The following is a 60,608-nucleotide window of genomic DNA, read 5'->3' on the forward strand; positions in this document are numbered from 1 at the left end:
GTTCAGCACTTCTCAGAGAAAAACACCTGTTATAAATTTTGCTGAAGAAAACAACTCCACAGATCAAACTGCATCTTTTCCTTGTTTTAAATGCTTTTTTTTTTTTTATTTCATCAGGGAGAAAACCAGACAAAATTAATGTTTTCCTGCTTTTATCTCTAAGGTCATGGTCCTACATTTGTAATTTTTTGGATAGGATAGAAGTAGATTAAAAGAAGGACGAATAACTGGGTGGTGAAATATGAAGAAATTTAAAATCAGTGTGTTTTCTTGGTTTTATTTTTCTAAAGAGGACTTAAGGGTACCCTGTGAAGTGCTGGAGAAGGGCATAGGGCTGCTGCCCTGATGCACTCCTGGGTTTGGCGCAGAAGCTGCCAGGCTGAGGCTGCAGGTCCTGCTGTGTCAGAGGCTCTTTGGCAGCTGCTGGTGAGAGATCTGCACAGAGAGGGGCAAGGACTTCCTGAGGTGAAGCCAGCCCTGCCACCAAGAGGTGACAGCGAGTGGAAAGGGGGAGCTGGCACAAAACCCCTCCGTCACCAAGCCCACCACCATGGCCCGGCCATGGCTCCATCTCTGCATCTGCCTCCAGATCCCAGGTAAGAGGGACACATCTCTTAAGGGCTGAGGGCACCTAAAATCCTGCTGGAGCCTCTTCTCCACCACACTCCAGCAGCTGGATGATGGAAGATTAAATATACCATCACAGTATAGATCTACAGGATATTATTACCTATTTCTGATGATTTTGGATCACGCTATTAATGACATGGTTTAGGTTTTGGTCAGCTCTGAACTGGTCAGAAAGTGGGAGCAGTTGGTTCTTGTGGGTCCCTTCCAACTGAAATATTCTATTCTATTCTATTCTATTCTATTCTATTCTATTCTATTCTATTCTATTCTATTCTATATTCTATTTATATTTCAATACACAGTGCTAGAGACACCACAGAATTTTTACTCCTCAGTGTAGATGGGCTATAGGAAGCTGCTAATGGAGAGGTTAAAACAGTTCCTCTCTCCACTGCCTGTGTAACACAAATATGACAAACATCCCAAATTTTCTAAATCATTCAAAGACTGAGTACTTCCCAAGGGCCACAGCTGGAATTGGTGTGTTATAAAACCATTCTGCCTTACAGGTTTTGATATCCTATACATCTGTGAGGTGGGGAGCCCACTGAAAAAAACCTCAATAAATGTGAGTTTGCTTTGCCCATGCAAAAGGAAAAAGGGTAATTTTAAAGTTTCTGCAGGCCTGGCCAAGCACCATGATTCCTCATGGTGCCCCTGAATATACACCAGGAAAGGGAACAGAGGGGTTTGGGGGTTGAAAGTATGACTGAGGATGAGTTTTCTTCTCTTTCTCCATCCCACCTCACTCCTGGCTTGACCGCTGACACTGAGCTGAGATCTTACAGAATCTCTTCTTATCTTTTCTGAATTACATAACAGGGTCTCCAACAGATCAAGGATAAGCTTTTCATGGAGAGTTGTGTTTCCCAAGCCAGCAGAGCCACACCTCAGAGCACTCAAGGAAACCCTGAAGCCCCCATGTGCCATGGCCACACACATTTCATCCCCTAAAAAACCACACAGGTGTTTTCCAGGGCAAAATCTAAGAGAATTACTCTCTAAAGCCTTAAAATTATGTATTTTAATAATAAGGTGATATTAATGTTGTCACAGAGCCAGAAGATGTGGGGAAATGCTGCAGCTGCTGTGCAACACCGAAATTTTGGCATTGCAATGTTGGTAACAGGGTTGCATGAGGCTGAAAAAACTGCTGGAAGCAACTTCACAATTTAAATGAAAAAGGAACATTTTAAAGTAAAAAAATACAAGAAACATGTATTATTGAGCTTTTTGCACAGCTTTAAAACATGCCTGGGAAAGAAATGGGGGAAGCAGGAGTAAACTTATCTCCAGAGGGCTGTTTTTCTCTCAGGCTCAGAGTATCTGCAGCTTTGCAGGACTGTTTGCTGAGCAGCAAGGATCACAAGTTACCTGTTATCCTTTCCACAAGGACACATCCTCGCTCTCACAGACACCTCTCACATCTGCCTGGGCCAAACAAGACTTAGATAATTTCACAAAAGCTGCAAAGCCCAAACAGGGCGATGCGATGCCAAAGCAAAGCTTTGAACCCCACCGCTGCCCCTCACTCCCTCTCTTTCCCCATGTCTCAAAATTCCTTTGAAAAATATTATTGTCTGAAAACCAGTATCAAATTGGCTCATTTTGAGATGTTCTGCATGTTTTTGTCTCTTTTTCTGCCCCTGAAATATCTATAAGTGTTGTATCAGTTAGAAGAAAAAGTTGGCAAATCAGTTAAGAGGTATAAAAAATTCGTTGAAAAGGGGGTAAAATATCTGAAAAATGAGAAAGGTAAGGGGGGCAGGAGAGGGTCATTCACAGGAGCAGGCAGGGATGCTTTTCCCTGCACATACAGCCCCAAGAACACCCTCAAAACCATCCCTCCATCTCTCTTCCTTCCAGTAGCCTCCTTCCTAGATGAGTGTTTACAGAGAAAAGTCTGCCTGTATAATTTGGCTTGGCCAAAACAATAGCTGGGGGACCCAAAGAGACCTCTGAGGGAATTTGGGAGCATCCTGATAAAAATGCTCCTGTTTCTGACATGTGACCCCCCCCGGTCTGTGTGTCTATGTGGTTTTATTAAGCCCATAAAGAAAATCTGTACTTTGCATGAAAGAAAAAAAAAAAAAAGTAATTAAAATAATAACTGTATATTTCTCTTTTTCCTTAGGCTTTTATACAACTCTACTTTTAACCCAAACTCCAGGGCATATTCTAACCCAAACTAACAATCAAACTGAAATCCTCTGTGAGCTGAAGAAGGAGCACACCGGGGTGTACTGGTACCGCTGGAGCCAGGAGAGGCAACATTTCGAGTTCTTGTTGTTTTCCAACACACTGGGCAAAGCCACGTACGGCCCAAATGTGAAGCAGGACAAGTTTAGTGTCCATGAGGCGAGGTCCCAGGGCTCCTACAGCCTGCACATCAGCCACCTGCATCCCTCAGACAGTGGCACCTACTACTGCTCCGTCTCCCAGTCCTCCCAGCTCCTCCTGGGCAGTGGGACACAGCTCACAGTGGGTAAGCAGCACCCTGGGGCTTCCAAAATGGGCCACCAGTACCTTGTGATCAGGTCCCCTGGGAAAGGAGTGGTTAGATTTGGTAGATTCTTTCCAGTTTTGAGTTGCAAAGTTGGGGGTCTGGGTTTTTTCTATGAGACAGAAGGAATCTGTAATATATATATGCAGGAAATACAGAAAATAGCTAAAATTTAGATCAGCTTCATGTGGTAGTCCTTTTGCCATCAGCAGGTGCTCTGCTGCAGGCATGCCTTGAGCACAGCATTGCTCCTCGTGCTCTGGGATTTCCATGTGAAGACCTGGTATTGCTATGCCCTGGGTTTTCTCATTCCCTGCTGTGCTCTCATTCGTTTTTCTCATTAGTTTTTCTTATTCCCTGCTGTGGATGAGAGGCTGGATGTGTGCCCTGCTCAGCTCACAGGTCCTCCCATGCCTTCATTCTTCCTTACCCTCACTCCAAGTGACAAGAGCAGCATCGAGGCCAGAGAACATCACCCCTCTCATCTCTGGGGTGGATCTGATGGCAGCTTTCAAGACCACCTTTCACAAAAAAAAAAAAATACTGAAGTGGGATTTATTCCTCAAAGCTCACAGCCCACTGTCCCTGATAGTAAATAGTTTTCTGCAGGTGTCATGGGAGGAGAGAGGTTTTACAGACATCTGGGTCATACAGAAGCTCTTTTCAGACCATTTTCCTTTTGACCACAGAGCAGTAGTTGATGCAGAAAAAATAATGTGTTTGAAGTGGGATTCAGCCTCTATTTTTGCAGACTTTTAGGGAGACAAATAACTTATTTAACTAAGATACAAATAACTTATTTAACCGAACTGGTGTTTCTGACTCTAAAGCAGACCCCGTGTCCCAGTTTTCTGGAGTTTTTTTGTAAATATACTCTGTACCTTGAGAAATCCCTTTTGGATTCTTTCAGGCTCAGAGAAAAGCTGGTTAAAGATAAAGGAGAATTGTTTTTTTAACAGCTGGGCACATATCTCTGTGCAAAGCATGAAAAACAGGCTTGAAATGCAGCTTGATCAAGGACGCCAATTAAAAAGTAAAGAGCAGCAGGTGTTCTGGGAAGACTCAAGGCTTTGCTGGATATTTTCTTTTTCTTCCTTTTAGTTCTCAAGATAAAACAAATTGTGTTTAAGTTACTTTTCCATAAGTCTATTATAATTTAAGGGAGAAGTTGTCCAGATAAATCCCAGAGCCCTGATGTCTCATCTTTTCATGTAAAAGAATGGTTGTTTCTGTAGGAATTTACATCCTGGATAGAATCAGGAAAAAAAATAGTTTTCAATCCTAAAATTTTTCTGTACCTAAAATTTTGAATAACTATGGTTTGAGCAGTCAGACATGCAGCTATTTAATGACATTACTGGCATATTTTCCTGGCCAACTTTATTCAGAAACGAATGTGTTCCATTTTAATTCAGATACACCATAATAAATCTTACCCTCCTTTTATCAGAAAAAAATCAAATGTTGAGCAAAGTTTAGAGCAATGTGAATAAGGAAAATATCCAGGAATCCCTTCAAACATTCCAGTGCTGCTGAAATCTCCTGCTACCTGATTTTGTGCAATTCTGGTGAGATGATGCTTGGCAGCAAATGTCACTCAAGTAAGTTTGGGGGTTTTCCCTGCATTGGCCTTCTTTACCTGGTACATTGCTTTATTGACACTTTTAAAAGCTCTTGGTAACTTCTGTGAGCCCCAAGAGGCTCAGGTCAAGCTCACCCCTCTGAGTGACACAGCCCTTTGCAGGTTTGGGTTTGTTCAAGGCCCAAACCTTCCCCTCTTGCCTGCTGTTGGAGACCTCTCTGCACCCAGTGCCACACTCACCACCCTCTTTTTCTCCTTATCCCCCAGTGGACACTTTGCCTCCAAAATCCACCCAGACACCGGTGTCCAAAAAGCCAGTGCCACGGATAACCAAAGGCAAAGCTGCCAGCAGGGAAGGTAGGGCTGGGCTCAGCTCAGGCTGCCTGGGAAAAGGGGTTTGCTGAGCTCTTGGGGTCCTGGGGAGGTTTGTCCTGGGGTGGGGGCCACCAGTGTCACCCTGCAGGAGTGGGTGCCGATGTATTTCAGTTTAGGTTCTCATGACCTCAGAGCCAAGCTCCCTACAATGTCTTTCGTACTGCGAGAGGGACTGAGCACCAGAACTGGTTGCCCAGAGAGGATGTGGAGTCTCCCTTATGAAAAATATGCAAAAGCCACGTGGCCACAATCCTGTGCCCTGTGCTCTGGGATAACCCTCCTTGAGCAGGAAGGTTGGACCAGGTGACCCACTGTGGTCTCTTCCAACTTCACCCATTCTGTGGTTCTGTGGTGCATCCTTCAAAGGATACCCCAGGCTGATGGTCACATCCTCCACCGCTCCTCTGAGGGCCTGCCTTGCTTTTCTCCCTTCCCCACCTCTCACTCCATCCCCAAAGCTGCTGGGGCAGGGTGGTGCCAGCTGCTGAGTCCTCTCCTGTCCCCAGGTCCCTGCAGCCCCCTGGTCTGGATCCCACTGGCCGCTGCTGTCCTGCTCCTCCTGCTGAGCCTGGTGCTCACCGCCTACCGCCTGTACCGTGAGTGCCCTGCCAGCATCCCGAGGGGTGCCAGGCCCTGGCACAGCCCAGGAGGGGATGGAGAGCCAGGAGGGGAGGGAGAGCCAGGAGGGGAGGGAGAGCCAGGAGGGGAGGGAGAGCCAGGAGGGGAGGGAGAGCCAGGAGGGGGTCCTGGGGCTGATGGACACTGTCTCTTGTCTCTTCCCAGGTCTGCGGCGGAGGCTGTGGCTTCGCATCCACGGGCAGTAAATCCCAGTAAATCCCAGTAAATCCCAGTAAATCCCAGTAAATCCCGCTGCCCCCCTGCCTCAGACAGGCAGGGAGAAGCCACAGACTTCTCTGCACAAAGCTGAGCACTGCCTGGACATGACCCAGGAAGGAGCTGGCAGGGGACAGACGTGGGCTGTACCACAAAAGAGATTTCTTTAATGCATGACTTCAACGTTCTCCTGGACACAGCAGAAGGCAAAAGGACCAAGCTGGATTCTGCAGCATGCTGAGCTCTTCCCAAAGGACACTGAGCAGGGCAAATGCCACAGCTGGCTCTGCACAGGGGGAAAGGGGCTGGTACCAAAGGGATTCAGATGGGCTGGAAAGCTGTGAGCTCCTTGGCTCTCCTCTGTGTTCATCTGTAGGACAGCACAGAGATGCTTTTTTTTGCTCCTGTTAATGCTGATTGATAAAAATTTGGTAACCAACACTTTGAGAGCAACCAACAGGAATGGGGCAGAGGCAACTTGTAAAGACTCTGTGCAGGTTTATTCAATACCAAAAGTGAATATACCACTCAGTTATTTTGTTCTGCAGGCTGCTGTCTTTTGGTCCACATGATTGTGTGGCAAGCAAGGAACCAGAGCATCCAACCAAGAAAGAGTTAAAGCAGAAGCTCCAGGGGTGAGCAGATCTGGGAGGATGTCTTCTCCCATGGGAGTCTGCAAACAGCCAGGAGTGGGAGAGGGAAACCAGACAAAGCCATGCACACAAGGCCAAACACTTGGCACAGCCTGAAGGTCAACACGGCCTCTGAGAGCAAACAGAGGCCCCAGGAGCTGGCCCTGAGCCCAGCAGCACAGCATGGCCAGTGGGAAGTGCCCTGAGTGATGCCTGGCTGTGCTGAGCCCCAGGTGACACCCCTGTGTGCTGGGTGCCAAGGGACACCTGTGCCCTGGACCCTGTGTGACACCCCTGCATGCTGAGCCCCGCTGATGCCCTCGTGTGCTGAGCTTTGAGTGATGCCAGAAGCAGGGAAGGTGTCCCCAGGGATGGCAACAAGGCTCAGCTGCTGCCCAGGGTGCCAAGGCAGAGCTGGGGCTGGAAATGTGGCATCCTGCTGAGCACAGGCAGCGAGCACTCGCTCTCAGGGTCACCCCCTGCCCCACATCTGCTCACACACAGGCACCAGCACTGTGCCAGCTACAGTGAGGGCAAGGGGAAGGTGGTCCAGAGTCCCCAGGGCTGGGGCTAACACAATCTTGGGATGAGCTTGTGGGTGAAACCATCACAGTGGCAGAGCAGCATCACCCTGGCCCACCTCCCTCCCTCCCCTCCCAGCCACAGGGTGCTGCTGCTTTCCACTTAAATACTGAATTTTCTGTAGAGCTGGGTCTCAAGCCCAGCATGAGACCCCTCCCTAGGTGCAGCAGAGAGGGGACTCTGAGCATCTCTGCCTCCCATACACCACAATTGATCCTGAGAGCTCAGATTAACTAAAACCATCATTTTCCTGTCCTGCAAGTAGTGAGCAGAGCTTTGCCCCAGGAGCAGATGATTTTTATGGTATGTTCATTTTTCATGACAGCTGTAAGAAAACCCCTTTGAAATGTCCCATGTGCAAAGGTTTATTCTTTAAAAAACAGGGGTTTTCCCTCTGCCTGCAGCTGCTTTTGCAATCCCAGCTCCCTTTCTCACACTTCAGGAGTCCTGACCTTCATGTCCACACTTTGTCCAGCTCTCCCAGCAGCACAGGAGAGGACCAAGCAGCAAATACAGGCTGCACAGCCCAATCCTCCTCTCCCACAGGCAGGTGAGCAGCCTCAGGGAAACCCTGCCCAGTCCACTCCTGCTCCTTCTCCACACTCAAGACATCCTCAGAGTGTCTGACCTTGGCTGAAACCCCTCCCCAGGACAGCACCATCTTGTCTTTATAGGCTTCAGTCACTTATCCCAACTCAAATAGCACCAAGACAAAGGAGAGGGATTTAGTCCTTGGCTCCCTGCTCACCCACAGCAAAGAATTTGGTCAATGTCTGAATTCCTCAATTAGTCTTCACTTTTTCTTTGTATTAAAAAAAAAAAAAAAACCAAAAAAAAACCACCAAAACCCACCCAGACATTACATCACCTGTGGGCAGTGAAAACAGGAGAGGACAGCAACAGCCAAAGACATTTTCTGGCCTGTTGAAACACAGGTTTGGGCAGTTCACCAGTAAAAACTATGAAAAAATAATAGCAATTCCTATAATCATCAATAGAGTGATTTAGACAGTAAAACTGGGAGAGATTTTAGCAGCAGGTTTCACAATTGTGGGAGTTGATAGATTAAAAAAAGATTCCCATTTCAAAGACATTTTTTTTCCCAGAGCATAAATAAGCACAAAACAGAAACACCAATGAAAAGATGCTGAGAAAATTATCCCAGTTCCCTGACATCTGCAGCTTCTTTGCTGAGAGCACAGTGATGATGCCAGCCAAGGGTCAGGGATGCCATGTTCTGTTGTGGCACAGTGTTCCCAACTTGAAAAATAATGGAAAACTGTTTCTGTAAAAAAGTACATCTCTGTAATAGCATAGATCCACAGAGAGAGGGAGGTACAGGTGACAGCATTGTCCATCACAGTGTCACTCCTGCCACCATGTCCTGGCACATGAGGGTCCCTAATTTATTCTTTGATTCCTTCCAATGATGGATCAGCCTTCTTCTGTCTCCCACTGTCACCATCCTGCCTGCATAAAGGAACAGCCATACCTAGAAAGGAAAAATAACAGGATTTTATATATATAACCCAAATATCTCGCTTCAAATGTAAAGAAACTATTTCCTCTTAAATGACAAAAAGAGACACCACAAAATTTGGACAAAGGCAAAAGGACAAGGAGGGTTTTGCAGATGTGTGGGTTCAAAAAAAAATTTTCACCCATGTTGTGCTCATCCCCACAAATTATTGGGCAAGGAATTTTAAAATAGATCAAAAATTACATGTTGCAATAGTCTGGTTTATTATTACTATTATTTCTTTTATATTTTATAGTATATATTATATATTTGATATAGAATAGATATTATATATAGAATCTATAGACTATATACAAAGAATATATAGATTACATATTCTATATTATAAACATATAATCCAATTATTCTCTCAATGAACAGTGCAGATCTTGAAAGCATTAAAATATTCAAAGGACATAGATACAGAGCAGAAACAGAGGTACTTCAGGCATTGCAGTAAATAGTCTTCATGGTTTTGTTACAGTTCTGTAAATGCACTTTTTTAAAAATTGACAGCCTTTACAGAAAATCTCAGTTGTTAATGTAATGTTGAAAGTGCTCAATTTTTCTTTTTTCTTTTAAACTGCTCAGTCATTTTTATGTGGATGGTCTGTGTTTTTGTGATACAGAAAAGTAAATCTAATCAGGTGCAGTTGAAAACATTCAACTGAAAGCAAACTATTGACACGAGAGCAAAGTTATCTCTGAGTTTAAAGCTCCTAATATATAAAAAAATAATTTTTCAGTCATAAACTGCTGAGCAACGCACAATAATGGAGAAAGGCTGAATAACATCTCTATTAAATTATTCAACTTGAAATCTGTGTCAAAAAAAAAAAAAAAAAAAGGAGATACATTATCCATGGATGCTGTTTAAATTCTTTCAGATTTATCCTCACCCAAAACAGCTCCATGCACTGTAGCTGTTTAATAAATATGTTGTCCTGGCAGGAGAAATGGATTCACAGCAGGACTTCTAAGCATTCAGGTCAGGCCTGTCAAATGGGAATTTCTAAATGTCTTTTTCTGTCACTGTATAAAATCAGATGTGTCCCAGAAACTGCAAGGGAAACCCAAAAAAGCCCTCTAGGAATAAAAAAACTACCTTCTGGTACCGTTAGTACTTTTTGCCCCTATTTCTCTGGACTTCAATAAGCCAAAAATAGCAATGTGTTAAATTTCTGGTTTATATAAACAAGAAATTAGGTTTTAAAATATATTATTCTAATTACTGTTTAATATAATTTCCAGATATTAAAGTATATGTTATTTGCTGAAATAACAAGTACTTGTGTTTATCAATATACCTATATTGAGTGCACTTGGTGAGATCTGCAGCTTCTGTGGGATTATAAACAAATATTTGTTATTCCAGCATCCATTTAAGTGGAACACATATTGGACCAAGTCAAAAATAAATTTATACAAGGTATGTATTTTGTTCCTCTACTACCTTGCTATGAGAGAGGTTAATTTGAGTTCATGCACCAGTGGTTCTTTCACATGAAGCAAAACTCACCCATGCTTTAAATGTTTGCAAGATGACAGGAGCCTCAAAATTCCTCCCTCAGGTATTTGTGTTTTTCTACTAAAGTTCAACTTATCACTTAGCCTTTAAGATACACATGTGCATGAAAGGGGGCTGCATCACACTTTTAAGAGAGAAACTATCATTATTGCTATTTACACTTTCTGATCTAGGTAATAAATGAAAACCAGATATGAAACAGTCCAAAAAAAAAAACCAAACAAACAAACAAAAAAAAACCAACAACAACAACAACAAAAAAAAAAAAAAAACAGTGATGACATCAGCTCAGAATCCTTTCTCTGCCAGGTGCAACATATCTAAGTGCTGTTGCAACAGGGATCTCACACAGCAAAATTATTTAATATAAAACCCCCAAACCCCTAAGATGGGGGTCAGCTAAAGTCAATAAGCAAAGAAAACTTGTTCAGATGTCAAAGCCCTCTCCATCCTCTCCCAAAAGCTCCTTGGGTTGGAGGGAGGTCTCAGCCAGCCAGGCTGACACAGGCACCTCAAGAGTTTGTCTCCTTGGCTTTTTTTGGCCCCAGCAATGAGTCAGAGCTAAGTTTTGTCTTGCCCTGGACTGAGCCTCTGTATCAGGCAGGAAGACACTTGATCCTGGAGAAATTTGGAGAAGTTTTGCAACACTGTTTATTTCCAAGGGCTTGAGCTTTGCTGGAAAACACCCAAAAAATTCTGGAATTCCTTCTGCAGAGCATTGGGATCAATGGACACCTCTAAAGCAAAGTCAGGACAAGAGGAAATGGTCTGAAGTTGTGCCAGGGGAGTTTTAGATCAAATATCAGGAAAAATTTCTTCACTGAAAGAAGTGAAGAAATGAGGAAGAAGTGGTGGAGTCACCATCCCTGGAGGGGTTTGGAGGACACGTAGATGTGCCACTTGGGGACATGCTTTAGTGGTGGCCTTGGCAGCGCTGGGTGAAGGGTTGGACTCGATGGCTTTGAAGTTCTTCTCCATCCTAAAGAATTCTGAGACTCAGCCGAGCCCACGAGCTGGTGCCAGCCACCACGGGCACCCTGCCAGGCCCACCCTGGTCCCGTCCCAGCCCTTCCTCGGAGCAGCCAGCCTCACCCTGCCCCAGCACCAAGCCAAGCTGGGCCTGCTGCTCCTCTTCTCTGCTGCTGGTTAAAGCATCCAGCCAGGAGGCCAGGCCCCAAAATCCGCCGTGCAGCCACCCTCCCTCCCCGCAGGGCTGAGCAGGGAGGGGAGGAGGCTGTGGCTGAGGGGACACCTCAGTGCCCGGAGCTGCGCGCGTGGTCGCGCCCGCCGCGCGTCCTGCCGGGGCCGTGGCTCTGCAGCAGCAAGAAATGCAACACGAAACCTTCCTGCTGGGCAGCTGCCCCCGGGGACAGGCACGGCGTTCCCATGCTGCTCCTCCACACGGCAGCACCACAGCTGAGTGCCACCGTGGCACGGAACCAGAGAAGCATTTCAGTTGGGAGTTGGGAATCGCCTCCAAGATCATCAAGGCCAACCTTTGAACCAATGCCTCAATGCCAAAGTGCAATGTCTGCTTGTTTTTTGAGCACTACCATTGGTGGTGGCTCCACCACTGCCCTGGGGTCTGTTCCAATTCTTAGCCACTCCTGCAGTGAAGAAATTTTTCCCAGTATCCAACTGAACCTCCCTTGGCTCAACCTGAGGCCAGTTCCCCTTGTCCTGTCAATACCTGACCCCTTTTCAGGCACAGCAGGGATGAGATGCTGAGTTCTGGGGGCTCCTGGCTTGCAGGCAGGGTCACAGAAGAACTGCTGCCATCCTTCAACAAAGCCCAAGTGCAAACATCCAGCACAAGCACAAGATAAACTCACTGACTGATGTCTTCAGGAGAGGTGCTAGGCTGCACTGAAGCCCAGCTATGGGGCTTCAAAATTATGCCTTAACATCAACACTGAATGCAAAATTTAAGTTTGGGTATTTCCTGTCAGACACTTAAAAAAAAAAATTGGCACAAAATATTCCTGGGGGCTGAGATTGTATATTACTGCCCTGAGCAATGAGCTGCAAATGACATTCCTGTTATTAAAATACATATCTCAAGTCACCTGGAGGAGGAAATGAGTCAGAGCAGTGGTGGAACAGCCATCACTGAAATAGACACCTTTCCTCAGGTCCTTTCATTTTAACCTGACATCCATCACTGACATAGCCAGGGTAATTTTGACACAATTAAAAACATGGCTCACATCCCACTGTGCAGAGCCCAAGGTGACATCCCCAAGGAGATACCAGGGGAAGGAAACTGCCTCTGTGCAAATTCTCCTGGTCCCCAAACCTGGGTCACTCTTTGCTTTCCTACAGCTGGAACATGAACTGAGGTAGCTGCCCAGGGTCAAACATCTTTCCTGGCCATTATCCCTTTTCCAAGAGGGATAAATGCTCTCCTGTGAAAAACCACAGGATCTGTTGTTGGAATAAATGTCCTTGTGCAGGGTGAACAGCTTGGGAAGATTAAAGTGTCCAGCATTAAAGAATGAGATAATTGGAAAATTAATAGCATTTCAAAGGAAATGGATGTGGAGTTTTGTAACAAATGGCTTCCTTAAAATGACACACTGTAATGAGATCTCACATTTAAGAATATAAAAATGACTGGTTTGGTTCAAAGCAAAAGTTCATCCAGACAACCATCCTGTCTCCAACACTGGCTGTGAGCAGATGGCTAAGTAATAATGACAAGAAAATCATATATGACACTGTCCCTTAATAGTCAGTCTATTTTTAACTAAATCAATTTCCCAAGCCTGTTACTGTCTGTTGAGTAACCCACAATGAGCCTCTGTTCTGAGAATTGGTCCAGGCTCTGCATCCACAGTGTCCTTTGTCAGGGACATCCCAGGGTGCAGGATTTCTTTTGCTTTCAGCCTCACCCACCATCAGCTTCACCTGCTGCCCCTTATTTTCTGTATTGGAAAAGGCAGGGAATAACAATCCCTCTCCACTCCTTTCCAGCCACTCCTTACCCTGGAGACCTTTAGTATAAATCTATTTAAATCAGGTTTTCAGGGTGAAGAGTCCTAGCCACACAGAATCCATGCCAGACCTCTGGCCCTACATTTTGTCCTGCTCTGAACCTTTTCTTGCTCTACTACTTCTTATTTGAGTCCCCTCTGTGAGATGAGGCATGAGACCAGCACACAGCACTCAGGCCTTGGCTCTGGACCAGACCACTGGATCATACAATGGCAAAATGTTTTATATCTAATTTCCTTCCTACCTGCTGACAACCAATTTGCTTTTCCTGCTGGGCAAAGAGTTGATATTCCCATGGTAGTACCTGTCTTAACCTAAATTTTATAGTCAAGTCAGGAGTGGTTTTCCTTTCACACAACACTTCACAATCACCTACTCTGAATTTCAGTCTCTATAAAATACTTCTGCAGTTCTGTATTTACAACACATAAATGCAAAGAAATTAATATTCATAAAAATAAAGTTTGCAGGATTTGTTTTAGACATGATTTGATAGGAAGTGCAGTGGTGCCTGCAGGAGAACAGGCATGGGAAGAGTAATCACACACTTTTCTTGCAGTACTGGTGGGGATCAGGCTGTTAAAAGTGAAATAACGCCAAATCTAGTGTGTTTTGTTGATAACAGGAGAGCATTAAACCAGATGCTGCTTTTTGATGCCACCATCCCTCCCACCCTACCCCTTTTGAGCAGGGTGTTGTGGCTTAGGGTTGCATCTTACAGCTTTAATTCAACAGAGGGGGTTGGGTTGGACAAATAAATGCAAAATTGAGAAGAAATAAGCTGTATAAGCCAGCAATCACCATTAATAGGACCACAGAATGGATGAAGCAAGTTGCCTCCAGCAAGCCATGGGTTTCCATCCTGCCAGCTCTGCCAGCAGGAGAGGTGGAGAACAGAAATGGGAGCCCTCCCTCCATTCCATTAGCTGTGACCTGCTGTGGAAATGAGTTCCCTCTCAAAGATTTTAACAGCAAAGATTCACAGCGATGCCCTGCTCTGGGAAAACCCTCCTGCACCACACTGATGGACCCAGAAACTCCCTGAGGGATCTCCACCAGGATTTCCTGCCCAGGATCTCTGGGGAAGAAGGTCAATGTGCAGCAAAGCAGGAGACAGACGTGGCAAGGCTCTGGACTGGTGGTGACAGGAGACATCAGCTGTGGGGATGGCACCAAGAGACCCTGGAGGGAAGCTGAACTCAGAGGAAAACAATCAAACAGTGCCTTGAACCCAACAGAAATCTGATTGTGAGAACTGGAAATTACATCATGAGATCAGTTCACCTATGTGAACAATTCAGACAAAAAAAAAAAAAATCTATGTTGGAACCAAGCAGAAAATTTACCTTTTCTTAAGTCTATATTGAGTTAGAAGAACATCAGGGGGTTTTTTTGGGTTGTTTTTTTTTTTGGTTTTTTTTTTTTTTTTTTTTTTATTAGTCTGAATCTGTGGCATTCAGATTAAAGAGGCAGAAAACCAGCCTGTCCACTGTAAAGTGCAGCTGGGACACTGGCAGAGTACATTGTCAACAGTCCCCAAAAGACACCGTCACAAATTGCTGATCAAGAGAGGAAGTTTCCCACAAGGAAAACCTCACAACACATCCAGATATCCTATCAGACTTTCATCTGAGGTACCAACAAGCCTGGAGATTATGGAGATTTTCCACCCTCTGGTCAGTTAAGGGGCTACACCAAGGAGAGGTTTGTGGTTTGCAGTCTGGATTTAAGGTAAGTGACGTGCACACTGAGAATACCCAGGGGAGTGGGCAGTGCTGGCCACCAAATTAGAAACTCGTGGTTACAGTGGAAAAACAGTGTGAAGTGTGAATACCTGCTGGGTGACTGCTGCACTTGACATTCTGCAAACCCCTTTGAGTGCTGCAGCTTTGCAAGGAAAGGGGGGCAGCAAGGGGCTCATAAACCACAGCTTCAACACCGGAAAAGCTGCGTGCTAGAGCCTCAGCATGGTATTTTTCCCTCTGTTTGAAAAACAATGCCTGTAATTTGCAACTAAATTTTGAAATTTTCATTAAAACTTTCCATTCCTCTTTAAGAAAATGGAATGGAAAATTTTAATGCAATCCTTCAAGGGTTAGGAGCAGGAAGAGTCAGAGGTGCAGTGGCAAAGACTGGTGTCACCCCTCAGATGCAATCACTGACCCCTCTCAGGGATCCAGCAGCTCATCCTCAGAAATGTGGCATCACTGCTTGGCAATGGGATGTCCTTCTGGAGCACTAGGCGACACCATGGGCAGCAGAACAATGTCATTTTTGAGTTCCTTTTGTGTTCACCGACCATGGCAACGTGACTCCCACGTCCCCAGAGGAACTCCAGCCACTCAACACTGTGACACATCCAGGCAATGTCTGCTCTGACTGGCACTGAGAAACTGAAGAGCTTCTTACCCCATGAAAAAGTCCCTGACAGCTTTCCACAAAATGACAGAGAAATCAAAAATATCCAAAACTCAGCATGTTCTGCAGCTCTGGTGCCTCAGCTCCCTCTCGTTTCCCATTCCTTCTCTGTCAAATGGATATAAGAAAGCAGAAAAATGAATTCTAAATTCATCTCCTGCTAAGCCCTGATCAAAAACAGTTACTCTTCTCAGCCCTGCATGGTTTTGTCTCTTGTCTCCTTGCTCCTGTCTTCTACCAATTATTTGACATTAATTAAACAGAGATCTAGGCTGGCCCTAGTATATAAAGATAAACCTCAGTCATAAGCAACTTAGGTTGGAGTTCAACAGCAATCAGAGTCCTGTAACCTTAGCTGCAAGTAAAATAAAACTTATAGGTTTGGGAGAAAAAAGAAATTACTTCTACTTTCTGATCAACCTGTCTTGTGTTCCGATTTCTCTTATATGATGCTCTGCAGAAGTACATGGTTGTCTGAGTATTTTTTCTTCTTCCTCAGTCATATTATAACAGTGACACTACAACAGAAATTACTAATAAAACAATGCTATTGTCCATTGATTTGGCTTAGGTCCTCAGTCACACAATGACAGCCTATTCTAAAATACTGTATAGAGGACAAGAATCAGAACATAGAAAAACCAAGGAGATTCCTTCATTAATCTGAATCCCCACCTTCTCCCCCAGTTTTAGAGTTGGTCATCACTATTAAACTTACATTAACCAATCAAAATTTTTATACAAGTGTTGATTTTAAATCAGAGCCTTTTCCTAGAGATTCTGCTTGTGTTCTGGAGCTTTTCCAAATCAAATGGTTGTCACTGCAATTTTATTTTTTCTTCTTTGTTGCTATGCAAAATAGAAATAGCTTTGTACTACACAACACCTCATCACAGAAGTCAGTAAAAAGGCAATGTGTGACTGTCCTCCTGCAGGCATATCTTTAAAGGATATATTCATTAACAGGGGAAAAGTTGGCCTTGCCTGGAAATCAGCTCAACCTGTGAGCAAAGAGGTCTGAGACCAAGGACACCTCCACAGAGGAGAGGAATACCTGGGCACCAGATTGGTACCATGGACTGATTCATATAAAATTTACTATTTGTCAAAGAAAAGAAAGAAATTAGATATCCCTGTTAAGAAAGGCAGTAGCCCTTCCTGGATGAGGCTTTAATTGCAGAGGTTCTCTCAGCACAGCCACCACCACATCTCCGAGGACGTGCACTGCGTGCTCCCTCTACAGCAGAGCGAGAGCCTAGAACTGATTAATTTTTCATCCCATCCTCATTGGCCATTCATTTCCATTTTACTTTTATGTGCTTTATTTAAGGTAGACAACACAAGTCTCTCAGAGTAACAAAAGCATGAATTTCACATATCTCAGCAGGCCTAACAGCTTTCTTCACTCACCAACATGCATTGAAGCCCACAGAAATAAATCCAGTTCCTAAAATGTTTTCAGCGATTCAGCTCTGAGCCCCAATAGAAATGACATCAAACCCAGCAGCACCTATTTTCTGACAGATCCGGGGAAAAGGGGCTTTCTTTGCAGAGGGGTGATGGAAGAAGAAAAAAAAAGCATATAGAAGAAAAAAATCAACAGGAAAGCCAGGAAGAAAGAAAGAAATCAGACACCAGCCAGCCCCTCAGAAGCTGGTGAAACTGTTGTAAATGTGTGTTTTTAAAGCTCAAGGAAGCATTGCCCATCCCCACATGCAAGTGGTCACCTGGAGGCAACAGCAAGGGCCATTGAGGCCCACAAGGGGATTTTTTTTTCACACCTGTAGTGAGAGAAAAGAGCCACGAGTTGCTAAAACAACCAAAAAGCAAAGCACACACTGGACATTGGGCACTCAGATGAAGTTTTTGCTTACAGACCACCTGCCCTGCATGAAGAGATTTGCAATTGCAAAGAAGAAATCAAGAAAGAAGAGTTGCAAAGAGAACAATCAAGCACCTGAAGAGCCCAGCTGTGTGCCAGCAGCACGTGTGCTTGGAGATAAAGGATCTGTATATCTATGCCATGAAACACCTGTGTCTCTCTTGCTGGGTACCCAAATGGTGTGTGCTCTGCCAGCCACATGAGACCCCTTGAGTGGGCTAAGGAGAAGGAGGCAGAATCCCTGCCAAGATAAGCAAAGTGCAGCCTGCATCAAAAGCATGGGACTCACCCATAACTTGTGCAGAGCTGGAGCTGCTGTGGGTCCCCAGAGTGCTGGGGACAGCAGGCTGTGGTGGCTGATCCTACCTCAGCCAGGAGCAGCATCACTCTGGATCTCTAGAGAAAGCATCCAGGAAAAACACCATTTAGAACTGATAAGGATATATAAACTCTGGACAAGACATTAATTTCTCCAGGAATCTTTTTTCCTCATTACGCCACAGATGCCGAGCATCACCTCCTTACCCAAGAGGGTCCTGATGACATCACATCCTCCCCAGGGAGTGACAGAACCACCCAAGCCAAATGACAAAGATCTCCTCAGCTGTGCTGCACCAGCCCCAAGCACAGACAGCCCAGGAGAAGATGGACACGGCTCCTGCCCTGCTCCTGCTGCTCACTCTGGGATGCTGTGAGTACGGACACGGGGTTGTGCAGCCCCTTCACCGGGAGGGGCAAGGAAAAACCTTACACTGAATCCAAGGCATTGGGTTCAATAACAAACGGGGTAAAAAGCAAACCAAAACTGCTGACTTTGAAGTGGGCTCAGTAAGTTTGGAAGGAAGGTTGGCATCACCTCAGGCAGCAAAGGGCAGACAGAGGGGTGGCTGCGACACCACCTGCATAGGGAAGGGAGATTGATCCAATGAGTGCTTCTAGAGGGGAGGTAGAAGAGTGGGAAAAAGAGGCTTTGCAAGAAGTGCAAGGGGAGTCACTTCAGAGAAGCTGGGAAGGTGTAACATTCCTGAGAAGGTTCTGGAAGAGCAGCACCCATCTTTCAAGCCCAGGTGGCTGATTGCTGAGCACCCTCCATGCACCATCCCAGCAAGGACTCCAAGGAAACCTTCACATCAGCCAGACAGTGAGGTCTTTCCCTTTCCCACTTGTACTTCCAGCCCATGGACAAGGAGGGAGGGAGGTTTCCTCAGAGAAGCCTTTCTTTGTCTCTTCCCAAGCAGTTCCAGCAAGGATTTCTCTCCTGCAGGCTGCCCTGGGATTTATGGCCAACCACTTCACGTAAGGGTCAGTTCTCCCAAGGACATCACTCAGCTGCAGGTGGGACAGAGGCTGGAGCTGGAGTGCCAGACTTACAAGAGCTATGGGGCATCCTGGATCCGCCAGGACAAGCATGGGACCCTTCACTTCATTGTCTTCATCAGCTCCCTGTCCCGGGCCAATTTTGGGGAGAATCAGGGAACAGCACATCGCTTTGAGGCAAGCAAACACAACACAGTCTATCGGCTGGCAGTGAAATCTTTCTCACCAGAGGATGAGGGGACCTATTTCTGCGTGATGAGTTTGAACCAAATCCTGCACTTCAGCCCTGGCCAGCGTGCCTTCCTGCCAGGTCAGCAACACCTTCACCCAGCCTCACTCAGCCCTGCCAAAATGCCCAGCACTTCCTGCCCGTGCCCTTTTGAACCAGCCATCCCTCCCACCAACCCCATTTCCCTGCTTGCCTGCCCAAGGCATCCTGTGAACAACCCCTGGTCCTCCTGCCAGAGCCTCCCTGCTTCCCACCTCTCCTCCTGCCACTGCTCCTGCCCAAAGCAAAATGGTTGGGCAGACCCAGCATCATCTCCCCACCCCACCCACGGCTCTGAAGGGAGAAGATTAAAGCAAAGTCCACCACCACCCCCTCCTCCCTCAGCACATGCAGGTCCCTAAAGTACCACCAAGCTCGGGGGCTCAGGTTTTGTGAGGATGGTGTCAGAAAGTGAGAAACAAGCAGGCTGCAGATCCCTCTTGGCTCTTGGGAGATCTTCTTTAGGGAGTCCCCATCCAAAATGGGCTCTATGAGCTAAACTCGGGAGCACCTGTGCCCTGGCAGGGGTAAGAGAGCAGAAGGGCAGGAGAGATCTGTTTTATTGTGTTCCCTGCATGCTCAATTCTTCCATTTCACTTGTAGTCACCTCCACAGTGGCACCCACCACATGTGGACCCACCTCCAAGCATGGCACCACTGAGGAGCCCAACCTCAAGACTCCAGATCCAGGTAACCTGAATGGAGGCAGGGAGAGGGGAAGGGCTGCACTCTGCCCCATTGATGCCAACGGGGATCCTGCAGGAATTTTGGGATTGGGAGGGAGAGAGAAGATCCACAGAGCTTCTTTATCACAGATGCGAGGATTAAATTCCAATATTTCATTTAACCTAAGAAAGGCTAAATAAGACATAAAAAGCACAAGCATGCCTGGGCACACCAGGAATATGGGGAGGGGGGGTAGAGCCTTGGGAGCTCGGGCTTCTTTTAACCTCAGCAGGAAATATCAGAAGACTTTTGCCCCCATATCCTCCCTCGAGTCCCCAGGAAAATTCTGACACCAGAACTGTGTGTAACACCGGCCATGAGCACTTGGTGGACATTCCCTCTTCTCTCTTCCTGCAGAGGGAAGAATGCAGGAAGATCTGAATTTCCCCTGTCACATCTTCATCTGGGTGCCCTTGGCAGGTGCCTGCATCCTGCTCCTCATCGCCCTGGTGATCACCACCGTGCTGTGTCAACGTAAGGCTCTCCACAACCCTCTCTAGATCCATCTCTGGCCTGAGTGCACAGCCCTGCCCTCGGGGAGATGGATGTTCTGGCACTTTGGGGAGGCACCAATAATCAGAGCACAGCCAATGCAAGACAAGGACACTGTTAAAATCAGTGTCTGTATTTTAATCCTCATCGGTAGGATTAGGATGAGAAAGAATTATCAATTTAGAATCACACAGCAAAATTATTTATGTTGGAAAAAATTTTCAAGGAAGAAAAATATATAAGAGACAATACTTAGTCTATCAACTATCTTGGCTCATAAATGGGTGTGCAGAGGTTGAAGCCCCAGAGCCTGAAACATTCTGACCTAACAGAGTAAATATGCTCCAGAAAATCCTGAGAGTTCAGCAGCAGCTCGAGCTGGAACCAGATGAGAAACTTCATCACCTTATGATCAGGGAAAGCACTCAGCTGCAGTTAATTTCTGCAGCAGTTTCCAAGACCTTCAGGATGGATTTTTACCTTAATAAATTTTTTACCTGGGCATTTTATTTTGCTGAATCTACCCCAAAGTAACAACACAGAGACTAAAATGGGGAAGAGCAGGGTTGCCTTGGGTGCATGCCACGTGGCATCACTGCCACTCATCTGCTGCAGAAATCATTGCTGCTGAGGGATTTTCAGCAACGTGCCAAAGTCACTGGGGACAACAAACAGAAATAATTTACCCTCAGTGTCCCCAGGCTGACCCTGCTGCTGCTACTCACCTTAAAGATTTATTAATGAAAATATATAAATGGATTACTGGGGTACCATGAGCTGCAGCACCACTCCCTGGCATGGATTTCCTCAAACCCAGGCTGGGTTTATCCATTATTAAAGATATCAGCTGCAGGGGAGCACCAGCCCCAGGTCAGTGGAGTGTTTCTTTCTTGAGCTGTCACTTGGCACCTTTGAACTAAAACATTTTCTCTCTTTTCCTAGAAACCAGAAGACGAAGATGCAGGTGTAAGAGGTGAGTGACAGGCACTGGCGTTCTTCTCTTCAACTTGGCAACATCTCACCCACAAGAGATAAAGGGGGCAGGTGCCAAAAAGCAACCTAGAATTTCTTCATCTGATAGAAGATGACTGGGAGGAGCCTGAGCAATGACTTACGGGCAAAAACTAACAGAGGGTTCTCCTGTTCTCTGTTTTTTGGTTTTGTTTCGGGGTTTTTGTCTGTTTGGGCTTTTTGTTTGGTTTTTCATCTATTAAGTCATTCAAATCACTCAGCTCTGACCCAGCAGCAGATACAAAACAGAAAGACAAGAGGTGTTTGTGGCATCCCAAAAACTTTGTGCATCACCCAGTGCTCATAACTAACCACATTTCTGTGCTTCCAATGCACCATTCCCAACTTGAGCCTGGGGGAGACCATATTTCATCCCTTCCCCTCCCCAAATCATTCATTAATTTCATTACTGCATATTCAGATGTCCCCATGGTTTACATATAAGTTCCTGCACCCCAATTCCCCTCTGTTGTTTTGGGGCCAACAGCACCAGGCTTCCTGCCTCTGTTTCCCCAACAGGCAGGAAGGAACAGCAGCAGGAGGCTGCTGCAGCCTCACAGGACTCTCCCCAGAATCACCAGTGCAGACAGGAATAGACTGAGGGGTAGCCCAGTTTCTAGGGCACACAGGAACCTTTTCTTGATGCTTTCCCTCCTGCCTCCCCAACCCACCCCTCACCCTGGGTCACCAGGAAAACACGATCAGAATGAGAATTGCAGTTTCCTGGTTTGGAAGAGGAAATGCTTTTTGCCCACACACATTCTGCTTCTGAAAATTGACCTCCCTGCAGCTGGTTTAGTCACTTCTCCTGCTCTGAAGGAAACCACTTCTGCACTCCTGCAAGCCTTGTGCACCCTGGGGCTTGTGGCAAGAGGGACACCAAGAAGCCCCCACTACTGCAACCAGGGCTGGGCTAGTGCTTGGAACAGCTGGGTTGCCAAGAAACTTTGGAACAGCATGTTCACACCTCTGGAGCCTCATTCTTTGCCAATCAAAGCATCTTTTAAATCAGATAAATTCCTCTTCCTTGTTATACATCCATGGGTTTTTTAGTACAAGAGGTAATTGCCTTTTAGTTCTCCAAATTAATACAGTCCCTCCCCAACATTAGTAGGCAATGGATCCCTACAAATTTATTTTTCCTTTCAAGGCAGGTTGCATTTTTTGAACTGTCTGTAAAAGGGAACAGACTGTCATTTTCACAGGGGATATTTATCACACCCAGCACTTTCCTGGTCCTTGTCTGCCTTTCCAGGGGAGAAATGATAAGGAAGAGCTCTTCATGCAGCCTTGTTTAGGAGAATGTTTGCATTTTTCACTTATCTCAACCCCTGTTGCCAGCTCTGTGCAAGGATGTTCTGTCTCTGTGGGGAGAAAAATGCCCTGCAGAGCTCTCCCACTTTGCCCTGATGCAGTGGCTGTAATACAGGGGCCTCAGAAAATCACATCAAGGGTGGCTCTCCTTCAGCAGCCTTAAACTTGACAGAGCTCTGATTTTAGCTATTGTACCATATTTCACTTTTGATTTAGAGAGGAAATTCCTGCTGCTCTGAGAAGCTCCTGCTTAGTGAAAGGAAGCTCTTTGGAAGTTAACAGTGCAATTCACCCCCTTACAAAGCACCCCAGCATCTGGCCTGCCATCCTTGCTGGCAGCAGCAGCAGGATTCGTTTTCCACCACCAATTAATCTTTCCTGAAAAGGGGTGCCAAATCCCCAACTCATTAGATCAGCATAAAACATTCTGTTGATGGAGAGTAGTCATTTGTATCATTTTGGGTGCACACTGGCTGTCTGGAAATCCTCCTTTCAAACTTCTCTGCAGGCTACATATTCCAGCAAGAAAAAGTCTCTCTGAAATTATAACACCCTTCTAATTAAAAAAAAAAAAAAAAAAAAAAAAAACAACAACCCAAAAAACACAAACCCTTAGCTTTTCCTTCTCCATTCTTTTCTGAATGTAGAGAAAGGCTTAATGAGAAGGCAGGAGTGTGCAGAAGTCAGAGGTAAATTTTAAAGCCCACTTTATATTTTAATTAATGTAAGAATTGACCATCAGTATATCTTGAGAATATCCTTCTGTTATCTGTCACTGCTTGAAATGGAGGCAGACCTTTCACTTGCACAAAGAGGATTTAGGAACATTTTGCAGCCTCCTCTTGGAGGTCTCTGGCTGCAGCCCAAGGCTGAAGGAGCTTTAATTCCCTTCTTGCTCCTCTCCCATCTGAGTAAACCAAACCCTCTTCTCTCTCCAGACCCACAAACAGGAATCCCCCCACGAAACCCAGGACACCAAACTAACACAGAGCAGCATCTGCTCCTCCTGGCTGCTGGATCTTCTCTGGGAGCTGCCAGCACAGAATCCATCTCCTGTGTTATCCTCGAGGCCACTGCAGCTCAGCCACCCTGCCCTGGCAGGCTGGGGAGCCGGGAGGGAGCACAGCCACAGGACGAGGAGCTGCAGGTGAAGCACAGCTCCTTCCCCAGCCTGAGCTCCTCCAGGCAATGCCAAAGGCCACCTCTGCTCCAGGGACAAGAGCCAGGCCAGTCCTGATGCTGACACAGCTCAGTGAGAAGCTGGTGAGAAATAAGAACACGAGCTGGACCTTTGCTCAAGGCTGTGTGCAATTTCCTCCCAAACTGCAGCCAGAGGTGGAGTTTGCTACACAAAGCCTTAAAATAATCATCCTCACTCAACACATCTTCTTGTTGTGGTGCCTCTCTCCTAGGGCTTTTATTGTTTCATGTAATGGAATACAAGACTGCATTGAGAAGCTAAATTAATGGATTAATTGCCTTGCTTTTGAGGTTTTTACAGTCCTGGGGGCTGAGGTTCACTGCTCCCCTTACACTGTCCTTGTTCTGCTGCTACCCCTGATCCACCCATTTCTGCAGGAGTTTGGCCTGAGTAAGGAAAGTGGGATTTGCTTTCTTTCTGAGGGAATTGCCTGAGTGATTTTTTTAAAAATTGGTTTGGTTAAGCAGGATGTTTAACATGCTGATATTTTGGGGACATGCTATGGACTACTGTAAGTTCTGTTTTTTCAGATCTGTACTTCATGTAAATATTTCCTTCGTATACTTGCAATTTAAGAACTGAGATGTAAAATAAAATTATTCTAGTCAGATTCATGACCATTATTTATTTCTTCGGTTCCTAGTCTTAGAAACGCTAAAATCCTAAGGGAAGATAATAAACAAGGGGTTGAAAAAGTCTTGGCTAAGGCAAAAGCCAGTGATTAATACACTATTCTGAGTGTTAGGGTGCAGACTTCAGCTTCCAGTTTACCACAGCCTAAAATCAACTAAAGGTAACTTCACAGGGATTTGCTGAAGGGCCCAGTAACGTTCCCACATCCCAGAAAACTGCCAAGAAGGTGTCTGAGATAAAGAGTCTGTGGGTACTCTGGAATTCCTATCACAGGGCTGATAAAAACCTGGCCAAAAAAAGAGTGGAAGAAACACTTTGATAGTCTCCTCCTCTGTAAACAAGATGGGAAGGAGAGAAAATAAAATAAAAACAAAGTTCTTCCAAACATACTTGTTTGTAAAAATTAAAATTAAAGAAAATACAAAAAAAATCAGGAGTAGATAAGTGTATCTAAACAACAGCAGGCAAATACTGAATGGCAACTCCACAGAACTACACACACTATGAAGATAAAAAAAAAACAGAAAAGCCCCAACACTGAGGCTATAACATCAATTTAATTATTGAATTAGTGTGAGATAAAAATTTTCACTGAAAAAGCTGTAACTCAAAGTGTTTCTGCCAAAAAGCTACAGGTCTTTCCTCATATTCTCCTATCCACTTTTTCACGTTACACATCACACCACGTTCCTGTAGCCCAGGCAGAAGGGCAGTGTGCTCCTGCTCTGCTACTGACCCCCACACCCAAATCCTCTTCCAACAGATGAAGAACTAGAAGCAGGATCTGCTTGCTCTGGGAATTTTTATTTGTTTCAGAAGGGTTCTTTGTTATTTCAGAACACACCTGATCACTTTTAAGCCCAGTGCCAAACCCAGGAGGCTCTGGGATGGCTCCTGCCTCCAACCCACACTCTGCAGGGCACAGCCCACACAGCAAGAGTGACCCTCACACATCTCAGCAGCCCAGCAGCAGCTTTCCCCACTCACCAACACACCTTGATGCCCAGTGATACAAACACAGCTCCTAAACCACCTTCCATAACTCAGCTGTTGGTAGCAGCACAAAGAGCAGCACCGGTATTCTGTCAGACCAAGGAATAAATAACCCTTGGCAAAGGGTTAGTAAAAAAAATAAATTAAACAAAACACCTTACACAGAAAGATAATCAACAGGAAAGCCTGTGTGTGCGAAGTTCCAGGAAATATCCTGGAACCACTGCCCTGTGCCAGTGGTCCCCAGAGGCAGCAGCAAGACACTGGAGCACACAGCAGTGTTTGGGGCAGGACAGAAGGAACCTGTGGTGAGACAAAAGAACCACAAGCAGATACAACAAAGAATAAGCAAATCACAAATTCTGGACTAGAAACTAATTTCTACAGAAATTCTTTTTTTCCTCAACGTTTTGCCACAGATGCCCAGCATTGTCACTTTACCCAAGAGGGTCCTGATGCCATCACATCCCCCCAGAGAGCAGCACAGCCTCCCAAGCCAAGTGACAAAGATCATCTCAGCTGTGCTGCACTGTCCCCAAGGTCAGACACTCCAGGAGAAGATGGCTGGCTCATCTCATGCTCTGAGTAGCAGCTCCAACAGCAACTGCATCAAACTCAGCAGCACCTGGCTTCTGACAAACGAGGAAGAAATGGAGCTTCTTTGCAAAGGTGCAATTAAAAAAAACCCTCATACAGAAAAGCAGTCGACAGGAAAGTCCAGAAGAAAGAAATCCATCAAACACCAGCCCAGCCCCTTGCACTCTGGTGGAATGATTCTTTCTCTGCATGCATCCCCATGTGTAAGTGGTCACCTGGAGGCAGCAGCAAGGGCCCTCTCTGGTAAACCATAAAAGGATTTTTTTGAAGAGCAGAAGACCCTGTGGTTAAAGAAGAGAACTACAAGTTTTAAAAACAAAGAAAAGACAAAACACTCACTTGTGCAAGGGGCAGTCTTAACAGGTTCCAGTTCCCAGACCAACTACCTTTAATGAAAAAGCTTTTGATGAGCAAGAGCAAAGAAGAACTGAACAAAGAAGTTCAATGAGAGCAATAGAGAAGTACCCATCTGTGTGCCAGAAATCTGTGCTTGGAGATAACAATTCACATGGATCTACACCAGGAACACCTGTGTCACTGTGGGCTCTGCCATGCACACTCCATCAATGTGCTCAAGAGAAGGAGGCAGAACTCCTGCCAAGAAAAGCGTTCTAGGGTCTGCACACCAAAGGATGGGGCTGCTCTTTATCTTCTGCAGAGAAGTTGTGGGGAGGGAACAGCAGGCTGTGGTGGCTGATCCTACCTCAGCCAGGAGCAGCATCACTCTGGATCTCTAGAGAAGGCATCCAGAAAAAATCCTTGAGGCACTTCTAAGAAATGATGATGTTAAAGGGACCCAGATTCTGGACTTGAACAGAATGCATCTTGATGTTGGGGTCCTGATGACATCACATCCTCCCCAGGGAGTGACAGAACCACCCAAGCCAAATGACAAAGATCTCCTCAGCTGTGCTGCACCAGCCCCAAGCACAGACAGCCCAGGAGAAGATGGACACGGCTCCTGCCCTGCTCCTGCTGCTCACTCTGGGATGCTGTGAGTAAAGACACGGGGTTGTGCAGCCCCTTCACCGGGAGGGGCAAGGAAAAACCTTCCACTGAATCCAAGGCATAGGACTAACTAGTTAAAGGGAAGGCAAATATCAAACCAAAACTGCTGACTTTGAGGTGGGCTCAGTAATTATGGGAGGAGAGGCAGGATCACCTCAGGCAGCAAAGGACAGCCGGAGGGGTGGCGGCACAGGGAAGGGAGATTGAACTGATGAGTGCTTCTAGAGGGGAGGGAGAAGAGTGGAAAAAAAGAGATTTAAAAGTTAGTGTTCATAGGGAGCTTATACAGCTTATTACTTCAGAGAAGCTGGGAAGATGTAATGTCCCTGAGAAGGTTCTGGAAGAGCAGCAGCCCTAATTCAAGCCCAGGTGGCCGATTGCTGAGCACCCTCCATGCACCATCCCAGCAAGGACTCCAAGAAAACCTTCACATCAGCCAGACAGTGAGGTCTTTCCCTTTCCCACTTGTACTTCCAGCCCATGGACAAGGAGGGAGGGAGGTTTCCTCAGAGAAGCCTTTCTTTGTCTCTTCCCAAGCAGTTCCAGCAAGGATTTCTCTCCTGCAGGCTGCCCTGGGATTTATGGCCAACCACTTCACATAAGGGTCAGTTCTCCCAAGGACATCACTCAGCTGCAGGTGGGACAGAGGCTGGAGCTGGAGTGCCAGACTTACAAGAGCTATGGGGCATCCTGGATCCGCCAGGACAAGCATGGGACCCTTCACTTCATTGTCGTCATCAGCTCCCTGTCCCGGGCCAACTTTGGGGAGAATCAGGGAACAGCACATCGCTTTGAGGCAAGCAAACACAACACAGTCTATCGGCTGGCAGTGAAATCTTTCTCACCAGAGGATGAGGGGACCTATTTCTGCGTGATGAGTTTGAACCAAATCCTGCACTTCAGCCCTGGCCAGCGTGCCTTCCTGCCAGGTCAGCAACACCTTCACCCAGCCTCACTCAGCCCTGCCAAAATGCCCAGCACCTCCTGCCCGTGCCCTTTTGAACCAGCCATCCCTCCCACCAACCCCATTTCCCTGCTTGCCTGCCCAAGGCATCCTGTGAACAACCCCTGGTCCTCCTGCCAGAGCCTCCCTGCTTCCCACCTCTCCTCCTGCCACTGCTCCTGCCCAAAGCAAAATGGTTGGGCAGACCCAGCATCATCTCCCCACCCCACCCACGGCTCTGAAGGGAGAAGATTAAAGCAAAGTCTACCACCACCCCCTCCTCCTTCAGCACATGCAGGTCCCTAAAATACCACCAAGCTCGGGGGCTCAGGCTTTGTGAGGATGGTGTCAGAAAGTGAGAAACAAGCAGGCTGCAGATCCCTCTTGGCTCTTGGGAGATCTTCTTTAGGGAGTCCCCCTCCAAAATGGGCTCTATGAGCTAAACTCGGGAGCACCTGTGCCCTGGCAGGGGTAAGAGAGCAGAAGGGTAGGAGAGATCTGTTTTATTGTGTTCCCTGCATGCTCAATTCATCCATTTCACTTGTAGTCACCGCCACAGTGGCACCCACCACATGTGGACCCACCTCCAAGCATGGCACCACTGAGGAGCCCAACCTCAAGACTCCAGATCCAGGTAACCTGAATGGAGGCAGGGAGAGGGGAAGGGCTGCACTCTGCCCCATTGATGCCAACGGGGATCCTGCAGGCATTTTGGAGTGGTGAGAGAGTGAAAATCCATACAGCTTTATCAGAGTTGGAAGGATTAACTTCCATCATTTCACCCCCATAGGAAAGGCTAAGGATGTAAAAAGCATCAGCATATCCCATGCCAGGGATGGGGAGGGAAGGTGGAGCCTTGGGGCCCAGGCCTGCTTTTAGACTCTTCAAAGGACACAGGAAAACCTTTGGCCATGTGTCCCCCCTCCAGTTCCCAGGAAAATGCTGACAGCAGTAGAACAGCACTGCAGGCCCAGGGGAAGCTCTCTGCCTCAGGCACACCAGGCAGGCCCCTGGGCAGTTCCCCTGGCTCCACCAGAACTGGCTGTAACACCAGCTGCGAGCACCTGGTGGACCTTCCCTCTTCTCTACTCCTGCAGCCTGCAGAATGCAGAAAGACCTGAATTCCTTCTGTCTCATCTTCCTCTGGCTCCCCTTGGCAGGCCTCAGTCTCCTGCTCCTGGCCACCATCATCGTGCTGCGGCAACTTAAGCTCATCTCTAGCTCCTCTAGATGCACCTCGGCCTGAAACCACAGCCCTGTCCCTCAGAGTGTTCCTGCTGCTTTGGGAGGTGTGGGATAACCAGGAGACTCTGCAAGAGAAGGATCCTGATTATAGTCACTGCCTGGACATCTTCCAATAATCATCTTCACTCCTCTTGAGTGACCTTCCCCTCCCACTCCAGCTCTTTCCAATGATTTTGTACGAAGGAGGTGCAATGATCTGACTAAGGCCATGTGTTTTGCATGGGAAACATTGCCTTGAAAATGTATTTTCCCAATTCAATGTCGTTGAATGTGACATGTGACACACACCAAAATTAAACGTATGAACATTGAACAGAAAGCTGTTCAGAAAACTGAGCAAAAACATTCTTGTGTATTGCAATCCCTGTAAGCTTTGTTATTCTTCCAAATTAAATTACTACCTCCTGACCCAGAGACTGATTATTTATTGCTTGTTTTACTGCTTGGGAGCCTACAGAGGACAATTCTGTGGGGAGAAACAGGACATGGGTATTTAAATTCAAAAAAGTATTTCAATAAGATGAACACATGTACAACAAAGTCCTTTCTACTGCGTGGAATGCTAAGGTAGGATAAACAAAGAAAAATAAAACCCCAAGCAATAAAAAATATGTATTTGGGCATTAATACCTGACATTACTAATAGTGATGCTCCACTGTCCAGTGTTGCACTAAGACACCAGTCCTGAAGCAATATTGACCCAGGCAAGATTGATGCAGTGAAGAACTGGGAGTAGGGAATCTTTGGGTTTGGGTTTTTTTGTCATTTTGTCAGGTTTGCTTGTTGGTCTTTTTCTGCAGTCTTTCATTTGCACAGGAAATCAACCTCTAAGAAAGAATTACAACACTGACAGTGGTTATTACCCCCCTGAACAGCTCCAAATCCACTGCACAGTGGAATCTTCCCATTTTTGACCTCTAGCAGCACTGTAACAGATATCATGAGTTAGCACAAGCCTATAAGGGAAGGGAGATGGAAAAGCAAATCCAGCTGTGCATTTTCGGTGAGATCCTGCACGTTTGTGGACTGCTTTCCATCCCAAGATACCTGAGGGGTAAAACTTGTCTTGTCTCTTCTTACACAAGGTTTTCTATCACCAAGCTCCTTAAATCTTAGAATGTTCTACAAACACACCCAATACACTGCACTGAACTGCTCTGGTTCCACCTTGGCTGCAAAAGCAGCACAATCCTCTCTGCAGCAGGCCAGAAGGCTGAGAGGAGCAGAACAGCTTGGGGTGAGCACCAAAACAAACCCTTTTGTAGTCACTGCCCCAGTTTCTCACTGAATACCCCAAAAATGACCAACTTCACCACAGAAGCCTCCAGCACAAGCAGTGACCCAGCACAGCTCTCCAAAGCAACACTGACTTTCCTTTGCTCTTCCTTCCACACGGTCCTTTGATCAGCTTGTGTTCCAGCTCAGCTCAGCTGCACCCAGCATCTAAACCTGAAACCTTGCATTTGCACTGAAATGTTAAGAAGCAATTGCAGGTATCAGTGCAGTAGTGAGAAGGGAAAGAGTATGCATACACCTCTGGGAAATAATGCAAGTTCAGGGCAAACTGGCTGGGTTTGTGGCTGAGTGGCAATGTCTGGGCAAGGAGCCTGGACTGCTGCTTGCACCAACAAAAAGAGGAGGACTGGCTGAGCTGGAGTGCAGAGAAGCAGCTCAAGGGTGCTTGTTTGTGCATGCAGGAAGCTGTTGCTGGACAGGCCCTGCAGATCTGCCAGCCTTTGGTTACAGCACATGGAAGGGATTCCAGCTCCACAGTGAGCTGACTGAGCAGGGTGCAGAGGCTGGAAGCTGTCACAGGGCAAACTGGAAGCTGGCATGGAGAATGACACTCAAAGAGGAGCACAAGGAATGCATTTGTTGAGGCTGATGGTTACCTAATTGCATGCTTGCTCCAAACTAAAAAGGGAGTAGCTCATAACTCAGGATCTGATGGGCTAAAGACAACTAACCCAGAAGTTAACACTTAATGGTGTGGAGAACAAGAGCTGCTGCACAATTTAAGTATAACATTAACTAATAAAGGGAAAAAAGAGTACAAAATAGTAGCTGAAAAAGCCTGTGAAGATGAGGAAGGCATCAGTTGCCCCCAAAACACAGAGCATCCAGAATCTGTTGACAGATCCCTGCTTTTATACCATACAGAACTTCACTTATTCAGAGAACTTCTCTGAGTGAGAAAGGATTTTGATAAATAAACTCCAGATACATAATACAGCCAAGACTACCCCATCAGAGCCAGTAAGTGGACTGGTCAGTTAAAGTCACTCTGTCTGTCCAAGCCTGTATTTGATGATGACCTGTCACAGGGAAGTAACCTAAGCTCCTCCCAGAATCCTCAGACTAATTCTGTGGTGCATTTTGTGCAAGTGCTTGAAAGTCATTCCCAAAACTATGCCCTTGCTGCTACTTCTGCAGCATTCAATACAGAAAAGCAAATTAAGGCCAGGGAAAAAGTACAGAAATCTCTGAAAGAACAGTAAATAGGCAGTGAAACACAACCTTCCTATGAGTGGGTTTCTCCCTTCTGATTCATCTGACAACAAAACATGCAGGGTCAGCACAACCTATCCATCACCAGATTCCCATCCTGAGCTGTGTTGAATAAAGTGAATACGTGTAAATTTTTGTCATGGGAGATCAACCACATCTGCTTGTGTTTCACATTCCTGGAAACCTCCCACGTAACTTAGAAACCTTGGAAAATACTGGATTTGTTCTCAGTTCTGAGGGGAAAGAATTGTCAGTCAAAACAGCTACCTTCATAAATTTATTTCCTCTCCCCACAGGCAAATATCTCATGGATGATTCTCAAAACTTGCACTGAAAAATTATTTGCACCTTCCCCATCCCTTTTCTCTAGACAAAGGAAAAGTTCTAGCCATAACCTGACAGTAAGAAGAAAGAAACCAAGAGCAGTGTCACCAGGTCTGAAAATAAACACCAGGCAGAGGAAATGCAGGAGAGAAAAGGGGATCTCCTTTCAAAGGCCAAACTCAGGGAAGGTTTGCTCACTGCAGCCCAGGTCACAGCACCCACCAGTCTTTTGTTCCAGTCTGCATTGCTGTTTTAAAACACCCTTTAGAAAGTGAAAAGTTCTGAAGTAGGAACTAGACAACACTTCCAGGCTTTTGCATTTGAAAACACAGATAAAGCTGTCCTGTAAGAATTAGTACAAGTTAGTGTGATCTGAAACCCCAGTTCCTACACGCAGACCCAGCAGGAATCTGTAAGAGCTTACAGGAGGCTGTGAACAGCTCCAGTCCTGTATTTCTCTACAGGACTGCTAACTTAAAGCAAACTTGAAGTCACTAAGAAAGATTAAGTCACTCTCATCTCACGTATGCACATTTTTGTAAACCACTCTTTTACCTATTAAGACTTCAATTAAATTCAGAGTAGTGATGTAACACTACATTACAGCTTTACTCACTACAAATCATTGCTGCCAGACTATTTTTTTAAAAAATTCATTTCAAAAGCTTCTTTTCCTACACTTCAATCTCCTATTCACAAAGGAAAGGAAGCAAGAGTTGAGATGGATTAAGGACCATGTTATCCTTCCCTGCCCAAGAGACACATCAACCTCTGAAGTGATAAGCACAGGAAAAAAAAAAAAGACTTGCAGTGTGCAAACAAATCTAACCCAAACTTACTGCCTTTACCTTGGCAAGTTGGCTCTGAGTGATAAGTAACTTCAACCTTGAATTTTAGCAGCAGCCATCCTGTAAAGTGTCAAGAAGAAAGATTCAAAGCAACAGGATGGAGACAGGCCTAAGCTAACAGAGATCAGAAGCTGTGACTCATTACTGGGAACACACAGCATCCACTTCAGCTTCCCCACAGGAGGAGACTGAAATCAATGTTTCCATAGAGGAACACTGCTTTTAGGAGGGAAGTTTGTTAGTCCATCCATGCCTAGTTGCAATGTACAGTGCTGAGGTCACAGCAGTAAAAGATTTAATTAAAAAATATTTCAGAGAGCAGACGAACATCCAGAGTACTAACAGGAGGTGAGAACATGAACTTTTGTGTAAATGACAACCAAAAATGAACAATAGCTGTGAAGTTTAAAAAGGCTATGTGCTACTTTCCTTTCCTACTTCTTTGAAGTTTTGATAATGCTTTGTAACACAAGTCAGATGTGAAACACCACAAGAACACATTGCAATACATTTCCTATTTCAGGCATTTACAAAAATTAAAATCCAATTCTATTAATAGACATTGAACTGACACTACGAACAAGCTGCTGCTATGAAAATCAAATTTATAAACATCCATTACTTTCAAAGCATCCATAAATTAAACTTTATATAAGCATGGTCAAAAAATTCTTGACTTGATGCCCATCCACACCATTAATGGGTGCACTTGCTCAGAGCTGCTGTTCTGACAGCTTGGAAAGGAGAGGAGCACCAGCTGCGAGCTCAGCACAGCCCAAGGGGTGACAGGGTGATCTGGACACAGATACAAACATGCTGAGTGTCTTTACTCCCATCCTGCAGCACTAAAAAGCACTTGGGACACGACAGGGCTACTTCAGAGACCAGTCCAAGGCTTCACAATCTGGTCTAAAAATGTAATGGACACACATCACAGATACCACTGCAGCTTCAAAATCAAATACTTTTTTACTGTGGATATTCCCATCCCACTAGGAACAATGCACACATTCCAGATGCCAACTATAAGTATGGAAACCACAGAGTTTTATTCACTTTTCCCCTGAAAGCATGGTCTCCAGTTACCAGAAGCACAGCAGGCAGTAGCAGGAGAGAATTCACATCACTTCACAGGGCAAACTGGATTATTTGTGCCAACCAAACTGCAGAACTGCTTCCCAAATGCCCAGCACAGCCTCCTGTTAGGGTGAGCACGCACACCCTCAGTATGAACCGTGAGCATCATCTGTTGGTGGAGCTGCACAACTGCAGGCAAGGATTTTTAAGTCAGATAGGGAAAGAATAGCAACGATCTGGTGGAAACAAGAGTTTTTGAATTAGCTATGGATCCATAACATGCACTAGTTAAGGTGGTATTTAATAACCAAGGTGAATTTGTACCCGATTTCCATTTAATAGCTGTTCCATCCTTGGGCTCTTAAGCTATCAACATTTGCTGTTCACACCAGTGCTAAAATACCATCAGTGTAACAGAGAAAGATGTAGCACTCATATTTCAGGCTGCTTGTGTGGGGGTTTGTTATTGTTGGGTTTGCTGGGTTTTTAATTACTTTTTATGCCATTTCACACAGATCCAAAGCATTAAGCAATTCCAGTTAAAAGAAAATATTAAAAGCAATTTCAGCAAGACTAGGAAACCTACATGGAAAATAATATCCTCACCCGTTTATTGTTGATTTTACCACTTGGTAACGCGGCTGTTTGGAACTCAGTGTGAATACAATGTCAGTTTTGCAGAAAATCACACACCTGTATTTTTTCACATGTATCAAACACATCTGAAGTTTAAAATCTGTGTGCCTTGACTCGCTCCTCACTTTATAATATCTCTGTAGGTTTGTCCATTGTCACTGATCCCATAAGAGTCCAACTCAGTCTCTCCAGTCAGGTGACAGACAAATTCAAAAGGTGTAGATTTCCCAAAGACGGTCTTCTCTGTAGTGCATTGTGCTAGTGCATTCAACCAGTGTGTCAGTGTTCAACCAGACAAGCTTAGGGTTGGTTGCTGTTTGTTAACTACACAATACAGAAATATAATTTTACATGTAGCTTTGCATGCCTTATGGCTGCTTGCCCTACTATAGGACAGTGCAATAAATACAAATATATGCACACTAAAAAAGATTTAACTGCCGTGATCTACGTCTCCTTTATGAGTACAAATTTACCTAGTCAACAGTATGACAAATTTAGCAGAGAAAGTGGCAATGGCAGTAATATTCTACTACAAAAACAAGGCTAGAAGCAAAGTGTTCTCAAGCTACAGAAAACTTGCTACCTCCTAATATATGATGTAGGGCCTGGTTCTGCCAACTGCAGAGTCATGATCAGTAGATTGCATCAGAACATGCTTTTCCCCCCATTTAACAATGAATACTTCTACAAGTTATTTGGTTTTGATAACTGTTTATAAATAGCACACTATAATGACTATTAAACTATACAGCAACATGACATTTATAGCCTAATCTTGAATACAAAGTTCAAAGAACATGACTACAAAGGCCAGAGAGCAAATGTCATCAACTAAAAGCATTTCCACTTCAGAATTTATTGAATGTTCTCTTACACAAACGCTTCTCAATGGTGAAACCAGAGGAACAGGATTTCCTATTCCCTCTCTGCCCCAGTAGTAGTTTAGCTACACATCACCCTTATAAATTAGTGATGGATTTTAACAGGTAGCCCCTTGGGGCTATATATTTTATATACTTTATATATATGCACATTTACTTCGAATTTTATGTAAAAGTTGAAAAAATGCTTGAAAGAAAAACTCAGAATATATCACAGCATTTTCAGCGAAAAAAATACAAATTAGTTTTATAACGACTATTCAATTTATCAAATTTTTTTTTAAGTATTTACCTTTAATTATGTACACATTACAGGAAAGAAAACTTTTTCCACAAATATTCTCTAAGATGACAGTTATCAATAAAATGATAGAATAATAGCAGGAAGAATATTAAACAAATGGGGGTGATCAATTTCTGCTTTTAAAAAGTAAAAAGTCACCATATAATTAAGTACAAAAACCTGCATTGAATGACAACTGCTGGTGTAGTAACTTGATCAGGTATGGAGACCAAGAGTATAGTAGAGCCCTATGGTAATAATATTTCTGTAGCATTTCCACTTGGTATGTATATACTAAATGTTGGCAAAGTTTCTGTAGCATTAGCTTATACAAACATAGGAGTCCTCAGTCTGCTGCATAAAAGGGAACAAGAGTGTTTTACTTCTCCTGAAATGCACCTGAAATCCAGAGTGTCACTTACAAACTGCATAATGTAACTTTTCTTCAGAAAAATATCTGTTTGGCATCTCCAGGGCTCTGTTCCATTGGACAATAGGGGCATTTTAATCTGGGGACAAAGACAATGGGTTAGAACTGGGGCAATGTGTGACAACAGAGCATTAAAGGTATTGAGTTTTCCCCCTGTAGCAGGAAACAACTGCACTCTTAAGCCACAACACTTTACTTGGCTCCATTAAAAGTCACCTTTAGCTGAGAGAGAACTTACCATGCTTCTCCTTCTAGTTATAGTCTCTCACCTTTCACCCACAAGCCCCTGAATTATTAGATTATTATAAAGAGCAATTTCTCTGTAGTTATTATTTCTAGTTCTGGATTTGTTTGTTGTATTTTAGAATAATAGAATGGTTTGAGTTGGAAGGGACTTTAAAGACCATCCCATTCCAACTATGCTGCCATGGACAGGGACACCTTCCACTAGACCAGGCTGCCTAGAACCCCGTCCAGCCTGGCCTTGAAGTAATTTTAAATCAGCTGGAAGCTTTCCCTGTGGTTTCCTCAATATCCAGTTCATTTTAGTGTCTGATTCCCAAAATGCTGTGATTTTCTAACCCACTTTGATCAGCTCCTGCAGGCTATGACTGAAGGGTCACCCTGGTCTCCCTGTTGAGGTCTCTCATACAATCCCACCTACTTAAAATATTTTTTTCTTTTTGAATAAATTGATTCTATTTTGAAGCATTGATCCATTTTGCCCCCGATCTCCTACGTTTGGGCATTTTACCTTCCCCCCCCACCTACCTCTCCAGAGTTAATATTGTCAGAGCTGTGCTGTCAGTAAAAGTGATCAATGAAAGCACCAGGAATGAGTGATCAGGGATAGGAAGGATGCAGCAGCAAGTTTACAGCTTAAAATGGCTAAAGTCACCCAAAGTCACCCACAAAGGCATCCCTTAAGGCTTTTCTAACAGGGCACAGAATGCAAACATTTTCATTCACAGCCTCACTTATTTTCACACTGGATTTCCCAAAATGACTTAGAGCTCTAAATTAAGCTGACAGCCTGCACAGAAGCTGTATATACTCAATCCAAATAACCATTGTTCTTCCTCAAGAAAATCTGTAGAGATTTCTCTCTCCCATTTCCTGCTCCCCAAAAGCCTGAAGCACCCCACGGATACCTAAGTACGAGTATTTCCACAGTTATAATTCCCCTCTTTGCTCAATTACTAAGCTGTATTTCCCCCAGAGGTTTAATTTTATTTTTCAAGAGATCTTTCATGCATTACTAACCTTGCTCCCAAGGAAAAATTGCGTGTGTAAAGCTTTCCAGTTTGAATTTAAGACAACACAATGGTGGCAACAACGTGAAAAATTACTCTGCTTGCTGCATTCCTTCACGCAAGCTCACTTTGAACAATATCAGAGGGTTTATTATGCTTTTCTCCAATGCATCAACCCAGATTATGCAGCTTTCAAACCGTTCTCCAAGATTAACAAGCTTCCACCGATCACATAATTATGGACTCAGTTTACCCAAAACACAGTATTCTAGTCTTAAGATGAGTCCTTGTCTGTGTGTTGTCTGAAATAAAAGAATGGTACTTACTTGCTGCCATTAAACATTTTATTCAAAGCATCTCTGGATATAATATGACCACAGACTAATTTCATAGGTGGATTATTATCTGTTGTTTGCTGACGAAGAATGGGACAGGCAAATATTGAATGATACCAGCATTTTTTACCGAGGTCCACTTCAATCTGTGAAAGAAATTAACATAAGAAGTTATCTTGGGAAATTACATTTCCAGATAATACCCCTTTAGGTCATGGCAGTTACTTAACAGATTTCACAATTCAGCTGTGAAAGCAACAAAATCCATTGTGTGGATGTCTGACAATTTCCCAGCCAAAAATACTTAATTGTGATCTCAAAATGGTGATTTATGTTGGGGATGCAGAGTAACAGCAAAACAATATTCTGCCAAGGGACAAGTGCAAATTCTATTGCAGATCCATGCCCTGGTAGGAAAACTGAGCTGGCTTCCATCAAGACTTTCTGGAAATCACTGGCTAGGAAATAAAAACTAGTTTACAGATTTCATTTTAGGGGAAAATTAATAAAGAGAAAAACCCTTGCATTGACTATATTATGTTCTACAGTTTCTTGAAAGGTTCTGCCAATACCTTCATGTCTTGTGAATAATAAAGTATATCACAATCACTAATTTTCAGTACCAACACAGAAGATACTTGTGCAGCACAACTCCTGCCATGAGTACAAAATTATTTCAAAAAGGAACATACAACAGACAAGAACAGGTCTGTGACTTCAGTAATTAACTGAGAACTGCAAAAATCACACCGTATCTCACCTGGCTCTGAGCAGTCCCCTGATCAAAGGTTTAACCTTACACAAAACCTGAAAATCTAACCTTTTCATGCTACTTAATGTGTATAAGGTTTCCCACCCTCACACTGCCTTAGCAGAACACACTAGAGACCTTACAGTTTAGAAAATGCAAGGAGACACATGTGTACTATTAACTGATTTGCATCAGACAGCAATCTTTTCCCAAATGCTCCCCTAGCTATTCATTCCTGGCTGGACAGCAAGGCAGGAATCTCTCACAGTCAGAGGTTACACTCTCAGTATTACAGAAAACCCAGCTGGGAGAAAACTCAGCACTCATCCTTACTCTATAAATGAACCTCTTCCAGCTGCAGTCGAAGAGGCTAACTCAGTTCATGCCCAGTTTGCACTAAATAAGTTTCCTTTCCAAATCAGGAGCAGGTCACTGGAGAGCTGCACACGCTCAGCAAGAGCTATAAAGGGAAACTGGGGTTTCATAACAACTGAATTCATTTCAACTGATATAAATGAGATGTGCTGGAAGCATAATGCACTGAATCCCAACTCCTGTGTCCCCAGATGCTGCACTAATTCTTTCATCTCCTGTCTGCCTGATAAAGAGCCGGTGCAAAGCAAGCCCTGGACTGAGCTCAAGCCTAGCTAGGAGAAGTGAATGTGTCTCTGTGGGATCCATTTTCTTTCCAGTTATACAGAAACATCTCTGTGTAAATGGAAGGTGAGAGCATCAGTTTCTTTAAGGTCATTCATCAAAGACCTTTCCAATGTGAAAGGGGATAAAAAGTGAAAAGAGGAGCAACAAACAAAACTGAAAGCTACAAACCTGACGGACGAAAATAATGGAGATAATAATAGGAAACAACCCTGACAGGTCATCAAGAAACTGCAACCAAACCTGGACTTTGCAACAGACACAAATCTAAACCTGAGGGTCTCTGAGGAGAGGGGGTGAGCAGAACTATATAAACTATAGGAGGAAAGTGCAGGGGAAGAAGACTGAGGAGAACAGCTGGAAGAGGGTATCAAAGGGGCTAGGAGGGCCATGCTGCAATTGAGGATCCATGAACACGTGCCTGCCTATGAATGTGGAGTCTGTGCTTTCACTGGTGAATGCCAATAATTTCCAGCCAAGGAGAAGGAAGGGGTCTTGGCTGTCTGTATTTATGTTTCAGGTGAGTCCTGTGTGAGAGCTGCTGAGGGCAGTGCTGTGTCTGGTGCAGCCAGTGTGGCTGGCTGGGTCAGCATCTGGGGGTGTGTGTGAGCCCCAGGCCCTCTGCAGCAGAGAGCCCCAAGCCCCAGAGCTGCTGGAGGTGGTGGCCATGTAAAACATCCTGTTCCATGCAGCACAAAACAAACCTGAAAACAGCATTTGCCCTTAGAAATCTGCCCTGGGGGTAGCTCAGCCTCAACTCACCGGGAGTTCATCCTTCTGGTTCCAAACCCCTGTGCACTGCCTTTGCTCAATTACTGCCTTGATGTTGATTAGAGCTGGTAGTGCTACACAGCCTGCTGAAAAACTGCAGAAAAAGGACATGTTAACATAAGGTGCATGTTAGGAAACCAACATTTTTTCATATTTCTATTTTAAAGGTTAAACTAGGACACAAGGTTTTTGTATTTTGTTTTTATTTACATCTTGTTATGCTTGGAGGGAGTTTAGAAGTACTGACAAGCGTTTTGGGGCAGGATATCAATTATCCATGTATTTTAGGCTGGGCCCCTCAGGTACTATATTCTGGACAGAAAACAACAGTTAATTCCTCCTCTGAGATTCATAGTGAATTGATTTTTTCTACCACTTACTTTGATTTTGAGCTGTACAGGAGGAAGACATCACATTAGTTTATTCAGGAGGCTGCTCTCAGCTGTGGTGGAATATGTGCAGCCTAAGAATTTCCATGTAACCCACATATACACACAACCCATAATCCTTTAATTATATATAATTATCATGTAAAGAAACGTGTATTTCCACCTTCACCTTAAACCAAGAAAAGAAATGTAGAAAAAGCAGGTAGGTAAGGAAAGGGAGGAAGCCAGGGCCCATGACAAGAACAGCAATATAAAACTGCTCAAAGTCTGTGTCCCCACAAACAGTTCAGCCTCCCCTGGGATTTATCCACTACCAGCACTTAGCACATTATTTGGTGTATATATATATTTCAGTATTTTAAAAAATAAAGTATGACAGAGTTTTCCACAAATTAACAGATGAGTTGATGGATTAAAATCTAATGACAGTACTGGAAATCACCAGCAACAGAAACAGGGTTTGACCTTGCTGTCAGCCTGCTCTGTTTGTTTGGCAGATTATTTTACTATATGTGCAAGTTTTATTGTCTACCTAAGTCATGTTTTCTCTACCTGAAACCTGTGGATCTCTTGCCTAAGCTAAAATACATATATATAAATTGTATCTCTCACCTCTTGGCCATTTTAACCCTTACACTTTGCTTTTTTGTTAATTCAGCTCCAAGTGTAACTTGTGTTAACCCTTTGAAAAATCTAACAAATAGTATTTGTGTGAAAACACCTCTGAAGAGCCCTTTCAGAATATAAAAACTCAAGTCAATAGTAAATTCAAATTCCTGTAGTCCTTCAAGACCCCAAACCACAACCTCCAGAAACACAAGAGTTTTTCTGCTGTCTCCACATAATAACTCATACCATGAGACCTGTACAGATTAAATAAATATTGGAAAAGCCAATCAGCATTAAAAAAGCACCTACTACTCATGTTCTAGAAAGCAAAATATTTTACAGCAGGGATTTCACCTCAAGCTTGTTTAATTCCTAAAGGATCTGTAACACTCCAAGGTCACAGCAGTTGAGAACAGTATTGTTTATGACCAGAGCATCAATACCATCCTATACAGTAAATACATTTCAGCACAATCATTTCCACACCAGGATCACAGCAAATGTCCAACCACTCCAAATACCAGTAACAAGGATTTTCCACATCACCAAAAATCTCTTGGCCATTTGCTCTGAAAACTGCATTGCAGCATCAGTGCATGAGCAATGAAAGTCTAAAGGATTGCTGGTTATTTGAATGAAACAAGAGGAAGATGAAAAAAAAAAACATTTAATCTCCAAATACCTATAAAATACTCAAACTGAAACATGAAAGTTTATTGTAGAAAAACAATTAGTCTGAAGTGCTCCCTTTGTTGTCTCTGTTGTGTTTTGTGACTGAGGTAGAAACAGGAAAAGCAGAAGGCTGAGCAATGTGAGAGCTCTAAACCAAGCACAGAAGTCTAACAATAGTGAATGGAAACAGTAAAAAGAACTAAAGCCAAAACACACACACAAAAAAAGACTAAGTAGTGAAGCTTCTGCTAAGTACCAAATCCAGCCCAGAAAGATACACATAATTTATTTTCTGTTTAACTTTTTAAAATGAAAATGAGAACATCAGGGGAGTGTACTGGGGGAACTGACATGCAAAGGCTAAATAGCAGCTAATCTGTTTTATCTTCAAAGAAGCTGGAAGGAGATTAGGTTGGGTTTTCTTCATATTTCAAACAGCCTCCTACAGATTTGCATTTTGTCAGATTAGCTACTGAGCTTAAAAGTGCCTCTTTCTTCTTTACAAAAGAGGCCCAGCAGACAATTTGAAAATTTTAGCAGCTGACACCATAACATAACTGTTAAACATTCTTTCAAGAAGACGACTAGTAGTGGGCAGGAGTGGGGGGGAGAAAAACAACTAAGCAGAATTATCAAATGCTGATAGAATCATGGCCACATTTTCAGGGTTATTTTTCAGTTGAACAGCAGGGACAGCTGTCACCCATTTGTTGTGGGAATAACTGGCTGATTGCCATCCTCATCTTTAGCAGTTATGTCTAAACTATGAAAGATAAATTCCATCCAGGAACGTTTCCTCTTGAGCTACAGTGGTGCAGGGTAAAGTCCAGCACACAGGAAATCTCTGGTTTTTAATCTTTGCAGACTTGTTAATTGTAATTATACAGTGTATTTAAGGCAAGCTAGTCAAAATAATTTATTTTGCCCTCAAGAAGAAACAGGAACCAAACCACAAAGTACTTGGTCTCAAAAGTAGAGAAAAGCAGCATACCTAACACTGAGAGGGGATTCAACTGAGAGGCCCAGGAGAGCACAGGCGTCCCTTGTGAAGATGTCACAGATGTCAGCCCACTGGTTTGCATCCAGGAGATGAACGTACGGGGAGTTCTCGATGCCTTGCCGCAGGTACACCAGGCTGCCCATCAGAACCTGGATGTCTGGGAGGAACCAGGAACAGCAGAGTTTGTACAACAAACAAAGAGATTGTGTCTCCAGCTGGAGCTTTCACATGGAAAACAGGCAGATACACCGGATCACTGCACACATCCTCACCTCCACACAAAAAATTGCAGCCAGGACAGCCAGGAGAGCTCCACTCCTAGTAGTTTTTTGGCTGGGGAGTTGCCAGGGTGTGCTGCCTGAGAATTTGCTTCTAGCAGGTTTACTTTTTTGTAAGCTTTCTGACACACACAGTACACTAAAAAAATAGGCTTTGTTGGATTCAGCTTGAGATGGTTCATTTAACTCACATGCTCTCCATTTTTCAAAAGTTTAATTTCTCTTTGTATTACCCCACGCAGCAGAAAATAGCAGATGACTATTCCAAGAACATTCCTCTGCATTTTTAGCACTTTACTCTCGCAGCAGGCCTATTCTAGATGTAATCTACATTTTATTTAAAGAGTCAAAACACTTAAATTTAAGCAAATATGCAATCATTCAGATATTACTTTTGAGCCCTCTTAAAAAAGAAGATCATTCTAATTGCAAGGATTTGGGTTATACATGATAAATCCAAAAAGAAGAAGCCTTTAACAAACTGAAAATAATGGAGTAAAACATATTTGGAACATGATATGTTTTACTCCAAGGTGCCATGTCCCAGTGATTTAAATCCCCTTAATGTGACCAAAAATGTACCTTTCTGATGATTTAGGGCGAAGGGCTGGAAGTTTTTCGCATACTGAAGTGCTTCTCTTTGATTTGCTGTTCCACCCATCAATAAACTAATGAAATATAATCTGTGCAGTTTAAATTCCAACGAGCTGTTCTGTGCCATGAGCATCTCTCTGTTGGATACCGCCCACCTGGAAGAAGCGAGGAGGTACAATGGGACTTGACACGAGAGTAATTAAGTGTCAGCCCACACCACATGAAATCATTGCAATTATCTATTATCTACCATCTATTCCAAGGAAAGTGTGACTGTTCCCTAAACTTCTGAGAGCCTCTACAGAGCACAGAAAATGGCAAGGCCCTTTGCAAGTAATAGAGCTACACAGGGTGCACAAAATGTGGACGATGTTAATTCTGTAGAGGTTAAGCACTGCAAAATTCAACATTCACTGGCTGAAAGACAGGACTAAATTAGGCACAATATAAGGCAGAAATAGCTCGAGTCTATTGTATTTCAATTAATAGCATTCTGAATCTTAATAATTACTGACAGTTCTTCAGCTGCATGTCAAGAAGTTTGACCAAGAATGTTTTCCAACATCCTCATACACCAAACATGTTGTTCAAGCCACTGTGTTTGTGTGTATGCATCTGTTGCCCTGGAGAGAGAACTGCATCTATGGGACCTCAAAGACAGATATTATCAAGACCTCACAGTGGGGGAAGGGAAATCAGTTTAAATATCATAATTTACCCTGCTTAAACTTTGCTTTCTCTGTTATTTTCAACTTGGACAATAAAAATATTTCTCATTTTCTGTGTCTCATTCACCATGACAATACTACTGTTTGGCTCCCAAATAACATGAAAGAATTCTTAAACATACAGAGAGTAAAATGAACTGAAATTTTGAAAGCATCTTATACAAGTTTTTATTTATTATTTAGAATTTATTAATCCCTTTCTTGGTTTTTTGGAAGGTTTTTTTTGGTGCTTTTTTTTTCTTTGATTCCATTTAGTCAGGCCTAAATCAATCCAATCTTTCTCTTAAGAACCTCAAGTTTCAATGTTCTCCAGTACATCTGTTTCTCATTAGTCTTAATTAGTTCTACTATTTTCACTGTGGGTGCCCTATTAAGCAAAAAGCTTTTCACTTTTTAGCAAGGAAGTGAGGAAGCCTGTGTTCCTTAAAAAAAAAAACAGGGTATGTAAGACTTCTTTTCAATCAATACTAAAATGAGAAAATTAAGCATTCTTACTGTATTGGGAAGGCTTTCAAAGCAAGTCAGCTTTCTGCATTAGGATGTAGCATTAATGAGCAAGTATCCACTTTCAATTTGTTGTGGTGGAAGTATCAGGAGTCTGACTTCACTGGCAAGGCTTTGTAAAGACACAGTAACCTTTCAGTAGGAAACAGTGAAAAATGGAGCCTTTGAACTAAAAACAAGCCCTGCTGTCCCCAGTTTCAGATTTTCCTGAATCTCCACCAGGAAGGAGTGAAGAACACGCTCACTAACCATGGGTGGCAAGTGGGTTTTGGGGTGGTTTCATAAGTTGGGGGGGTATAACTGTATTTTTATGATCAGTGTGCAGTTTAAACAGGAAATTATGGCAATAAAGTACAATCCCAGCTACAAAAACAAGACCCCGTGGTTAACCATAGACTAATAAGCAGATGAAGGACAAAAAACTATTATAAATAAACACTAAGACTAGTCCACAGTGCCATCAATGAGATATTAATCTCTACTGCATCAAAAGAGCCTCCATCCTCTCCCTGCCAATATTTGCACCCACATGACAGAACTTCATCTTGCTGAGGTCGAGTCTATTTTTCCAAATTAGCTCTTAGGCAGGCTTTCCATTTTTAGGTCTTTGAGTGGCAGCACAAATTTGTATCAGAAGAAAGTAACCACAGAGGCAAGGCCTGAGGTGCTTGGTCTGGGACATGCTGTTCCTATTTCCAACAGAAAAAACAAAAAACCAGCAAGGGAGGTTTAAAACACTCAATCCACATATTATCTACAACTGCCCAAAATTATTAGTAAGCACATCATCTGCCTTCCTACCTCTTCTCAAAATGACACTAAAGTGTTTTCACTTCTGAGACTCAAATCCATCTATTGTTTTTTTTAAGTTTACATTGCACTTTGCAAATCATGGGTACACAGGATTCTCTTCAGCTCCCACATGGGATTTAGATGTTAAAGTGAATTTAACAAAGCCTACTAAAGAATAAATTAAGTTTAAATCATACCCAAAGGACCCAGCAAATACCAGGACCTGTGCAACTTGCTGTTTACATGCAGAAGAGAAGATCTCTTTTCCAAATTACAGGCAAAGCTTTGAACCTGCAAGTCATTTCCACCAGGACCTCACATGGAGGTCCAGCCTGGGCTTTGAAGGGCCAGAATACACCCTGAAAAATAACTGGATTTCCCTTCCCATCACCAAACTACACTAAGAAAAGTCACTGAAGTTAATGGCATCTTGCAGGCATGCAGAGATTACACAGTTCAGAGTGCAAGGCCAGACTAGGCCTCTACAAAAGTCAACTTCCACACCCCACAAGGGAAAATAAAAAAGTTATGGCCAGTCAAATTCTATTTAAATCTGAAAGGTCATATTTTTAAGTGTTGAAATTTGTATTAGAATGAAAACCTAGATAACAAACACAGTTAGGGTCTTTTTGTGGGTTTTTTTTGAGATACAAATACTAATTTCCATCACCTCAGCAGGTCTTTGAAAGTCTTTTTGAAAAGTCATAAATCTGTCAACTCCCTTCCCATGGCAGTGACCAGAAGCCACCTGTGTTTGTTTTGTTTCTAGCACTGAAGGAACTTGAGCACAAGCAGAGAGTGCTGGCAGAGCCAGAGAAACTGGCTGCCTTTTAATCCCAGCTTTTCACAATTTTGCATGGGTAAAACCTGCTACACCCCATTTCCTGGTTCAGGAGACTAATTAATCATCCTTGTGTGACACTTTGCTTCAACACCACTGTCAGCAGCCTGACCCTGCAATGGGCCAGTCTGGGGCTGCTTCATGCTGAAGCTTTATTCACTGGTGCCAATTTTAGCCCGAGGAGCACAGTGCCACTTTCTCTCTCAGTCATATGGAGGCCATTCACACAGCATTGGTTTCTATCCTCCTCCTGAACACTTGTGTCTGCCAGGAAGTAAAAGGGAAATACCTTCACAAGCATCAGCAGTTCTGTGGGATAACTGGGTAGTTAATGCACTGGTTACCTCCTCAGCCACAGAGTTCAAACCATGACATTTTGTCACATGTTGATCATCCTCCCCAAGAGCCATGGTTTTTACATCAGCAGCACCACTATAAATAAGGCCCCTCTGTGCCCAGCAGCAGCCAAGAGAGGCAGACAGCTTTTGCACTGTCCAGTTTAAACAGAATAAACATTATACACAGAAATAAGATGGGACGGGGGGGGGGGACCAACACACAAACTGTGCTGACAATACACCCCATTGTCTGCCCATTCAGCTGGAAAATAAAAATTCCTCTGAGGGACGACCATGCCTTCTCCTTTGTTTGAAAAATATTTAACACATTGCAGAAACTACATGATACAACTCAGTAGCAATGAGTAAGGCCTAAAGCACTGCAAACTGGAGTTGAAATGAATTTAGAGATTTCAAGGGAACAGTCATAACAGCAAGTTACTGTTCCTTGGGGATTATCCTTCACAGCTCTGTTATTATTTGAACTACAAGATGTATGTGGTGTAGCTGACAGTAAATCTTGTTTCAGTTGTAATACCAGTGTTGCTTCCCTTCAATTAGCCAATTCAACAGCAATAAACTACCCCAGCTTTCCACCTGTGTAACTAGATTCAAAGACCAACTATTTAGGTCAAACTTTGCATGACCCAGAGGCATTACCCAGGATTTAGTCAAAGAACACCAGGGTTTGAATATCAGAGTGTCCCTGCACTTAGTTTAGATGCCAGTAAATGCTCAACTGACACACCTATGTTGCTTCATGTAAAAGGGAAAAGAAAATGTTGTTAATATGAAAATACACTTAACTGAATAATGCAAAAAAGTCTATCTCAAGTATATGATTTATCCTCTGGAATGAAATACAAATTTTGAATTTGTTTTGGCTTCACTGGTTTTATTTTTAAAAGGACACTTTAAAGATAGGTTATTTTGTCTGGTTGGTTGTTTATTGTTTTGATGGGGTTTTTTTCTTACTTTTCAGACCAACCTACACTTAGAAAAGTTTAAAAAATAAACATGATAAGGGAGTTTCAAGGGGTGTCTTATTGTTTTTCAGGAGGAATCTCATTAACAAGTGCCACTGTCAGCCCCAGGCTCTTCCCAGCCTCTGGTGCTTTGTCTGGAAAGGGAGGGTGACTGAAGGACAAGTGAGAACTTTGATCCCAGTGAAGCTCTGCTCACCCCAAAGGCTTCATGGTACCCAACACCTTTAATAAATTCTGGTATCCTTCACAATGGGACCTCTTAAAATAAGGTTCACTAATGATACAACAGAAGGTCAAGCACCATCACTGGCTAACAACTTTTCCTCCCAGTGGTGTTTCTTCCTTAAAGCAGTACCACAAGTGATTTAAGTGAACCCTTAATCTGAGACATTTAATTAATCATTTCCCATGAGGAGTGACACAGAGGGGATGGAAAAGATCCACTCAGTAACTACCCCTCTCAAAGAACAAGCAGGTACACACCAGAATATACTGAAGAGTACTGAAAGTGAAAAACAAAAGAACTGTTAAAAGCATTTTTTTAAAAAGTAACAAAAATAAATGAGTAGACTCACTCCAGTGCAGGTCTCAAAACTCTAACTTTTAATGCTTCCAATATTCGATTTAACTCCACAAATGGTTCTTTTTGACTTTGATCTATTGATAGACCAGATTCCTGAAAGAAAAGGGCACTTTTTAGTTAAAGCATGAAAAACAAAGGGTTATCTGACAGCTTAAATATCCACCTGAAACATTCGGATGAGGAAGCTAAGACAAAGCTTCATTTTCCTCAGTGCATAACCTTCAACATCCACACTTGCTGTTACCTGACAAAGCTCCTCGGCTACATCCAGCATTCCCTGCCTGAAGAAGTGCTCCACCATCACCTCATTGAGGATCCTCTGGCTGTCAGCTTGCCAGCACCCATCTATCCCCACGCTGCTGATGTCCGAGTCAAAATTCTGAAACACACAAATTAACAGTTAACAGGCTGGAACAAACCACCCCACATCATTTTTCTTTAATCATGCAAGGCACCTGTGTCTCCACCCTGATGCCTTCTGCCTATTACTCAGTTGTCCCTCAATTATCTCCAAGGTGAAATAAAATACATGTCAGCTTCCTTTATTACCTCCTGTGTAGGAAGAAGAAGAAACCTTTTAGCTTGCTCCTTTCAAGGCTGAATATTATTCACTACAAGGAATTACACCAAGAAATTAAAAGTTTAGCTAGAAAGTTAGAAATCTCGTTAACTAATAAAGGGGTTTCCAGTCCATGATGAATTTCCGAAGAGAGTATCTGCAGAAATGGCATTTTCCATATATGAAAACTGAAAATGTCTAGAGAACAGAAAACAAAATCAGCTACATTAGAAACAAGAAAGAGTCATCAATGTATCTCTGTCAGTACAGCACACCAAACTGCAAGTAAAAGCTTTAACTTAAGGATTTTTTTACATATCTGGGAGGCAAGCAATGCTAAAAAAGCAAAAGAGTCACTTCTCCCCACATCCAAATGACAAAATTCAAATCTCTGATGACCCAAACATCCCAACAACAGGATGAGCTTTGAAGATCCAAGAGATCTTTTTTAGATGTAACCCAGATGATCCCAGTGCCACGTATTTTTAGGCCAGTGGCCTACGGACATATTCCAGGAATAACTAAAGAGATTGTCACGCTGACTCCTTGGTAACACTTGGCACTGCTTGGCACTTTGCCTCTTGGCAGCAGGAGAGCAACATTTATTCTAATCCAAGATACAAACCAGGATTTTTAACTGCTAACATGTTTTATGATCAGGGCAAGCAGGTAAATTTTAATAAAAATCCTCACCCACTGCTGAAAACAAGCCTCTTGCAAAATAAAGGGTCTAGAAATCAGTGCATTACTTGCTGCCTGATCTGATGACTACATCTCTGTCCCAGGAAGGAGCTTCAGAAATCAGAAGTTCGGTGAAAACAGCAGTGCTTCAGCAGTGGCTCTGTGAGGATCCACAGCCCTGCACAAGACGGGAACACCAGCCTCACAAAAACACAGGACTGTCACAGCAGGCAGGGCAGATAACACCCAGCTGGTACCAGCTATCTTCCCATGCACAGCTCAACTTCACACTGCACCTTCCTGTTACTCACCACTTATTAATTTCCTTCACCAGCACCTCTACATCCCCTTTGATTCTGCTCTGTGTCATCATGTAAAAGGGACAGCCCTTTTATCCCTGCCCACACAGCTCCAAAGCCACTGCTTCCTTCAGGGCTCTCAGCAAACTTTTAGTAAAACATTAACCTTAGTCTAGCAAACTAACTTTTCCACCTTTCTGATACAGTGGAGCGAGGTGAGCATTTAAATTATTTCCATTGATTCACTTCACGTCTAATAACATTTTCACTTGGGTGTCTTAACCTGTTAGTTCCCTGTCATGCTGTTCACCTCTAAGCTGTATCTTGAAAAATGTAAGCATCTTGAAAACTAAGTAATACTGTTCTTATTTGTGCCAACCATTAAAATCCTTAAAGGTTCCCCACTATTGCTGACTCTGGTCTCAGTGTCCAACCACCACCAGTAGGTGTAACACAAATCCATTAACAAAATACTAAAGGATATGAGATAGGATTCAGAATGCACAAGCTTGCGTTTGTTACCTAGCTTCCAGGGTAGAGATCATCATTAATCTAAAAATAATTGACTATGAGTTACTCTTCATGCAATTCCAAGTCCTAGCAATGATACAACCCCCTAAGCAGAAACTGTATTCTTCTGGACAGTTACCAACCAGTGAAGCTGCACCTATGTCTCAAACATTACCACATCATTCTCACTGCTCGGGGCAGAGATGGTGAAACTAATTAGCTCAGTGCTCTCACAAAATGCTCATTTTATTTTGAAAGAGCATATCTACCAGCCTTTACAAAACCCCACCATTAGATCTTTTCAAGTCACATAAAAGAAATTACCAAGTCCCATCCTTTCAACCTGAGGACCTCAGTCATTCTCTGACCAACCCAGTCTCATTCCATTATATTTTTTTTCAGTTTGTTTTAAATGATTCCGAGGTCTGCATTAAATGTGAGATTCTACAGCTCTGCCTCCTCTGGGTCCCGAGGAGCTTCAGGAACTGATTGCACAGTGAGTGACTGCCACATGCCAGAAAAAGTTATCACTTGCCTTTGGCTTATATATTTCACAACTGTCACACGTGAGGGATCTGCTGGTGAATACAACCCTCAGTTTTGTTTTGTAAACGCTAACAGTATGTTAACTGACAGCACGTGGGGTTTAATAAGATTTCAACAGTTAAAAGCATTTCTTCAAGTTAAAAACTCCAGAAAGCTTAATACCCAAAAAACACAAAATAACCTATATGTCAGCTAGTATTCCTGAGGAACACATCTGTTTTAAAAGCTTAATTTGCAAGCATGGGGCCAAAATGGACAGTATTATGTGCTAAATACACAAATGATACAATGTACAGCACATTACCAATAACTGCTAGAATGTGATGACTTCAAGATGCCCACAAACATAAGATTGACATTTTCAACTAACATACAACTCCCCATGTTATCCAGAACAACAGGATATGAAGAAAGATGATGATGATTAAGGACAGTTTTATTCCTCAGTTACTCAGTTGAGATTACTTTGTGCGCTCCTCCCTTCTGAATGATGTTTATTTTCTCTGGTCAATCTGTTTACACATAATAGAAATCTCAACTTGCAAAGACTCTGTTTGTAGCCTCATTCTTCACAGCAACACAAATTATGTTCAGTAAAGGTTTTTAGTGTGTTCATATACAAGTTTTTACATGAAATGAACACTAACTTAGTCAAAAGGCTGCTTTCCCAAAACAAAGACTGGATTAAAATGCTTGCCTTATATAAAGTTCAGGGGGGAAATGGAAGGAATTACCCTTTACTCCACTTACTTTCCTAAATGACGGTATTTAACCACTATTCAGATTGCTCCTAGAGGGAAAACATTTACCAGCCCATCAAACATGCTTTGAGAGGAATTCAAATCATTCCAGAAGACTGACTGATTTACAGGGATGCTGATGAATGAGCTACCTGATAACCAACGGCGACATGATGAGTTCTGGAAGCAAAGCAATTGCCAGTACAATACAGAAAAAACTGGATGCAAACATTTCCTTTCAAAGGAGAAAATGCTCTTTGGAATACAGGGTAGCCTTTCGTGGATCAGAAGCATGCAATCCACATAGGACTGCCATGAAAAGAGGTTTAGCTTATTAGATAAACTTTCCAAACAACACAGAGCTCTGGCATTTCAGACTTTAATGTATTTGATGCCAAATTTGAACTTCATTTTGCTCTAAGTCTGTTCTCAGAGTGAACTCTGCAGGCAGATAAATCTAGGGCCCATCCAAGTTCACAAGCAATGACTACAATAACTAAAATATTGACCACATAAAACTTTTTATGTAGGTATAACCCTGCCCCAATATGGGGAAAACAGAAATTTAGCCTGAAATTGCCAATAGCAGATAATAGTGCCAATGGCAGCAAGTTCTTTCACAACCCAAGCTTGCTAAATAGGAAGTCTATTGATTCTACATGCAAGAGCAGCTCCCATTTGGCTGTGTCACATGGAATGGGTACCAGTATTAGCACGTTTCCCAATCTCAGACCAGGCCATTTAGCTGTGCCTGAGCATGCATGGTTAGTAAGACCATAAGCAGTGTTTTGGAGATATTAATCTGTAAAATAAGTGAGCACTTACATGTGACAGAAACAGAACTCCAGTCTCATGAATCAAGGCAAGAGCTGTGCTTCCTTAAATTCTAATGACTGTTTTATTTTGGAAGCAGCAGGATTTTGACCAGAATGTGTTGAGAATCAATTCACTACATCAATTACACTTAATTACTTCTATTGGTTTCAGCTTAAGTATAGTATGGTGAAGGGATGGGGGAGGGCAATTCCAGTCTGGGACTCTGGTGCCAACAAAGACTTTGCTGGCAGGTTCCAAGTGCATTTTCCAGCAGCACAGGGAAATTGCATTGGGTACCTATGGAAGATTTGCTTCAAATGTTACAGTTCAGGGAAATGTTCAATTTCACCTGGATTTAAACATTACACATATTCATCTGACAAAAAGGTCTAGAGTTCAGGGTACATTTTAAAGTAGGCCCCTTAAGATACTACAGTTGGGGAAAACTAATCAAAAAAATTCCACCAAGGACATATTTAATGAGACAATCCTAACTTGTGCTCTAAACTTCACAGAACTACATCCTTTGTTACAAGCAGAACTGGGGACTCGTGCAGTTCCCACTGCTTTTAATTTTTTAATGCAAACACCACGGACAGTAACTGAGATTGAAAATCCAGAGGAACAAGCACACTGCACACAGCCAGTTTAGGTCATTTTTGAAGACCTCACTGAAAAAACCCTTCTGACACTCAACAGGAACAGAGTAGATTAATGGGATCCTTTTTACTATTTTATCAAGCAACATATTTGAATTTTTTTTTTTTTAATTTTTTATTTTCATCTATTATTTTTCAAATAAATACACTACATAAACTTAAAACAGCAGGACAGAACAGTGGAAAAACTATTCCCATGAAAACTAAAACGGCAATTTGGAGATCAGACTCAAGCCTAAGCTTCATTACACTTGCAAGCATTTTCTTTGGCTTATAAGAAATATCATCACCAATTTCCACTGAACATTTACACCCTCTCCATACAACCTGGGTTTGTTCTACCTCAGAGGATTTAAATGAAGAAAGTATGGCTAAACCTGGAAGTGTATTTGTACAGAGTCCACTTGCTAAAGCAGAATTGGAAAGTTTAAAAACTTAGGACAAGATTACATAGATTTATTTCAGGCTTCAAGCTGGTAATAAGGATGGAATTTTACTCTAGTTAATTGGTTTAGATACAGGAACAAGGATTTGAGACAGATGCATCCTTAAGCTTTGGATAACAGTGACATGTGGATTAAAGCTTTTAGTACGAAGTTTGAACTCTCCATGATGGTCAGCCAGATATAAACAAAAAATTTAAGTTTCATGGACATTCTGCCTAATAATGGAGCATTATTGTACTTTGTTTCTTCATCTCATTATTGTTACATTATGCTTTAGCAGATTATCATTACTACCAAAGTTTAAATGAGATTCCCAAAGGATAAATCAGTGCTGAATACTGAACAAATGTTTAGACCCTGTCAAGAGTCATGTTCTGATGTGAAGCTATCACAAAATGTACGTAACAGCAAGTATCAGACTCCCTGCACACAGAACGACTTTTACATAAGAGAACAGAGAGGGTGAAAAGCACAGCCTGAAAGTACACATGTAGCACCATTTCAGCATAGTTTCAAAGAATTGTTAATATTTACCTACAAAAACAATTACAATAATATTAATATCACAGTTATTGTTGAACCTGGAATTCAGATATCTCATACGTAAAGCACCAAAGATAAGTTGCCTAATCTTATTATTTAGACACTGAGACTGTGAGATGCTGAATCTCCTCTATTACTCATTAAGAGCACTGCCATAAAATTAATACCAAAAAAACAGTAACATCCCTGAAAGAGGTACAAAATGCCTTTCTAAAAAAATTCTCTGGTCTTACAGAATCACAGAATGCTTTAGGTTAGACCTAAAGATATATTGTTCAACTCCCTGCCATGGGCAGTGTCTTCCCACTGGACCAGACTGCTCAAAGTCACCTTGAACATTTCCAGGGATGGGGCAGTCACTTACACAGCAAAATGGCACTTTAGAGTTACCTGCTACTGACAGTTAGCTAGAAATATATATACACACATATAAAAACTAACAGTATTTCTTACTGAGACAGACGTTGAAGAAAACATTTTGCTAGACTGATGAAACACAAAATATTTCTACATGCTGTAGTATCTATAGGGTATGTTCTGTAAGAAATCAGGAGATTTGAGCTGTCCCAGCAGGAATTGGCTGTCTGCAGTGAGTTCTGAAAGCAAGTTCTGTGGTGCCCACTGGCTTGCCTTTGCTTCTGCAGCTGACAGAATATGTAGCTCAGATTAATTGTAGCAAAAATCCGAATTTGGTGCTATAATATGATAATGCAGTCAAAGCACAAAATAAATACCTTATCAATGGCTTTTCCAACTCGGGACACACTGCTGTGAATGTCTTTGTGATCCGAGGCCAGTTTTTGCACTGTGTCTTTTATTCTCTTACAACACTGTGTCATAACAAGTGAAATCGTCCCCGACAAGTCCCCATCTTGATCTAAACAAAAGAGAAGAAAATTACCAACTTTGTTACAAACAAATGGCAATATCAAATCTCTTAATATGCAACAATATAAACAGACAAAAAGTGGTATTAAATAAATGCCATCTAGAGAGTATTTACAAAGCAAGATCATCTTAACTGAAGGCAGATGTACAGGAATTCACCTGTATGAAAACTCTCCTGTGGAATTAGGAATCCAGTTGGGTGCACAATAACACTGAACAAATGCAACAGTTAAAAATTTAATGTAAACGTCTCATGTGTCTCAGTCACAGCAGATGAACAAACATCTCAAAGTAATGCTCAGTTCACAAATCCCTAAGGATGTTACAGAAGGATACTGAAGCTAATACAGGATCAGTTTTCTTTTAGACAGCCCCTAAAGGTACATGAGAACATAATGTTTAACTTCAACAGGGTGCAGGCAAAATGTGGATTAATATGGCCAAATTAATTCTTGCCCCACAAGTCACCCACTGCTATGGGACTCTGTGTTTGAGCTGTATGAAACTTGTGCTTCCTGACTCGTGGCAGCAGCTCTGAACAGTCTCCAATTCCCTTCAATGGATGAGAAGCTGTCCATGGAGGACCTGTGGACCTTGTTATGAGATTTATTCTCTAGAAACAGTGACATTTCTTAGCTGATGTCCAACAGGTTCACTACTGTATGACCCACTCTGTGAAGAAAATAATAAATAGGACAGGCTTACAGGCCCCTGACCACATCACAGCATCTCACAGCTTACACCCTCTGTGCCTTGATTCAAACATCACTCAGAAGCTTGAGTCAGAAAAAAAAAATACATTTTATGGTGCTTTACTTCAGTCCTTTCTTCCTGCTTTTGATTTAAAAATACAAGAAAAATCTCCCTTCCAGTCTTACCTCTGAAGGTCTCTCCTTTCTCAAAGTTCATTCTACATGAAGAATTTTTCCTTTAGGGACACAGACTTTGCAGCCTTCCACTGCATGTGAAGGCTAATTTAAGTGAGAGAGCAGCTCAGAAATGTCTCCCTAATATTGTAGACCAAAAGTCTTCATGTGAAAAAACAAAATCACCAAAATATCCCTTTAGAAGAAGGATTTTATGGAAAACATGTTCACTTTTTAAGTTTGCTCCTTTTCGATTTCATATTTTAACACATCTTTGCTTTCAGCAGCGTGTTAAGAGCCCAGTTTCTGGAGAGAGCAAAGAGAATCCAGAAAAAACTGCAGTCTTAGGGAGTAGATAATAATTTCACAACCACTTTTTCCAGGCACCTTCCTTCTTGCACCCTCTGAATGCTGCTGCTGACACTGTCACACACTGAGCCACCCCCCTCTGACCAGCAAACAGCTCCTGCCCAGCCCCACAAACCCCAGCTGGGCAAGTTTCAACAGCGTTTTTCCAACAGCCATGGGTTCTAAGAATAAAAAGAGCCTTTACCATGCTTTTTTCTCCCTCCAATCCCATGAAGCCAAAAATCATCTCCTGGGCGAAAGGCTAATGGGGCTCTGGCTTTTTTTCCTAGCAGAAGAGTGAGGAGTAATAGGACTGAGTCACTTCAGTGATTCTGTGCATCCAAATTAAAACTGAAAATTCCACTCAACTACTCCAAAAAGTTCATCTCCCAAAATTATTTCAAGAATATTCATTATTTCTTAGTCACTATTTAATTTTGATGACAAACACTTAAAATAACATGAAGGATCTTTAATTGTGTCATAAATTTTGCCATGGCAAAATGACCAGCCAGAGATTATGCACCAAGCAAAATGGAAATATTCATTCCCCAAGAAACAGAAAGGCTAAAATGCACTTTCTGAAAGCCATTAAGCTAAAACCCAGACAACCCACATGGGTGCCTGCTTTTACCCCAAGCAAAGAAGTGAATTATTGGTCCCTGACACTGTAGCAGAAATTCAACTCCAGCAAAGCAATGAAAATGTCTACAGAGGAAAAGTCATCAGAGCTGTAGAAGGTTTCCCCTCTGCACCCTCTCTATCAGCAGCAATCAAACTATGAGCTACTTGCACTAAATCAGCAGAGAAAGCCTGCAGCCATCCCTCCTGGTAATTCAGGGTTCACAGGACAGAGAGACAGCTTCTGTCTGTGATGTGTGTGCACAGTCACAATTTAAAAAAAAACGGAAATATATTGGCCCACAAACACCAAGCACAGAGCAGAGTGCAATGCCAAGTTTACTCAGCCAGACACACTTATACCATCCAAGAATATGCAATCCTTGGCTAATCCAGAAAGACAGATTTATTAAGAGAACAGAGAAGAAAAACAAATTTGTCTTCCCATTCACAGGCCTGAGCATAGGGCTGGTCTGCCCTTAGGCTTTAACATGAAATCAACTCAAGACATTTTAATACACTGTGTGAGGAGGGGAGAAGAAAACCAGTTTAGAGGTTAAGGCAGTTTCTAAGAGTTTCTTTTTCTCCACCCACTTCCTTTTTTATCCAGTGCCTATTTAAGGTCTTTTCATACATCTTTGCTCTCAGATCTTGTCCTAACCTCTTCTTCAGCAGTGAGTGCTTTCATTTCTCTTTCTTTTTTCCTTTGAAATTACATTCAGGAGCCTATTTCTGCAGTTCATAGCCCTGAATTAGACTTCCACATTAAGATGTCTGGCTGCTTTCAATTCCATCCATTTTCAAAAATCCTAAAGATAGTGTGTAAAAGCTGAAAATACCTGTTCTTTTCAGAAAGTTACAAATAACATGTTAAAGAAAAAAAGAAAATAGTAAGAATTTTGACCCTTATGAATCCAGCTCACCCTCATATGGTGAAATTGAAGAGTCCCTAGATGTCTGAGAGCACACTAGCGAAGTATTGGCTTCATTCTAGAGTGCTTACTAAAAGAAAGCTCAATTTGAGATGTGCTCTCTGGGACAGCATCACTTGGTAAGTGCTGAAATTATGTCCAAGGCCTTCACTGGACAGTGCCAAAAACTGCTAATCCAAGTTTGGATGGAAAACCCAATGAGGACCCTGAAGGAATCACACACTGGAACCTTCTAAATTCATTACAATGAGAATAAAAGTTCTGGAGCTGCAACAGGAACGTCAGAGTCAAACCATTACAGCCCAACAAAGACCAACACAAGAGTGAGGGTCACACACACAGCTCTCCAGGCAAGGTCAGCACCTCAGTTTGTGAAGACACATATTTTAGTGACTGCCTTCAATGCCCCAGCCCAGGCTGTTTCAAACAGCACAAATAACAGTTACTGAAACACGGCTCAAAACGATGCCAAAAAGACCAAGCCTTATTTCATCCCCAATAAACGCCTCAAAACAAGAATTCCAGGATTGCTCTCTATAGAAACTTCTGGGTACACACAGAGCAGCTCCAGCACACTCGTGCTTGCGTTCCTGGAATTATGCACACTCCTGAGTGAGCTTTGCACCTGTGTTCACACAGACCCACGGCAAACACGCTCTCCCCCAACCAAACAAAAACAAAAGCAGAGCAGCAGCACAGTTGCTCTCAATTTTGGTCTCAGGAGCCTGCAAGTTCCTATTTTTAATCCTTGAGCCATCACTCACTTCCTGCATGGCCTTGGGTAAATCACTTCAGCTGCTTCTCCATTCCCTCCCACTCCAATAAACACGGCACTACCTCCATGTCCGGGATTTCGCAAGGTTTAAACGCTCCGTGTTTACAGCCCTCGCAAGCGCCCGGCATCAGCTGTGACACAGACAAGGCTTGTTTACCTCCTGAACACGGCCGCAGCAAAGGAACACAACTCAGGGACACAGGAAAAGAGACAAAAACAGAAAAGAAATGGGGGCGGGGAGTGGAGGTGGGAAAGCAAACAGGTCAGCTCTGCCGTATTTCCTCTGTGTTTCCCCTGGCATGACCAACCCCTTTGTAACCCAGCAAAAAGGGTTATGGAGGCGCTGAGCGGGGTCACGCCAGACCTGCTGGCCAGGAACAAACAAACCTCTCCAGCAGCACACACGAGGGGGAGAGGCCCGAGACTGAGCACAGAATCATGGAATATGCTGAGCTGGAAGGGACCCACCAGAGCCATCGAGTCCGGCCCCTGGCCCTGCACAGGACAACCCCGACAGTCCCACCATGGAGCTGACAGCATTGTCCCAACACTCCTTGAGCTCTGCCAGGCTGGTGCTGTGCCCACTGCCCTGGGGAGCCTGTTCAGTGCCCAGCCACCCTCTGGGGGAAGAACCTTTTGCTGATATCCAACCTGAACCTCTCAAATGTTCCCTGTCAACAATGCCCCGGAGCTCCGGGGCCGCGGGGGAACTCCCCCGGCTCAACCCCCAGCACAGAACCCCCGGGACGGGGAATCCCTGCAACCAGGGCTCTCCTTAGGGGGGTTCCCAGCCCACAAACCCCGAAGTTTTAAGTGGTGTCCAACCCACAACGCCCCAAATTTTGGGTCTCCCCTCCCGGAGGGAGAAGCGGGCCGGTCCCCTCGGCAGAGGGGGGCGCAGGGTGAGGGGGTCTCCACGTACTCTCGGTCTGCAGGATCTCCCTGCGCAGCCCTCCCGCGTACTGGATCAGCTCCTCCAGGCTGCGCTCGCACAGCTGCCCGTATCCCGAGAACTTCTGCAGCACCTTCTCCAGCTCCCGCTCCACCGTCACGCACTGGTCCATCGCGCCCGGGCCGCGCTGCTCCTCCTCCTCCTCCTCGTCGCCGTCCTGCTCGTCCTGCAGCCCCGCGGCCGGGCCCCCCGGGCCCGCCGCCAGCCCCGGCCCCGGCCGGCCCCGCTCCCGCGGCCCCGGCACCCCGCGCCGCCGCACTTCCGCGCAGGCAGCGCCGCGGCCGCCTCAGCGAGGGACCTTGGCGCAATGCGGGGCGGAGCGGCGGCTTTCGGTCAGGCGGCTCTGGCGCGCCGCCGGCGGGGATGGACGGGTGGGGTTTTTTTTCCGGTGTCCCGGTGGGATCAGGAAGCGCTTCCCGGGCAGGTGGCGCGTGGGAGTCAGCCTGGGGAATGGGTATCCCGGGAGTGTTGCGGGTCAGGCAGGGAGGTGGACAGCTCAGCGCGGGGGCCTCAGGACGGTGTTGCCATGGCGACGCTGAGGCCTGAGGGGAGCCGGGCCCGGGGAGGCCTCGGGGGCTGGGACGGGTCCTCCGGATCTTGGCTTGTCCGGATCCTGGCTCCTCCTGATCCTGGCCCCTGGGACCTCGGCCTCTCCGAATCCTTGCCCCTGGGATCCTGGCCCCTCAAGATCCTGGCCCCTCCGAATCTTGGTCCCTCAGATCTTGGCCCCTGGGATCCTGGCCCCTCTGCATCTTGGTCCCTCAGATCTTGGCCCCTTGGGATCTTGGCCCCTGGGATCCTGGCCCCTCCGGATCCTGGTGGCCCCTCGGGCCGGGGAGCGGTTTGGGGCCGTGGGGTGGCTGTGGTGTCACCGCCGGGTGACCCCCGGGTGGTACCCGCGGCACAAGGGGGTCTCTTCCAGCCACCCTGCGGGGAGCGCGTCTCGCAGCCACCCCAAACATCGCACAAGTAACGCTGAGCAGTGCCAGGGCTGAGTTAAGGAGCTGGAAAAGGAGTATTTAAGTTGTTGTTGAGTTGTTAATTGGTCGGTAAACTTTCTGGTGCGTGCTGTGTTGGCCAACAGTCCAAGTGCATTGGACTGGCAACAGCTTTATAAAAATGTGCTCA

General features: G+C 43.9%; 4 protein-coding genes across 4 annotated transcripts; 3 read left to right on the forward strand and 1 right to left on the reverse strand.

The window, feature by feature from the left end:
• The first annotated feature begins 502 nt into the window (after positions 1–502).
• Positions 503–5,978, forward strand: CD8B (CD8 subunit beta). Its single transcript, XM_021535649.3, has 5 exons — positions 503–596; positions 2,765–3,115; positions 4,983–5,072; positions 5,597–5,686; positions 5,874–5,978. The coding sequence occupies exons 1-5, from the start codon at positions 551–553 to the stop codon at positions 5,912–5,914; spliced, it is 618 nt and encodes a 205-aa protein (XP_021391324.2). The 5' UTR covers positions 503–550; the 3' UTR covers positions 5,915–5,978.
• A 12,094-nt stretch (positions 5,979–18,072) lies between these two features.
• LOC110473279 (T-cell surface glycoprotein CD8 alpha chain-like) lies at positions 18,073–21,259 on the forward strand. Its single transcript, XM_077782567.1, has 5 exons — positions 18,073–18,170; positions 18,744–19,106; positions 19,668–19,754; positions 20,148–20,264; positions 21,225–21,259. Exons 1-5 carry the CDS (start codon positions 18,125–18,127, stop codon positions 21,257–21,259), a joined length of 648 nt encoding a protein of 215 aa, XP_077638693.1. The 5' UTR covers positions 18,073–18,124.
• Positions 21,260–26,910: 5,651 nt separating this feature from the next.
• LOC116184800 (T-cell surface glycoprotein CD8 alpha chain-like) lies at positions 26,911–29,228 on the forward strand. The gene is made up of 4 exons (XM_077782555.1): positions 26,911–27,025; positions 27,606–27,968; positions 28,530–28,616; positions 29,080–29,228. Exons 1-4 carry the CDS (start codon positions 26,920–26,922, stop codon positions 29,226–29,228), a joined length of 705 nt encoding a protein of 234 aa, XP_077638681.1. The 5' UTR covers positions 26,911–26,919.
• Positions 29,229–34,422: 5,194 nt separating this feature from the next.
• On the reverse strand, positions 34,423–59,694 carry RMND5A (required for meiotic nuclear division 5 homolog A). The gene is made up of 9 exons (XM_021535737.3): positions 59,451–59,694; positions 54,833–54,975; positions 48,544–48,678; positions 48,292–48,392; positions 43,516–43,682; positions 42,647–42,812; positions 39,977–40,079; positions 37,798–37,952; positions 34,423–36,297 (listed from the first exon to the last, which is right to left on the reverse strand). Exons 1-9 carry the CDS (start codon positions 59,590–59,592, stop codon positions 36,234–36,236), a joined length of 1,176 nt encoding a protein of 391 aa, XP_021391412.1. The 5' UTR covers positions 59,593–59,694; the 3' UTR covers positions 34,423–36,233.
• Positions 59,695–60,608: the final 914 nt, after the last annotated feature.

Source organism: Lonchura striata, chromosome 4, assembly GCF_046129695.1.
Source record: "Lonchura striata isolate bLonStr1 chromosome 4, bLonStr1.mat, whole genome shotgun sequence".
In the NCBI taxonomy this organism is placed as follows: Eukaryota; Metazoa; Chordata; class Aves; order Passeriformes; family Estrildidae; genus Lonchura; species Lonchura striata.

Bases quoted from the DNA above. Each gene is read 5' to 3' on its own strand.
- CD8B (XM_021535649.3), top strand. From the start codon at position 551: ATGGCCCGGCCATGGCTCCATCTCTGCATCTGCCTCCAGATCCCAG. The intron at 597-2,764 runs GTAAGAGGGACA...CTTTTTCCTTAG, and splicing joins CATCTGCCTCCAGATCCCAG to GCTTTTATACAACTCTACTT. The intron at 3,116-4,982 runs GTAAGCAGCACC...CTTATCCCCCAG, and splicing joins TGGGACACAGCTCACAGTGG to TGGACACTTTGCCTCCAAAA.
- LOC116184800 (XM_077782555.1), top strand. From the start codon at position 26,920: ATGACAAAGATCTCCTCAGCTGTGCTGCACCAGCCCCAAGCACAGACA. The intron at 27,026-27,605 runs GTGAGTAAAGAC...TCTCTCCTGCAG, and splicing joins GCTGCTCACTCTGGGATGCT to GCTGCCCTGGGATTTATGGC. The intron at 28,617-29,079 runs GTAACCTGAATG...CTACTCCTGCAG, and splicing joins CCTCAAGACTCCAGATCCAG to CCTGCAGAATGCAGAAAGAC.
- RMND5A (XM_021535737.3), bottom strand. From the start codon at position 59,592: ATGGACCAGTGCGTGACGGTGGAGCGGGAGCTGGAGAAGGTGCTGCAG. The intron at 43,683-48,291 runs GTGAGTCTACTC...CGCTTCTTCCAG, and splicing joins GTTTTGAGACCTGCACTGGA to GTGGGCGGTATCCAACAGAG. The intron at 36,298-37,797 runs GTAAGTACCATT...CTTTGTCCCCAG, and splicing joins AAAATGTTTAATGGCAGCAA to ATTAAAATGCCCCTATTGTC.
- LOC110473279 (XM_077782567.1), top strand. From the start codon at position 18,125: ATGGACACGGCTCCTGCCCTGCTCCTGCTGCTCACTCTGGGATGCT. The intron at 18,171-18,743 runs GTGAGTACGGAC...TCTCTCCTGCAG, and splicing joins GCTGCTCACTCTGGGATGCT to GCTGCCCTGGGATTTATGGC. The intron at 19,107-19,667 runs GTCAGCAACACC...TTTCACTTGTAG, and splicing joins CCAGCGTGCCTTCCTGCCAG to TCACCTCCACAGTGGCACCC.